The sequence below is a fragment of the Manis pentadactyla genome, chromosome 1, assembly GCF_030020395.1.
Source record: "Manis pentadactyla isolate mManPen7 chromosome 1, mManPen7.hap1, whole genome shotgun sequence".
Classification (NCBI taxonomy): domain Eukaryota; kingdom Metazoa; phylum Chordata; class Mammalia; order Pholidota; family Manidae; genus Manis; species Manis pentadactyla.
This window is the reverse complement of record NC_080019.1, coordinates 27,069,190-27,141,278: the sequence shown is the minus strand read 5'-3', so window position 1 is coordinate 27,141,278 and position 72,089 is coordinate 27,069,190. Positions and strand designations below refer to the sequence as shown.

General features: G+C 36.1%; 2 protein-coding genes and 1 long non-coding RNA gene across 7 annotated transcripts; 1 reads left to right on the top strand and 2 right to left on the bottom strand.

The window, feature by feature from the left end:
- Nucleotides 1-16,558: 16,558 nt before the first annotated feature.
- Nucleotides 16,559-27,409, bottom strand: LOC118913667 (uncharacterized). 3 transcript variants are annotated; one of them, XR_005025284.2, is made up of 4 exons: nucleotides 27,182-27,409; nucleotides 23,990-24,233; nucleotides 22,333-22,389; nucleotides 16,559-18,055 (listed from the first exon to the last, which is right to left on the bottom strand). It is a non-coding gene; the product is annotated as an uncharacterized LOC118913667 (long non-coding RNA). The 3 variants fall into 3 exon arrangements; XR_005025283.2 differs by having other exon boundaries at nucleotides 23,990-24,168; XR_008995749.1 differs by lacking the exon at nucleotides 22,333-22,389.
- Nucleotides 26,274-47,102, top strand: CTSO (cathepsin O). Its single transcript, XM_036887789.2, has 8 exons — nucleotides 26,274-26,989; nucleotides 33,805-33,913; nucleotides 34,498-34,637; nucleotides 36,249-36,416; nucleotides 37,622-37,743; nucleotides 43,137-43,300; nucleotides 43,872-43,964; nucleotides 44,562-47,102. The coding sequence occupies exons 1-8, from the start codon at nucleotides 26,855-26,857 to the stop codon at nucleotides 44,594-44,596; spliced, it is 966 nt and encodes a 321-aa protein (XP_036743684.2). The 5' UTR covers nucleotides 26,274-26,854; the 3' UTR covers nucleotides 44,597-47,102.
- A 1,498-nt stretch (nucleotides 47,103-48,600) lies between these two features.
- On the bottom strand, nucleotides 48,601-67,563 carry TDO2 (tryptophan 2,3-dioxygenase). Of its 3 annotated transcripts, none has more exons than XM_057496979.1 (12): nucleotides 67,354-67,540; nucleotides 67,033-67,138; nucleotides 65,648-65,738; nucleotides 60,384-60,454; nucleotides 59,425-59,552; nucleotides 58,020-58,206; nucleotides 56,687-56,794; nucleotides 54,020-54,129; nucleotides 52,790-52,849; nucleotides 51,597-51,676; nucleotides 50,804-50,894; nucleotides 48,601-49,140 (listed from the first exon to the last, which is right to left on the bottom strand). In XM_057496979.1, exons 1-12 carry the CDS (start codon nucleotides 67,386-67,388, stop codon nucleotides 48,987-48,989), a joined length of 1,221 nt encoding a protein of 406 aa, XP_057352962.1. In that variant the 5' UTR covers nucleotides 67,389-67,540; the 3' UTR covers nucleotides 48,601-48,986. The 3 variants fall into 3 exon arrangements, with proteins under 3 accessions (XP_057352962.1, XP_057352966.1, XP_057352967.1); XM_057496983.1 differs by having other exon boundaries at nucleotides 67,033-67,112; nucleotides 67,354-67,498; XM_057496984.1 differs by lacking the exon at nucleotides 50,804-50,894 and having other exon boundaries at nucleotides 49,115-49,140; nucleotides 67,354-67,563.
- Nucleotides 67,564-72,089: the final 4,526 nt, after the last annotated feature.

Sequence of the window (72,089 nt, the reverse complement as noted above, 5' to 3'; positions counted from 1 at the left end):
TTCTTGAGTCTGCAGATTGTAATCTTGTGTTACCTCTAACATGCCGTCAGGATATCTTCAAATATTTTCTGTCTTTATCATTCTTCTGGAATGTCAATTAGCAGTATGTTAGACTTCCTAAAACCTCTCTGTAATGTAATTGTTTTTCATTTTTATACATGCTTACTTATTGTACTGCATTCCAAAAATATGATTATGTGTATATTCCAGTTCAATCATCTTTCTAGCTGTGTTGAAGATCCTATTTTTTTTATTGATTATCCTTAATTTTCAATGAGCATATTTAACTTAAGGTGCATATTAATCAATATTTCTGCTTTCTTCCTAAATAAAAAGACATTCAGAATGCTTTGATCCATCTTTCATTGTAAATTTTCCTGGATATGTTAGCTCCCTTTTGTATTTAAAATTCTGAATTTGTTTTTATAATCATTAAATTATTATTGTATTTTACATTTATTGTATATACTTACCAACTTCCTTTTTTGTTGTTTTATGTGTTTCTGTGTGTGTGTACTTGTGTTTATGTGTGTGTTTTATGATAGCTCTTTTATGGGTTCCATTTCTTTTTTAATAAATTTCTTCCCTTAATGGTTCTTTTAGCAAAATTCTAGGAATGGTTAAAATTTTACCCTTGTGTTAAAATCTTTATTTTACCCTCACTATTGAAGGATACTCTAGGTTTGAGAGTTGTTTCCTTTCAGTATTTTCAAGGTATATTTTTTCTGCACTCAGTATTTGTTAATGTGATATTTGCTATCAAATTATACTTCCCATGATTAATTGCCTGAATTTGTAATTTATCACTGCTCATTTTAATATTTTTATCTTCACCTTTGTTGTTCTGCAGTTTTTCTATAGTGTATTTCACGGCCTATTTACTGCTCAGGACTTAAATTGCTTCTATAATCTGAGGGATTATTTATTTATCACTGAATAAAATGATCTATTACTCCTTCTAATTCTCCTTCTCTATTTTCATTTGTCTCTTCTTTTGGAACCCCTATTTGACAAATGTTGCTTTTGTCTTAGTCTGCTTTGCTAACTCCACCTCTTTGTATTTTCAATCTCTGTTCTTTTATTTGTATTCAACCAACTGGAAGAGAAGAAAGATTCTTATACAGTACGTGGCACATTTTAAAAGATGTTCTAAATGGGTTCAAGTAAAAATAGCATCAACTGACCACTTAAATATGTAAAGAGTAAGACAAGTTTTCTGTACCATGTAAGTTAGGAAAAATCCTTACAATGGAAAATGACCAAAAAAGAAAAACCCCAAGTGTTTAGGTAAAAGCATAAAAACAAACATTCCTGTACCTTAAATGAAAATCCCTTTGAGAGTGAAGCAGATGAGTATTCTTTTGTTTAAAAATATATATTCCATGTGCTTTTTATTTAGTTTGTTAAGAAAAATTCTAACATTGTAATGGTGAAGCACACCATGGGAGTTTACAAAAAAATAGACATGATCTCAGAATATTCCTAAGCTTTGTGATTTTCTACCTAATTTGTAACTTCTTATTACCTTCTCATCATATACCCTAAACTAAAAAGGAAACAGTATCAAAAACAGTTTTGGAAAATCTATTTCATTCACCCCTGCAATGAGTTCTGCAATAATTGCTCTGATTCCAAATTTAGAGACACCCACAAACCTAACCACCACATGTCCGTCTGATGCTTTTCTTTACAGATATGCCATTGCGTTCCTTCTTCTCTTTGACTAGGACTTCTCGTAAATCAGCCTCAGCTACATTGCAGCAGGACTGCTTTCCTACTAACCAGTAGAAAATATGAACAGGTTTAGGCCTTTGATCTTTAGGCCCTAAAAATAGCAAAAACAAGAAAAAATTTCTCTAAACCAAAAGAACTGAAATCATTAGTGGCTAATGTTATGTGCAAGAGACACGATTGAACAGAGGGAAGTTGCGCTTGGGAAATTCAGTTTCGTTACAAGAAAACAAAAGTCAAGAGATTTTCTGTGAATAAGTAACTCTGACAGCTGTAGAGGATTTTCTACTTTAGGTGGAATAGCCTCCAAACAAAAATGTCCAAATGCCCACGTAATAAATGCATTATCAAGCTTTCTACATATCTACAACTAATTCTTCCCTTTCTCAGTATTACTAAAAACAGCATCAAACATTTGCTGAGAAGCCATGGTGGTCAAGGTCATAAATTGTTCCAATGCTAAACACACCTCAGTGGGCTTAGAACAGAAATATCCTTAAAGAAAAAAGAAGAGGATGTTCCACTTCTAAATAATGGACTATGTAATTAATGTTTATAGCCTCCAGAGAGAAGTAGCCTGAAAGAAATTTCTTCACTTTCTTATAATGTCATACAGACATTTTCAACTAAATGATCATGCTTCTCTCCTTTAGTTTGAGAATGGAAAAGGTGACCTTGAAAGTACATCAGCGATGCATTCGTTCAGAGCTGGGCATCAAGATACCCTACTAACATTTAGATTGTTTTTCTTTCTACAGACTTGGAGAATAGATGTGCCATTACAGCATAGACAGAAAGGATATAAGTAAGCATCATTTAAAGCTATGTTATACAAAAAAGGTTGTCATTTATGACTTGGCCATTTGAAATTCCAGGTCCTTCTTTTCACTAAAATTGCCATAGAAATTAAATCCCTATTTTACTCCTGTACAACTATGAGGGACCTGGCAGGTGGTTTCAATGGAAGATGAGAATAACCCAACTAACATGCCCCTAAGTTTAATCAGAGATGACTCAAAACAAGGCTGGAGCCCTTGACTTCATCCTCCATACTCTCCTGATTCAAAGAGGAACAGGGCTTTCTGCTTCCAGCTCTTTTCTCCCTTTCTCACTCTGAGAGCTTTGGTATTAAAGATGGTGGGTTGACCCTTCCTTCCATGGTTTCCCTAATAAATTGTACTAATTGTTGGAATAGAAGAACCAGTAATCACATTCCATAGTCTTAGCCATCATAAACAGCACGTGTAGGCAGGAGAAAACTGGACTTCAGTAAATTGTCCTTTACTGGGCAAAAACTGTCCTGAGATAACCCCATTCGAAACTGCTCAATTACAATAATACAGGAATTTAAGAGAAACAAAAAAATTAACACTGATTACAGCATCACTAGAATATGTAACAAATTGTATATTGATGGTCCCCAGAAGAATGCCATCTCTCTCACTGATAGAGACAGGCCCGGAAAATAGCTTTGGCATTTTAATTCGATTGCATTCTAAAGTTCCAGATGACAGCTGCAGAGCCAACCTTTTAAAGCGATCAGAAAACTCATGCTACACAATGGTCACAGCTGGACCCATCGATCAAGCTGTTTTTGCTCAAATGAGATTCAGTAGTTGTCAGATAATTAAACAGTGCATATTCTGAACTTTAGAATTTTAGCCATGGGAGCTAGACTTGGAAGAATGCAAAAATGGAAAGCTTTCCCTGTTGTTTTAGCCTAAAATGAAGATTTTTTTAAAGCTCTGCATGATTCTAGGACATTTAACAGTGTCTGCATTTAAAATTGTGCCCTATGGTTATCAGCTATAGTGGTCATTAAAGGGTAGAGCATTTAACTGTTAAGGATTGAATTAAGATACTAATATTCTTTTTGCAAGCAGAGTATTCAGTGTGAGTAAGAGTTTCTCCTTTCTTCCAAGCAGGGTCCAAACCAAAGTAGAGTTGAGAAAGAAGCCCATGGCTTCAGTGATTTCTGCTGTGAGGGACCACTAATCAGTTCCACTAATTTTGTACTTACAAGCAATTTATCAATTAAGATGTTTTCACTGGAAGATATAGAAATCTTTAATTCTAATAGCTCAGATTATGCCATTAGTTTAAAAATATGATCTAAAAGCATTTCGAAACTAAGATAGCTCCAAGTTCAGGACACCCAGGGCTTTAGTTGGGCTGCCGGGAGAGACTGCCTGCCTTGGGAACGCCTTTCTGCCTCTTTTTTTTTGTTTCTAGGTGACATGTATGACCACGGTCTGTGTGCTGCCCTTGATTTGAGTGACTTAGAAATGTTTTAATTCATGTACTCCTCGCAAAAGTCCTATGAGGTAGACTTGCTTATTCTTATTTTTACAAAGAGGGAACTTTAGATACCTAACAACTCATTCTCAAAATATTCTGTGAAATAGGTTCTATCACATCCATTTTACAAAGAAAGGAAATGAGGCCCGTAGAGATTAACCAACTGGCACAAGACTTCACGGCTAACACGTGGCAGAGTTGGGAACTGAAGCCAGACTTCACACTCCCCAGTCCCTATGCTTAATCACGAAGCTGTCTAACCTCACTGTCAAAGATGAATAGCAGCTGCAGGACTCCCCTTCCTAGGTGATCACATTTAAGGCAGGTCTCTTTGGCAGGAAGAGCACACACCCTTGTTTTTATTTTTAGGAGCCCTGCGCTCCCTTTGTCAGAGACCCCCCTGAAGAGGTTCAGCCAGCTCTGTCGCCAGAATTGCCACACTCGCCTGACCCGAGCGATCATTAGCAAGCGGGCCGGGACCGTGGGGCTGGGCTCCGGCTCTCACAATCATCCTTTGGGCGCGTGGTGCAGCCAGACTTCCATGAGGCCTCCTAGAGAAGAAAACCAGGGCCTTGTGAGCGCTCTGCCTCGAGGACCCAGGGGACAGTGCAGACGGGCTCCACAGCCACGGTGTCACTTAAAAATCAATTTTAAGTGATTTCAAAAGTATCCAAAAAAAAAGATGGGAAAATGGGAACCATTATACTTGGGTTCGGGAATGTTGAAATATGGGTTGAATAAATGAAATCCAATAGTCCTTAACCTTAACCCTCCCTTTGGAATTTCAAATCATGAAGTCATTTTGCCAGATATACACAAGAAAAGAAAAATATCTGGAGCAAAGTCATTCCCTCTTGAATTCCTCTTACACCAGAAATTCATTCTTTCCTCTGACAAATGTTTGTTGAAAACCTTCTGTGTGCTATTTTTCTGGTGCTACAGAAACAGTGGTGAACAAACTGATTGAGTCAGCTTTGTGGGCTTTACATCATAGTAGAGGAAAAACTTAACATGTGAGATACAATGAACATTGTAATTGCAAGGTAAGGAATGAAAGAGTAATCAAACTAACTGGGGTGGGAGGTATTTTACACAGTAGGGCCAAGCAAAGCTTTTCAGACAAATTGACATTTGGATAAAGACTTAAATGAAATGAGGGCAAAAAAAGAAGTGGCTTGATGGTGTTCAGCATTAGGGCAGCGAGTTTTGACCGCATGTGCTCAAACCGCAGCGCTGTCACGTACATGCATGTATGTCACAGCTTACAGCCTCATGTTCCTAACTGTAAAATGGGGACACCTCGTGAGTTTGTTGGGAGGATTAAATGAGCTAATACATTCCCCGTGTGTGTGCTGCAGAGTGCTGGGACATTGGAGTGTTCCGTCAGTGTTAGCTGTTGTTTTCCCAGAATAGTAATCAGGTAAGAGCAGGTTGCCCTCAGTGGGAATGACACTATGTGGGGACAGAAGCCAAGGAGCAGGTAGCAGGGAGTGGGAGCTGAGTGAATGTGGGAGAACGCAGAATGCAATGATGTTTGAAAGGGAGGCCAGGGCCCGTCACTCCTCTCAGGAAGTTCCAGCTCTGTGTCTACGTTAGGATTGCTTTCTGATGAATTATATCCAAATCTCAAGGAATGAAGCTCAGGCGTTAGATTCTGAAGTTCAGTCAAAGAGGAAAGTCACTGATCTGTGCTTTATATGCTAAAGAAAAGGCCTTGCATTTTATTTTAAGCGAAAAGCAGTGCTTTTGGAATGTTTGTGGTGTCCCTACCACTTCCTCTCTCAATGTCACTTCTGCATATCAAATTCTTCATCTTTCAAGGATGTCACATTTTCTTAGATAAGAAGACTCCTATGACAACCTCTCCTTTCTCTGGGTTTCCAACACTCTCTTTACATTCTGATAACACAAAGTTTTGTAGATTGTGTTGAGCACATGCCTTTTGTTCCCCACTAGAAAGTAAATCCTTTAGTAGCAGGAACCATACACCTTCAAATAGTGTCTTATATACTAAGATACAGAGGTATTTTTAAATAATTAATTTGAGGGCTTTGCTTAGAAACATTTGCTTAAACTAAAAGCTTATGATATTCTGAAGCCCCATAGCTTAAACAAATCAGCCCATGAAACAAGCATCCAAATATTAGGCACTAAAAAATGAAGAGCCCAAAGATGGTTCCATCAGGTTATAGCTATTGCTGAAATTGGGAACACAGAATTTCATGATGCGATTAGGGGCAGAAAGGCAAAATCGGAAGGTAAACTACATGTTCCATGTGTAATTTCCTCTGGTGGTTAAGTAACATATACATAATCAAAGTGCAAGGTTTCATATCATCATGGCGCCCAAGACTTGATGGATTCAATTTTAAATGATTTCAAAAGTATCCAAAAAAAGATGGAAAAATGGGATCCCTCAATTTAGACTGATTTAAAACAGAACTATTTGCATGCTTAAATATGCATTCTACTTCACTGATAAAACTGCACCTAGTTTAACATATATAATTTATATTTATGTATCAAGTATCATCTGATTTTCATGGCTGTGATGGACCTCTGGATTACCATAAGTTTACAAGTGGAAGGGAAAAGAAGGCAAAATTACTTTCTCAGGCTCTGAAATGTTGTGCAATGTAATAAAGAAGGAAAAATTATGTTGTCTGTCTAACAGATAGAAGTGAACTCCATGTGGAACAAAGGCAGTCGCCTTACATGGGAACTTACCTTGAACAGCGGTCTACAAACAAAATAAAAGTTAAAAATGGCCTTGTCAGTTCAGGGCTGAAAGAGCATTTAAATGTCTGGCTGACTCTAGTTCACATTGTGATATACAGTTCTCTTGGGTACCAACTGTCAAACTGAGTTAGTGTCAATGAAAGAACATGGGAGATGGACGTTCAGATGTTCTCATTCAGCTGAAAAGAAAAATACAGTTCAAAGATATTTTACCCACTGAGCTTTTAAAATAAGCACTCAGTAGGATGGACATAGTGCTTGGAAGAGAGGCTCATAGGAATACGGAGAAAACTTGACATCATTCATCATTTTTTAAAGTTAATCCAAGCAATTGCTTCTGTCCTTTTACCTCAAAAAAGTAAACAGGGGCTAAAGATAATATAATCCCTTGATTCACATGGTTACTTAACTGTTCAGGTGGATTCTGAATAAATGCTCTTAAGCAGCTTTCATCTAACTCTTCATCAACCAACTGACACTTCCCGTTCCCTCTTAACATCTCCCAGCCTATGTTGTCCATGGCCTGTGACCTTCTGAATTTTACCTTCTACAGACACTAGGTCAGGAATAGTGCCACAAGTGGCCTTTAAAGTTGATAGCAGGGTCATACAAGATAATCGAGGTGGGATCTTGGTAACTTTTTCCCCCTCTGGACAGACAGCAAAACCGACCTACTGTAGCGAAATGCAAATGTAAATCTTAGACTGAAATTTTCTTAGTTGAGCATTTATACAAACTTTACTTGTATATATTGTTCATTGGTAATCCTAAATCACCTTCTGTTTGCCAGATTCAGATATTTATACAGTATCTGGCAGTTACGTATTTTGAGCTAATTCAATTTGGATGGCCCTCTGACCAATTTCAGTACATTACCATCTTTGTCACTAAAGCATGGTTTGTGCAATTATTTAAATATTTTTCGTGTTCATTGGTTATAAAAAAAGCATCTACTCTCATGCTTTGTAAAAATACAATGAAAATTAAAAATAACAGTGCTGATGGTTGTTATAAGAAGTAGAGTCTCAAAAGCTTAACAAGGATGGATAAGATTAAGCTGATCATCTGCTTTAATAAGCCCACTCCTCTGGCCTTAAGTTAGCCAACCGTGAGTGCAATTGCAAAAGTAGAGATAAAAATGTAAAACAAATAATGCAATGCTGAAAATAAACTTTCATAGGTTGTATCTTAAAACTTCTAGGTATAATTAGAGATTTTGTTTACTTTTTTCTTTTTATTGTCCCCAGTACAGAGTTAATTTTTAAACTCCTCATTTTATAATATATTATTAATAAAGTATGTTTATATATTTTTTATTAACTTTTTCCTCTTCAACTCAGAGATATATTTCTGTGTGTCAAAGACAGATGGATGCTTTGTTACTGCCATGACACCAACTATTTACTGGTTGGAAGGAATCCCAGGTCATTCAAATTGCTATGGATATGTGACTGGAAAAAATAAGCTCCCAGTGGATACAAATGTTAAGACTTAAAAGCACATGAGGTCTTAAGGTATGAACCTACCGAATAGCTGCAATATAAGAGGAAACTCCCCCAATTGGTTCCAAAGAGGAAGATACTAAAATACAGAAAGAAAACAAGGCATTTGATGTAAGCCAGTCCTAGCTCTAATGTTAAACTAATGACCTTAAGAAGACTTAGGCCAAACGTGAATGTACTGGTAAGATTTAACCAAATACTGAGCACAGAGTCAAATATGAGTTCCTAAAATTGAGAAATTATCTAATTCAGGGAACCTAAGGGAACAGATAAGTATCAGAAAAATTAATGTGATGTTAGCATCTTGAATTTCTTAAGATAGAAAAATCTGAGATAATCACTCAGTCAATGCTTGCCTTCAGAGGTGTTCTACCCCAAATCTCCAGCAGCAAACAGTTCTTAAAGGGCCACCTTCTCCACTGAGCCCTTCACTTTGCCTCTTCCTTCCCCACCATTCATTCTTCAAAATGGAAATTGAAACATGACTCGGAAATCTAAACCAGAAGCGAAGAAAAAACCCCTCATCTTTCAAAGTGAAAATCTGTCAAGAGAAGGTTTGAGTCAAATCCAGATGGCGACATGCCAGGAAATGCTAACAGAACTCTTCATTTTCAGCAGAAAGCAAGAACAGGCAGTGTTTATAATGATGTGTTAACATCTGTCTGTGAATATCATCTCCATGGCACCAAAGGACACCACCCAAACAAAGGAAATTCACAATCATTTGTGAATTTCCCAATCTACACTTTTTTTTAATAGGGAATTATTATTTGTACTGACAGAATCATTACACACATTGGAAAATTATACCATCCCTCAAAGAATGACTCTCATACTAGATTAGACATCAAAAAGAAAGTAGACACCAGGGAAGTTTTAATACAGAATAAGTCTAACAATTTACCTCAGATGGTGAGTGGAAAGCAGCAGAGTAAGTCCAGGTTTTAACATCATGCTCACCTAAATTTAATCACAGGTCCATCATTCATTAGCTGCATGTCCTTGGGTAAGTTACTTAGCTTTTCTCAGCTTTGGTTTCACTGTTTAAATAAAGAGAATTGTATGCAACTCCTTGTAAGAATAAATAAGAGATATGGACCCTTATCAAACTACCTGCTGTTAATGTGTGCTCAATAAATGTTAGTGTTCTTGCTGCTTCCCTTATAAAATAGTCTCTGCTACTTTGATCTATATTCATAATTGCTCTTTCATTGTAAACGCAGTTTATTGGGGCTATAAACATGAAATGCTTAATTTTTTTCTAGTCACTACTTTCAGCCATAGTCACTTGAACCCCCTTCCTTATCCCTGAATGTCATCTCAGGCAGATTTCATAACTTCCTTAATGTTTTTCATTATTAGAATTCAGTCCAGTGTAACTTGAAATTCCAGTCTCATACCTAATTCAATGCTTTCCCTTCTGCCATCTCTGGCTGTATTTATGAAACGGTCTAAGGGAGGAGAAGTGGTTGGCTCTTTCACTGCCTCCCACATGCCCTTGTAAATTTTAAGCCCTGAACGGCCATGACTAGGAAAATGGATTTGGGGTAACAGGGCAGATGTCACTTTGCTGAACAGGCATCAGCTGCAGTTGTCCTGGGGTGGACTGTCACTGCTCCTCTAGGTAATGCTGACTGGCTGTCCAGTGCCTTCTGTGAGGCAGAATCCCAGGACTGGCCCTCTCCTTGAGCACATGTGCGTGGTCCTTGAAAGGCCCTCTAGAGCCTCTAAGTGCACAGTTCCCTGAAGTGAGAAGCTTGAGTCTAGTTGCCTCCAGTCCACAGTACTCTCTAGCTCCAGCCCCTGAGAGTCCCCCCGTTACAAGGCTCCCCTTAGGTAGAGAGTATGCCAGAAAGCCAGTCAGCTCAACTTCCTGTGGAAGCTTCCACTTGGTCCTTGAGAAATGCACAGAGTTGTCATGCTATAATGGCGGGCACAGCCTGCTGCATTTCTCTGTGACCTGCCTTTTCTCTCCCAGATCACCTTTTCCCTGCACATGCGGAAATCAAGCAGAGAAGAAGGAGTGTTGCCTAAGCAGGCAGCCAACTGCAGGTGAGACTGCCAAGCTTCCCTTGCTTTCCATTTGTGTAGGCAAGCCTCCTATCTTTTGTACTACCCCATGCCCCACTTCCAGTAACCACACCGCAGTCAGTCAGTGACATGGCGAGGGGAACTGGTGTGCCTCTTAGCTGGGAATTGAAGGACTCTGTACTCACCACTCACTCTATACTTCCTAGAAGGCTGTTGACTTTTCCTCCCCCTCCTGAGGTGTCACCTCACATAGTCTTGGAGGGGCAGGGGTTCTCATTTTCATGGGGCAGACTATGGATTGTCTGGCTGCAGATGTGGGTAGTTCCCCTTAAAATGTAGGGAATGTGCTGTTATTAGTTTTCAGCTATGGATACAGGCTACCAATTTTTGGGTGAAGGGAAAAGTGTTGATCAATGTTAGATCACGATCCCATTACAAGTATAAAACAATCCCATCACAAGTATAAAGAATGGCAAAGAAACGTCTGAGAAACAATGGAACTGAATGAGTGGCAGTGAAAATACAAGTATTCAGTGTATGCACCGTCTGCCTTTCCCTCTGTAGTGTTATCCCAAACTTACTTACTCCGGCTGCAGCTTTCCAGCTGGCCTAGGCTTCTTCACCAGCTTCTGCACAAGGTAATAGGAAATATTCACCTATTAGTTCTGCTCCCCAGCTCTCCATGTTTCTCACTAAGACACCTTTGATAGGTGAGTGCAAGGACACTCATGGCGTCTTGAGGAAGCACAGGGAGCAGACTGTCGGGTCTGGAGAGTGCCCGAGGTCCACGCCAGTCTTGTCTAGCCAGTGGACAGCCTGATACTTCTCAGGATGCGCACGGTCTGGTCCTATCTCTGAGTGTTCTAATCAGCATCTGTGGCTGAATTAGCAGCTGACCAGCTGGAGGTCGATTAGCTAACAGATCTGAGCTCAGGTGTGGCCAGCTACCTCTCCCTGCAGGCTCAGGCTCTACCTTGCCTGTGCAGAGCGAGACAGCATACATTCTCTGCCAGGTCCCCTGGTCCTCACAGCTTTTGAGGCAAGTTCATCTCACCACTACCACGGTGGGTTCTGGGACAAGCTCACTGCCCCTCTACCCAGCATTTGTCACTTAAAGGAAGCTGGTAGAAAGAAGCGGCAATGGGAACGTTCATACCTGACTGTGCCATTCCACCTTCTTAATGCAGATTCCGGCTCCTTTGTTCTCTGTAGGATGATTTTAAATCTATTGTGTGCTTTTCCTAGTGTTTCTGTGTAACTGTAGGTTTCCCTTGGAAATTTCCAATAACCATTGGACTGAACGATTAAACTACCAAACATTTGGTTCACTGGGCTTGTTCAAAATGATCCTCACCTCCAGTGTAATTTACGGAGGAAAGAAGCCATCATTATTTACTTGGTAATTTCTAATAGGCACTTTGTTACATTTTTTTGTTACTGCCACTTAATATAAACACAAATCTTACTACAATATTATAATATGGTGGTGTTGCCTTCATTAAAGATAGGGAAATAATAATAAAAAAGTTTTCAATAACATTAAAGCTGGCAATTGTGTTGACATTGTCTTGTGAGGGGTCTTTACATAGGTACATATTATAGAAGTCTACAGTATAGGAAATAAAAGAGGCACTTAAATGTAATCCCAATTACTACAGAAAATAAACATTCCTCCATAATTTATAGAAGTTTGCTCTTTTTTGAAAAAGATGTATTAACATCATTTAGATTTTTCAAATACATGGTCTGTAATTTGATAGTTGAGATATATACGTAACGTCAAGGAAGTGACACACTCAAGCTGAAGGTTATTTTTTTCTTCCAAGAAATTCTATTATATACCATAAAAATTATTTTAATAAAATAAATTGATGGCATTATTCTCCCAGCCTTTTCAATTGATATTGGTATGTAAACCCTATAGTTTATAACTTTGAAAAACCTCAGAACCAATATTTATGTTGATTTAAATGGTTTATTTCTAATGTTACTAAAATTTTCAAGATTTGATCAGTTTTGCTACTTTTAAAAAATAAAACCATCAGTTACTGATCTGTGAATAATATATTAAGCCAGTCAAACATCTCAGAAACTCTGGATTTTCTGAAATCTCAAAACAATGAAATAATTTAGACTTTAATTTGGAACACAGTGTTTTATTCATGCACTAACTAGAGCTTTCTTTCAATGTGTGATACATATTTACTACTTGTTTTAGCTAGCAACGTTCACTTCTCCCAAAAGGATGATTCTCTAGATGGGATAAAGGTAGGATTCATTCAGACATGGTCTGCAGTAACAAAGTGAAGTGGAAAAGAGAAGCAATTAGCAATAACTACTGAATACTCACTTTTCACAAACCTTTCTAGTATGCCTGTGGATAACTTTAAAGAAAACACCAGTCTCTACCTTCACAGTATTTAATATTAAATAAGAAAATCTAAACCAAAAAAGGCATCTGTACACATGAATAATATTCAGAACTTAAAAATATAGATACAGCAGACATGGCTTGTGTTTGTAACACACATGGTTTTAGAGCTGAGAATATTGCTTCAATTTTTTACTTGTTTGCAACAGACAGAGTTTAAGAGAGAAAAGTAGGGTACAAAATGATATAGGACCATCCCATTATAATACCAGGAATTAATTACAGGCTTTCCACATTATAGGAATTAGCAGTCCACATATTACTTTGTACAGGGGACACAAGGTTTAATCAAACTGGCAAGACAGTATTCCTCTGAAACTCACTAAGAAAATCCAATTTGGCAAATCACAATGTATAGATGTTGTGGTCCTGGAGCAAGTTTACTGTTTGTCATTCCCTAAAATAGAATCTTGCCTCAGGATTGCTTTCTGGCATGAAGAAAAAGATATAGCAGCTCAAAGGCCAGAATCGCCCTGTCCGAGTAGGTTGTTTTTAGACACTCTTTTAGGTAAATTATTGGAGTTATCCTAATGAGATTTAGCAGACTATTTAAAAGAAACAAATAGTGATGATACTATTTTTTTGTCAATTACATTGGATGTGGTTTTTCAGTTCCTATAATGAGGTGACCAAGAGATAAATACAGGGATGTCTATCATGTAAAATTAACTAAGTCTTAATGACAGAGGCAAGGATAAAAGCCTAAATTTTATCCTAAATAACTTTTCTTTGAGTTTAATCCTGGCATCTGCCTCAGACTTTCACTCTTATCAAATCCTTCATTTTCACTCACTCAACCTGGGTCAGGTATCCCACTGTCCAGCCATAAGCATTTGACACTTAGAGACAGACCACCATGTCTTCTGACTGTACATTCTACCTACAAAGTATCCAACTTCTTGTTGAGAATGTTTATCCTCAAAATATGAAAGTTATAAACCAATAGAAATATATGAATTCAGACTACTTAATCAATAACACAAAAAAAATGTGCTGAGATTTTATATATTTAATTTTCACTTAAACAAAGATCAAATATAAGTTAACGGGCTCCCTAAGTGCCAGAGAAGTCATGAAATATGGTAGAGTAAGATAATTTCGGCTTTTATCCTTGCCTCTGCCATTAAGACTTAGTTACTTTTACATGATAGACGTCCCTGTATTTATCTCTTGGTAGCCTCATTCATATGACAGTGGTAAGAGATTAAAGGGTTTCACATAAGTCTACTCAACTGATACTAAATTTTTAAGACAAAGCATAGCATTATATTTGTTAATTAAAGACAGTCTCTTTGTTAATTAAAAAAAATCATACATTTTATTCAAAACTAACCCCAAAGTCACACACAACAATCCCTCCAATTCAGAAGTTCAGAAATTCCATACAAATGTAACAAATACATTTAAATAATGCAATCTCTAATTTCAATGGCATTTACCATTTGAAGTTTTACTTTATTATTTGGTCTCAAACCGTATTTTCAGATGAGCGCCTGATATGGAAGTCTTGTTCTCATTAACTACCTTTTCATATTAATTTTGTCAGAGTCAGTGATTTCACAATACACTTGGGGATCATCTAGCATGTAGTGGGCATTGGGCCTCTGCAAAATAAAAGTCAACGGTATAGACAAACTCCTGTCACCATGGAGATTATAGTTTACAATATTATCTGCCAGGAATACAGATAAGATAGTGCAAAGCAAATTAAACATAAAATTTATTTTGGATAGTTCAATGTTTTAAGAAGTAAAGATAGAAAATGACTGCCAGTATATGTGCTACTTGAATTATGGAGGTCAGGGAAAACATTGGAGCTGAAACTTCAAGGAAAAAAGAATAACCATTGTGGTTCCCCAGCAATTTGGAGATCTGGAGGAATAGCTGTCGGGACTTAGAGGAAAATACGGGAAAGGTCCTCACATGAGTGAGCCTGTGGTGTCCAAGAGACATGAGAAGGGAACAGCAGGGTGCTGATTCGTAGGGAGCCAGGTGCAGTGTGGCACTGGTAGGCTCAGTGTGGTGGGCAGGGGCCAGGTCACTGAGGGTGTTTTGACACAGATGATGGTGGTTTCCATGGCGTGGCATTTGCAGGCCAAGAAAAAGAAACAGTTTGCCAAGAAGGAAAGGCAAGGACTGGGTATTTGAGGATCTTACTTCCAGTAATCACTTCTTCACTAACTGCACCAACTTGGCCAAATGAACCACTCTTGTAGATCTCATTTTTCTTACCAGGAAAATCTAGGCATCTGTACTGCCAAGGTGCCATTATGCATTAAATTAAACAAAAACTAATAATAATAATATTGACTAAAAATTGAAATTATTATATTAAGCCTCTTCATTTTATGTTAATCATGCTTGAAATCTGTTTTGTCCTTCAGCCTAAAGCTATAATAAGCATAGCTCTGTGGCTGGACAAAGCAGTATCCTAGCAACAAAAAAATTAGAACTTTCTTCACACTAAGTTAATAACCTTAATATGCTTACACATAGATGGAAGGAAAAGTGCTAGAGCTCTGATAGAAACAGAAATCCTTTCACGAGACAACTAATAGAATTTATATATTCATTCATTCAACATGTATTTGTTAAATACCCACTAAGTGCCAAACACCATGATGGTCACTGAAGACTGGAGGTCAGTGCCCAGCATATGGTAGGGATTTCAAATTCAATAGGTTATTTATTAAATTAATGAATAATCCTAATTAGTAAATGATTACACAAATGGTACTCTGGTTTCTACTGAAAATATACAGAAGAGAGCCAAAGGGTCTGCATTAGTCAGGACTCTCCAGAGAAACGGAACCAACAGGATATGTCTCTCTAGATAGATATGTTAGATACATAGATACATATGTTAGATATGTAGATACATAGGTGTGTATAATACATACACACCTATATATCTGTAGACATATATCTATACATGTATATATGTATGTCTGTGCATACATATGGAACTGACTCACATGGTGATGGAGGCTGGAAAGTCTCATGATCTGCAGGGTGAGTCAGAAAGCTGGAGACCAAGAATAGCACACAGGCCAAAGTCTGCAGGTCTGAGAACCAGGAGAGCTGATAGTTAATTTCCAGTCTGAAGGCTGGCAGCTAGGGCTAATGCTGCAGTCTGAATCTAAAGCTTGCAACAAAAACCAATGTCCCCAATTGAAGGCAGCCAGACAGGAAGAATTCTCCCTTACTTGGAAGGATTAGCCATTTTATTCTAGTCTTTTTATTTAGCCTTCAGTTGATTGGATGAGGCCCACCCACATTATGGAGGACAATCTACTGTACTCTGTCTACTAATTTAAATGTTACTGTCATTGCAAAACACCCTCATGGCAACATCCAGAATAATGTTTGACCAAATGTCTGGGACCCCTGTGGCCCAGGCAAGTGGACACATAAAATTAACTACTGCAGTGTCCAATATTGGAGGGTGATGGAGGAATGCAAATGAGCTATAATGATGGCAGGAATGAAGGGAAGGATTTCCAAGACTTAAAACATATTTTAGAGGAAAATAGGGAGAATGGGGTCATACAGCAAGCATATTCTGTTTACCCAGATTATCTGGTGCCTATTTGTGCACCAATAATTTAAGATCACAGACAATAAGCAAACAAGTGTAAGAACTCATGTTTAATCCCAATCCAAGGTTTGGAAAAGGGGTACGTATGATGACCAAGGGTGAAAAGTTAAAGCATCTCTCCCCACCAGGTGCTCCCACCATTCTGCTGCCATCGTGAGTGTGTTGTTTTTTGTTTTGTTTTGTTTTTTCATGTTTCTGGCTGTATGTGTGTGTTTGTGTGACTGGCTGGGAAGTGGACAAAGGTGAAAAAGTAGGTTAAAAAATGGGGAAATTTACTAGGCAAAATTGGTGTGCCCTCTTCCTTTGCTAGCTCCTGCTTTTTGGAGATACTGCTACAGTTTCTATGCAACTCACGAACACATGGTTGTGAGCAAAATATTAATGGCAACCGTGAGAAGCCATACAGTTCAATCGTCTGCCTGCGAGTATACACTTAAGTCATCCAGAAATGAGATTCTCTTTTTATTTTCTATTTCTCCAGAAAGGAACATTCCTGTGGCTACTTCATAATCAGAAATATTCTATTTCCTCTAAAATATTGTCACACAAAACATTAATGCATAATAAAAAGTCTCTCAGAGTATTTAGGTGCTCCAATAATGCAATTATAGTTGCTACCAGAAGTGCTATTTATCTGTTCTCTGCTCTACTGTCAACCCGACATCAATTGTGTGACAGGGGACTTGCTAAATGGCCTCTTTGGACTTTCGTTCCTTCTACTGTAAAGTGAAAATTTGGATTAGAGAATCATTATGGAGTCCTCTAGTTTTAATTTTATATCCATGAACTCCATAGCTTTAATAGTAGATTTTTTTTTCTCCATTCCAGGCTATGTCCCTTTCTTAAAAGGTACCATGCTGCCCTCATGTGGTCAGATTTGAAGTGATACATACTGACTGCAACCAGCAGATAGATTCTTGTTTTGTTTTAATTAATGGTAAGTGGGTAAGTGAAATCCTCCACTTGAAGTTAAAAATTCATAGACGGTCAGTAACAAAATCAATATGAATAACCTATCAACTAAAAGTGTCAAGATTTTACCCATTCACAGTAATGCAAATTTTCATATAGGAATAATAATAATTAATACTAATGAGTCCTAAATGCTAGGCACTATAAATATTTTATATAATCACATCTCATTTGATTCTTTAAAGATAAGTGCTTTATTTTTAATATGTCATTTTTCAGATGCAGAAACTAAAACACATTTGGGAAAAGTGCCAGGATGTCCCAGTACAAAAAATGGGAAAGCGAGTGTGAGTCCACGTTGTTCAGATCCATAGCCTGAACTGTCTCACCCCTATATTCCCACTCAAACATTTTATATTCATAAGAACTCATTTTCCAACATTTTTTTAAGGAGACTTTCATAAGGAAATAGACACATTCTTGAAAATATGAGACAATATGTATGAGAAGTACATGGATGCAATGCTTGGTATGAAAATAGGAGTTCAAAGAATGTTAACATATTCTATTGCCGTAAGTACGATGCTGTTTCATTTAAAAATTAATATTCACCATCAATCAATCGTAATATGAACCAACAATGAGAATAAATATCTTAGGCCAACCAATGATTTCCCATTGTATCAATATTTCAAACTATCATTGATGAGTATGAGAAGTGAAAAACTTTGTAATGAAAGGGGATTTTTTTTTCAGCTTTACTGAGGTATTGGATGACACCATAGAGCAGATGAAGAGTGGCTGTGTTTCAAGCTGCTAAAAAGAAAAAAGAGCCATTTTTAGTTTTAAAAGAAGAAAGGCACAGCCACTCAAAGAGGCAGCGTGAGATATTAGCGTATGATTGTAGGAGTCAAGATACCATGTTATTCTCTGACACTCCAAGGGCTAGATATATGACTTCAGGTGCTATTCATCCCATCAGAAAATGTCTCATTTGCAAATGAAAAAGACTAGACTCTAGGATTTGTACATGCTCTGCTGACTTCTACATTCTATCATCCTAGTGATTCTAAAAAAACGCTCATCTTTGGTCCACTTTGTTTAAGAAATCCTTCACTCTATGGGTTAAGTTTCAGAAAACCCCATGGTAGGAGGATTTGTGTTTGTTAGGCTTTATTTAACTTACTTAGCTATTTCTCAGCCACCTCCCTAAGATGTGAGGTTAATGGTCATCTCTCTCTGTCCATAACAACTTAATGACAAAGCATGTGCCATCAGATCCTTTTAATGATTCAACAGACACAGAGAGCTAGTGATTTCCAAATTCCATACAGAAATAATGCTTCTGGCCCTGCATTCAGGTTACCTCTATATTCTATTACAAATTCTAAGAACCCTGCTTCCTTAAATATCTCTAAATGAAGAAATATTAACTTAAACAAAAGTTCTGCAAGTTTGCTGGGTCAGTGAGAATGTCTAAGAGGAAACTGTGGCTATATTTATAAAACCTAAACAAGTAAGAGTCATTAGGAATTTACCTTATTTCCCTGATAAAATTGATAGCTAGCTCTTATATTCTATGACTTCTAATACAATGTTAACATCAGTAAGAAGATCGAGATGCAGAAAAGACACGGAAGAGCTACAAACTTATTCTTTATCCATCATTGCTAATCCTCATAACATCAGAACTAGAAATTATTTCCAAATTATATATAATTCATATGACCTTAAATTCACACAGACAATAAGCAAACAAGTGTAAGAACTCATGTTTAATCCCAATCCAAGGCTGCTTTATACCCATTATATTGCATTACACCCACTTTGGATTACCAGGGTCTTAGCAATAAAGACTTCTCAATGCATGTATATGCTGTTAAAAATGGTGATTAATAACAAGGCAAAAATGTGTCTTCTCAGCTCTGCTTTTCAACACTGTATTTGAAGTCCTAACTAATGCTTCATATGACATGAAGAGTGGGGGAAAGCTATTCAGATTGGGAGGGAAGAAATAACTGTCTTTTTTTCATAAATGGCAGGTTCATCTATGCAGGAAATCTGAAAGAATCAACCAAGAAACTCCTGGAACTAATAAGCAATCATAGCAAGGTTACAAAATGCAAAGTTAATATACTAGTCATTCTCTTTCCTAAATACCAGCAATGACAAGTGAAATTTGAAATTTAAAACACACTATCATTTATATCAGCACACCCAAAATTCAAAAGATAGAAATAAATCTAACAAAAATCTTTAAAACTCTGATGAGAGCTATATAAATGGGAATATATTCTATGTTCAAGGATCGAAAGACAATATTGCCAAGATGTCAGTTCTTCCCAATTTGATCTGTAAATTCAAAACAATCCCAGTCAAAAATGCCAGCAAATTTTTTGTGGATATCAACAAACTGACTCTAAAGTTTAAAGGAAGACAAAAGACAAGAGCCCTCTGATACTGAAGGAGGACAGGTAGAGGATACACACTACCCGACTTCAAGACTTAATATAAAGCTACAGTAATCAAGAGAGTATCGTAATTGTGAAAGCATAGACAAATAGGTGGATGGAACAGAAGAGAAACCCCAGAAATAGGCCACATAAATATAATCTGCTGATCTTTGACAAAAGAGCAAAGGCTGTGCAATGGAACAAAGGCCATCTCTGCAACCAATGATGCGCAACAACTGGACATCCACATGCAAAAGAATGAATCTAGGTACAGACTTAATACCTCTCACAAAAATTAATTCAAAATAGATCATAGACCTGAATGTTAAAAGCAAAACTATGAACTGCTTTAAGAAAACACAGGAAAAAACCTAGATGACATTGGGTATGGTGATGGCTTTTTAAAATATGAATATAATAAATAAATACAAATATAAAAATACAAGTGGAAGTGCAATCTAGGAAAGCAGTAAATCATAAGAACAACTTCATTAAAATTTATATGTTCTGCACTGTAAAAGACAATGTCAAGGGAATGATATGACAAGATGAAAATGGGAAAAAAAGGATTGCAAAGCACACATCTTATAAAGGAGTGTCACTCAAAATATACAAAGACCTCTTAAAACTCAACGATAGGAAAATAAATAGCCTAGTTAAAACCTGGACTGAAAGACCTTAATAGATACCTCACCAAAGAAAATATACAGATGGCAAGTAAACATATGAAAAAATGTTCAATATCATACATCATTAATGAACTGCAAATTAAAACAACGAGATACTACTACATGCCCATTAGAATGACTGAAATCCAGTTCACTAACCAAATGACATCACCGACATCACCAAATGCTGTCATGGATGTGGAGCTACAGAAACTCTCATTCGTAACTGTAGGAATACAAAATGGTACAGCCACTTTGATAATTTGACAATTTCTCACAAAACCAGATATAATCTTACCATATAATACAGCAGTATATATTCAAATGGAATTCAAAACTTTTGTTCACACAAAACCTGCACATGGATATTTCTAGAAGCATTAACCGTAACTACCAAAACTTGGAAGCAACCAAGACACCCTTTAGGAGGTGAGTGGATAAATAGCTGGTGATACATCCAAACAATGGAATATTAATCAGCACTAAAAAGAAATGAGCTCTCAAACCATGAAAAGATACGGAGGAAACTTAAATTCATATTCCTAAGAGAAATTTAAGCCAATTTGGAAGGGCTTCATAGTGTGATTCCTATATGACATTCTGGAAAAGGCAAAACTACAGAGACAGCAAAAAGATTGGTGGCTTCCAGGGGTGAAGGGGGAAGGAGGGATGAATAGGAGTATTCTATATGATTCCACAATGGTAGATACATGTCATAATATATTTGTCAAAATCCATACAATATTCACCACCAAGAGTGAATCCCAATGGAGAATGGTGACTTCTCAAAGTAGGCCATTTACTGTAACAACTGCACCACTTTGGTGGGGGATACTGATAATGGGTGAGGCTGTATGTGTGTTGGGACAAGAAGTATATGGTAACTCTCTATATTTTTTGTTCAATTTTGTTCCAAACTTACAATGTTCTAAATAATAAAGTTTACTAATTTTATGATCAATTAAAAATTATATAAACCAAGTAATCTTCCGAAGCAGTGAAATGAAAACCACTAGAGCCAACTGCCCTTGTAGTTTAGCTGCAAGAAGATCTCTTTCATATGCTGCCTGAGCAACAGAGTTTTCTATGATTGTGAAGTGTAAGGCTGGATTTACAGTCACGATGAGTCTCCACCATTTATACAAATTCCACCTTCAGACTGTTTATGCTTGTCCCCTCCAGTGAGTCACATTTTGGGGATAATGTGATTTTTGCATAGGCAACAGAAATCAAAAGGTATGTAAGGCTCCATTTAACTTAAGGGAGATGAAAAGCTATCAAAACAGAATGTACATTAGTATTAATGACATACTCAGAATAGAGTTTATCAGAATATTTTCTTAGATCGTGAAAATAACAAATTTCCACCATTTAAAAATATTGCATTAGAGGGAAAGAGTTTTAGGCTCCTGCAGAATATTATTGTCATGTGAAATGCCATGTTTTTACCTACTACCCCCAGGTTTTTCTGAAATATTTAGGACTATGGAATAGTCTAAATCTATAAGGAGAAAACCGACTTGATTTTGCTCTAAGGAGTTAATAATGGTTCTTAGCTAAACCCATTAGCTCTGTCTTCACAGTGTATGTGTTGCAGCAGAGCTAAGCACTCCAGTCCTCACATTTATTCAAATGTCAGCAGAATAGAACTGGATTGAGGTTTCTATAGAAACCACTCGTGGTTTCAGGTGTTGCATTTTGTTCCATTAACTGCTTGGAGAAAGAAGGTACACATTATGGATTTTTATTAATGGTCTTTTTCCCTCCTTGGTAGAAGCTAGTTAGTGGGGTTAGTACCTTAGCCTTTGTTTTACCACATTTTTTGTGTCCCCTGCTGCAGCCTTTCCCCTCTGGCTGAGAAACTAGAATGAGCTACTTCTAAAGCCTGATAAATCCTGCCCATTAGCATTGGCTGTTCAGACAGCATTTCTTTGCTTTTAGCCAGAAAGGAAATTTGAAAGTCTCTTACCTAGAAATTGACGTAACACATTTTCTCATTCAGGATTTATATAGCCCCTGTGAAACGCTGCCAACACAAGAGGGAAAGATGACTGCGGAGAGTATATGAACCCAATCAACGACAACAAAAGGGGTAAAGGAGTCCTGAGAGTTCATGGCACTAGGACAATTTTCACTGTGAAATCCAGCAAAAATAATCAGACCTTTCAGTCCAGACACTAGTTAACTAATTGTCTGGAGGAATAATATCCCTTCCCATAATATTGGGAGAAAAATTTAATAAGGGAAAATCAACCATTCAACTCAGAAGTAACACAATGACTTAATTGCATAACTGGAGGTCATGCTTTCTTGTGATTTATATTACAACACAGAAAGCTCATGGTGGACTAAAAAAGATATGATTAATAAAGAAAAGCCTGCATAAAATAAAAATAATAAGAAATAACCACAAGGTATGCCTTAAAGTAAATAAGGGTAGCCTGGCATTGCAGAAAAAGTATGCACAGGCTCTGATGTCTGATGGCTCTATTTACATCTCACCATGACCACTTACTACTTAGGATCTTGAATAAATTCCTTAGTCACTAAAGTCAGTTTCCTTATTTGTAAAGAGAGGATATTCATTCCTACCTTGCATGGTTGTTGTAAGGACTGCAGGTACTGGATAAGCTTCCTTCTCTTCAGTGTATTTGTTATCTGAAACTGTGCGGTCATGAGGTTGTGCAGTGATGAAAATTCCTCTTATGAAAATGTTCATGACAGAACTAATCTCTTATAAGATTAATATCTATTCAAACATCTTCCCCAGGTTAACACTATCTTTCTCAGTTTATGTTTCAAATTATTTGACAATCTTTAGCTATTTGAATTTACAGTATCTTATGCAATTATAGTGATCATTGATAACAAATTAATAATGCATATCTTTGAGAAGGTGAATGATTTCATTAAGTATATGAAAGTGATGATGAAGAACTAGAGAGGCTGCATGGCATAGACTAGTGCCAGATTGCACAGATTAAAATACAAGAGCCACCAGTTACTAGATGTGTGACCTTGAGCAAACACCTTAATGTTTCTGTGCTTCAATTTCCCCATCTATAATATGGACACGATAATACTAACCTACTGCAGGATTTGTTATGAGGACTCAATATAGGTAATATTTGTTAAATGCTTGGAACAATGCTTGATAAATCATAATAAGCGCATGAGTGTTTATTAAGTAAAAATAGAAACAAACAAAATAATCCCATTGTAAACCCATTCAAATGTGAAGTCAAATGATTAAAAACTGAAGACAACCCAGAAGGTCTTTGACAGGAAAAAAACATAGTAAACAATAATTTAAATGGAATAATATTGAGAAGCATTTGTGAATACGGATGAAGTCTTGGATTGTTTACATACACAAAAGATGTTCACATTTGTTATTGGGCCGTTTAAGTCAAAGATGAAGGGGTAGTGGCTGGCCTTTTAGATGGTACCCAATTCTGGTACTCGCCCTGGTGCAACCTCCACATCTCACACTGCACCAGGCTTCGTCTGTGCTACCAGGAGCAGAAGTGGTGGTACTTCACTTTCAACATTAGGTTCTAGAAGACACTGCTGCTGCAATTTTAGTCCTTCCCGGGCCCATTCTCCCAATCTCTCTAATCACTCACTTTGGAGGAAGACAGCTGTCATGCCACAAGCAGCCCTCTGGAGAACCCAGGTGGTAAGGATCTAAGGGGCCTTAATCCAAAAGTTTGAGAAGCATTAAGGATTTCTGCTAACAGCCATGAGAGTCTGAAATTGAATCCTCCTTGAGATGACTACAGCCATCTTGACTTCTTGTCTGCAACTTCATGAGACAGTCTGAGCCAGAACATCCGGCTAAGCAGTTCCCAGATTCCTGCCCCACAGAAACTGGTGAGATAAAAAATGTTCAGTTTTAAGCTGCCACATTTGGAGGTAACTGTTTTGCAGCAACAGGGTTGAAGAAAGCTCCTTTTCATAGTACTTATTCTAAAAATTAGCAGATACTTGTGACCTTCATTTTTCAAGATAAGAGCTTTTATGCCACCTTTTTTACTGTATAATAGATCATTTTTATTTTCCTTTAATTGACCTTCAAGACCTCTACGATCTATGTGCTTCTTACTTATCTCATCTACTCTTCCCCTTTCTTTCTACTCCATCCATACTGACTTCTTCTTTTTCTAGAATATGCCAGATATACTTCTATCTCAAGGCCTTTGCACTGACTATTCGTTCTATCTTAATTTCTCTTACCCAAATATCTGACTGTCTCACTATCACCTCCTGAAATCTTTGTCTAATGTTTCCTCAAGTGAAATCTATCCCAAACACTTTGATTAAAATTTCAACCTCACACCTCACATTCCTGACTCTTTACCCCATTTTATTGCTCCATTACACTTCTACTGATTTCATTGTTTCTCTCTCCCCACTGGATGCCAGCTTTATAGGGGAGGGGATTTGTGTTGCTTTAGTCCCTTATATACTGATATATCCTCATTATCTAGAAGAATTCCTAGCACTTAGTAAGTACTAAATAAATATTTTTTGATGTGAGCTTAGGAATTATATTTAGTTTCAATGGTTCTTTTATAGTACCAATTATCCTGGGGTAAGGATGACTGCCTATATTTAAATTTTCTGACTCAGTAGGTTGTCAATAAACAGTAGTTATGCTCTAAACGCAAATTTCCATTTAAAAATAAAAAAAAGTATTAGCTTGAGTAATTTATAATAAAGATCTAAGAGCAGAATTATAGAGGTTGAGATGAATATTGATCTGTGAACTTATCTAAATTAAATATTTATGATCACACATTCTAAGAACAATATATCTTGTTATACATGCACATAAAGGCCTCCATGACTTTCCTTTTAATATTCAGAACAAATGTACATTATTTTTATTACCAGTTTTGCATCAGAGAATAAGATTACTCATTGTACCTAGGGAAACGCTAAAGACATTAATCAGCTGGTGGTTCTAAAAAGCCTAAGGTGCTATGACATCAATTTTGAAGACTTCTGAAAGCCATACTTAGAAAAGATTATAATAGAAAGGCTCATCTGCACTGCTTTCATGAATGTGTGGCCTGGGCAGCCACACAGGATCCTGTGCTGAGTTTAATGCTCTGCCGTTGCTGTCTTGGAATTCTTACTGATGGATAAGGGGCCTCCATTTCCATTTTACAGTGGGCACTGCAAATTACATGGCTGGCCCTGAGGCCCAGAAAAGGTAGTATTACTCAGCTACTAGTCACTGTCCAGAAACATAAGCAGAGGTGGAATGACCAGAAGAGCATTCTCTGAGGTAGACACCTCAGCCCCCTTCCTGCCTTCCCCCTGCCTCAGGAGAACTGGATCAAGAGATCCACGGGCCGTGTGCTTGCTACTCGAAGCACGGCAGCAGCAACAACTTGTTAGAAAAGCAGAATCAGGACCCACTCCAGAACTGGGCACCAGAATTTGCATTTCCTATATACTTTAAATTTGAAAAACATCTGGGCTGTTTCAAAGGCATGCAGGACCTCTGTGACAAAGGACATTTGAGGGGGCTTTTCCTTAACAGAGATCCCTAAAGGGTATTCTCTTTTCTTCTTCTAGCAGAGAACAACTAGCCTGAGATGCTGCCAGATTGGAATGCTGACTGATTTGAACATTACATTTTTGTTCCTTCTGCACTTCATTCCCTTGGATTAGGTTTATATGAAGTGGAACGGTTTGGGAAAAATTAAACATGAAGAAAGCCTGAAGAGTGAGCTATTATGAAGCCGAACTGGTGGAAAACAGCAACGGTAATAAAATGAGGGAGAAATAAACTATCTTAAAAATATAATAAGTAGCTAATACTGAGCACCTAAAATGTGCCAGGCATCTTACAGGTTTACGTGGATTACTTTAAATTTCACTACGAAGTTTAGAAGTAGGTGCTGCCCCTATGTTCTTTTGGAGAGAAACAAACTTGAGAGTCTTGAAATGGACATATATCAAGAAATTATGCATTATTATGCAACTATAAATTTTTATATATCTATAAACATGCTGAGTGAATGAATGCCTCTGTGTAAATTCGCGAACATCTTTAGAATTAGGTCCCAAATTTAGGGACCATCACAGAAGGAACAACAGTTAAATTCAAATTGAACGCATGTTAAATTAAAATTCTGTCTGAATTGTTCACTTTGAGACAAAAGGAAGAAAACTAAAGGTAATTCTGCAAGTGCCGATCGCACAAGTTTGCATTTACATGTTACTGTAGATGAGTGTCAGGAGGTTCTCTAACAAGCGGGAGGTGAGCCCAGAAAGCACGTGGTCATGTGCCTGATGCTCCCACAGAAGAATGGTGAAAAAAGGAAATCGCAACAGTTCCCAGCCCACGGATTCCCAGGTTCCGAGGCGGCACGCGGGGCCGCAGCGTGCTACCCGGGGCTCCGCGGCCCGCCCCGCCGGCCCAGCAGGGGGAGGAGCCGCGGGGCTGGCAGGAGAGCTGGCGCGGGCTGGGCGCGGGCATGGAGCGGCGGGCGCTGCGGCGCCTCTGGCTGCTCTGCTGGCTGTGCTGCTGCTGTGGGCGCCGCGCCGATTCCCGCGCCACCTCCGGCCGCACGGAGCCGCGGAGCCAGGAGCGACGGGCCGCCGCCTTCCGGGTACCGAGCGCGCGCCTCCCCCTTGCCTGCCGCCCCTCCGGCCGCGTCGGGGCCCCGCGGAGCCGCCCCGCCCGGGGGCCGCCCGGCGCAGTTGCGGGGGGCGGCAGGGGGTTCTGGGCTGGGTTCCCAGCAGCGAACTGCTCCCTCCGCGCCCCGCGCGCCGCGGGTCGCGTCTCCCATGCCTTTGCTGACCCAAATACTTGATTTTCCAGGGAAGATGTGTTGCTATGGGTTTATGTGACTCTCCCAAGTCATCCATGGATGTCCCCTAAGTATTCGTGGGTGCAGAAAGCACCCGCCTTTAGCAGTCCCCCTGACGGTGTACCTCCGTAGCTGTTCCTTTTCGGTTACCGGAACCCGTTAGAGGCGGAAGGAACCTTCATTTTTGCTCCCCGCGGAGCGCTGCTAACGTCCGGAAATCAGTTTTACAGGCGAGCAGGAGCCCGCTTCTCCAGGCTCGCCCAGTCCCTCCCAGTCCCGCCCATTTGTGATTCTCCTGAACTGGAGCCCCTTGAACGAGGGCAGCGGCTTAAAGGTTCTTTCTGACTTGGAAGAAATGGATTTAGCAAAAGGGAAGCATTTAATTTTCTTTTCAGATTATTCTGAAAAGCTTCATGATGCCTAGATTTTACCCCACCGTTAAAATTCTGGACTGGACCAGTTAGCTGACTATTTATAGACGGGTTTTCCTGAAACCAAAGAAACTGCGGAGAAACCGATTTACAGTTTGCCTCACTGTGTTCTAAGATCTGATATTATTTAACGACTTTTAAAAAATAATAAAAGATGTCATTATCGTGACTTATTATAAAAGGAAATTGATTCTGAATGAAAAATAGGTACGAATTTAGTAATACTGTTTATTGGAATTGTATTTGTTTTATCCTGGTATTTTCTTGATTTCTCATGGGATGCTATAGCTGTACCCTCTCCTACTCTTCTCTCCCCTTGGAAAGCTCCAATGTTTAGGACGTCCCTGCCTTGCCTGATTCTGGCCACACTTATTTTTTTCCCAAACCAAGATGTGTACTTTTATTGTTCGTGAGTTCCATTCTAGCTTTCAAAACCAGAAGCACTAGTACAATCCCTTGAGAACAAACTTTGTGTCCTGTATTCTAGCCCTGTCCTGAGCTTAATTGTGTATGGTAGTGAACCAAACCCCTTAAAGAAACTAGTCCATCTCATCTATACTGATAATGATCATTGGCTAAATAAGTAAACACACTGCCATCCTCCTCACAAAAATCATTTTTGAGGATTTGAGACACAAGGGCCACAGTAACAAATACATTTTTTAAAAATATATAACATAATTTATTATGCTTATCATAAATATAATTATATTTTATATACCATTCTATACATTCAACATATATTTGTACTATATTCATAATATATATGTTAAATATATCATGTTTATATACCTATATATTTAACATTGTATAAAGTCTAATATTTAATATATTTAATATATCATGTACAAATATGCATTTAGATTTTTATATAATTCGTATTTATTATAAATACACTTTTATTTAATAGTAATCAATGAATAAATTATGCAATTTATATTAAAATAAATATAATTATATAATATATGAATTTTATGTGTGTGTGTATATTTATTCATATTATATACTTATATTGGTCCTGTAAAAAGGCCATACCCAGGAGATGAATGTTTAGAACATATAGCTGTTCTCAGGAGGAATACAAGAATCCATGTTGGGAAAAATTGTAAGTGGCAGAGGACAGTTATAAAGATTTTTACTACATTTCAAAACCTTGAGTCAGAGAGCCTGAATAAGTTTTCAGAGCAATTGCTTCCAGTGAGAGTTTACTACTTGAAGTGGTTGCCTGGAAAGGAGAGTGTTTAGGCTTCAAAACACAGTTGCTGGAAACTGGGAGCATCTCTAGGTGTTTGAATGTAGACTGCTGTTTGGATGTGGACTAGAGGGCAGGACACAGGCAAAGACAGAAATGGTCTTGCTTCCTGGGTACCATGAGCATTAGTAAATATTCTTCTGTCCTGACAGGATGGTTTAAAGCAGATGATAACTAAAACTCAGTATAACTCTAGAAAGCTCTATAAAAGTTATATAAAATAATGCCAAATTATGAATTAGTTGAGACTGTCCACCATTGACCTATCAGGTAAATTGTGTATAGAATCTAGAAAATTTCCTGGCTTCGTAATGAAATTAAAGTTAAAAATAATGAAGCTTAAAGATTAAAATAGAATTATAGAGCCCTCTGTGTTGTACTAGAATCTGTAGACTATATCACGAAAAGTACACAAACACTGAGGACCAAGACCGATAGCCTTTGCATCTTGGCATCCTGTTTAGGGACAGTAAGCAAATAGTACTCAGCCGGTTTGCAAACCAACTAATGTGGCTGCCTGGAACATGGTGTTGATGGGTGTTCTGGGGATCGCCGCTGGAGACGCGGTTGGAGGACCTGCCTGCTTGATTAGTAATGTCTTTCAGGGTCAGGGGTTCAGAGAATGTTGAAAGGGTTTTGTCATCCCTGCCTATTCTGTTTTCCTAAGTTCCCCAGGAATATTCCTGAAATGGAAGTTAGGTAGCACAGATGAAACTTGCTTACAAATATCAGTATATTATTGTTGGGTGAAGACCAGACTCCTTTGTTTACTGTGGGATGCCTCTCTGGATAATTTGTGGACAGAGTAAAGAAGGGATTCCTCCCCTATCTCTGTCCTTTCACTCTTTTAGAAACTTTCAGTGCTCAGGAGGCTCCTTGCTGATGGATTTGGCCTACTCTGTGCCAGTGCCCAGGTGTGCATTGGTATTTACAGATGCTCATCATTTTACCACAAAGCAGTTAGTATTCTAATCCCGCTGGGGACCACAGACCCAATAATAGAACTAATAAAAGTTGCATGTACTCACTTCAGAATAATGTTCATATGCTAATACACCTGTGATTTTTGTAGACAATTTCAAAAAATTCACGTTAAAATTTTCACCATAATGATACTTGCTTTATTTTTAAAATAAAATTATGTATACTTTAAGGCATGTATATTGATCTGTAAATATAGAAGAGCATAGCATTTTATAATGAATTATGATAACTAATGAACCACAGATGTTTGCACTAATAAGCCCCCTTGAAATCTGGATTATATCCTCCAAAAAAAACTTCATCTAGGAATGCTTTAAACCACATTTTCCTTCTACTAAAACATTAAGAGGTGAATCTGACGTAAGGCGCTGTTGCTCAGGTGACCATTTCAAAAAGTTCTAGCTTAATGCATATGTTGCCAAAATGGAAATATATCATAAATTTGAAGTCTCGAATGAGAATTTATTCATTCATTTGTCCATCCATTCATCCAATACCTTAACCTTTATTAAGTATAAAGAGCTGATCTAGGTTTCCTGACAGATTCAGTGGAGAATAAGACATGTGCTGACCCCTATGAAATTATAGCCTAATAAGTTACTACTGTTATGTTTAAATATTATACTATAGTGCATTTTTCAATGAATAAATGGAAGAAAAATAGATTTCTTCAACCAATTCTCAGAAAAGTATCTTTTAAATTCAATCTTTATGTGCATGTTCACACACACAAATACTAAAATGACTAACATTCCTGGCTGAATAGACAGCCATACCCCTTCAAGTATTAGCTGTGTGATCTTTAGCAAATTACCTGCACCTCAGTTTACTCATCATGAAGTGGAATAATACAGCAGTTACCTAATACAGGATTAACTTAATTCATATAAAGTATCTAAAAAAATATGTACATTCAATTTAATAATTCCTTCAACCCTGCATATTTAGGGTACCCAAAAGCTGAGAAATTTATAAATTTTCTCAATTTTAAGACCGATTTTCAATAATTTGGCCTCAAAGGAATTGCTTCCTCCTTTAGAAACAATTGAGTACATGCAAGAAGAAACTCCATTATATAATTTATTCTTACTGGGAAAATATAAGAAAGATTTTACTGGTTTTTCTCCTCCAAGGGGTAGAGTTAAGAACTAACAAATAGCTGAGACACCCCCCCACCCCAAATCCCCCTACTTCTAAGGGTTTCAACTCTTAGATTTTTTTGAAGTAACCATTTACTTCTCAACTTAGCCTAAACAGACCAACATCAGGGACTGTGGTTACCCATAATTAGAAAGTTAGGACAGTGAAGATGCCCAGGATGGAAGCAGACACTTCTGACCTTATAAGAAAAATGTTGGTTTCTGAAGAATTTTACAACTGCAGTCTGTCTTCTATGAGACTGGCTCAGTCTCTTATCAATAGCGTTATCTCTTATTGTGATCACACTGAAACAATCCTCTCTGTTTGCTGTTGTGAGCAAACATTGTCCTTCCTTTCCTTTCCAGTAATGAGTTTGTAAGAACTGCAGAGAATTAATGAAATATCCTAGCTAGGTCAGCAAAAGAGCAAATTAGAATGCAGAAAAGACTGCTTAGGAACGTAATACATTTTAATCATCAGATGGAATATGGCATCACCTAAGTGCATGTACACATGTGCACACACACACTGATTACAAGAGAGTCCAGCATTTCAAAGGAAGACTGGCTGTTAGAAGTCATAATAAAGGTGCCATAATAAAGGGACAGAACCCTAAGATACGATTTTGACTAGAGAGAGACTAAGGATGCATATTATCTATTGTCAAAAGGGCATGTTTTCTCTAATTTTATAATATGGGGTAATTTCTTCAAGTTCTCTGGTCATGGATCCCCTTCCATGGAAGATTCTGGAATGTCTTATTATAACTTATTCAATTAAAATAAAACAAAGCAAAAATATATAAAAATAATTATTTTTCACCTGATCTGTTGAAAGGCTGTTCTGATTCATCCACTCTAATTTTTCTTGTATATGATCCGTCTGGTTTTCAAACTTCTGCACATTTCAAAATTACTAATGATATTTTCTGTATATCCCTCAAAATGTTACATATTTTTGTTTATAAATTAAGGCTCAAGTCTTTCATTTAGGGACATTTACTATACAGTTGACCACTATTTTATTCTCTGTTTCCTTATGTTAAGGACATATGATATAGTTGATCGTTTACTTACGGTTGATTCTGTAAAGAGGTTGTTGATATGATGAGGAGCAACAGCTCAATAGAGACTCATCGTTTGTGATCCTTCTAGGAAATCTGCTCTAATAGCAAGGATTGAAGTAGACCCACCAAGTCACTTAGTATATTAGTTAATTCCAGAAACAAAATAGAGGGCTTTTTAAAATTTAAATGATTTGAAACCACTTTTAGGTGGATATGTGTCCTAGTGTTGTAGCAACTAGAAGAAAAAATATTCTTGGATGTACTAGTAATGTTATTTTATTATGAAAGCAATCTGTTGACCTTGAGTGAAGAAGAGAAGAAAGATTGAGGTAAGTGTTGTGCAGTCCAAGGAAGCATCAGAGAAACCAGCAGGGACTTACTTATCCTAAACCAGTTTTCACGGAAGTCCCAGGTTTCCCCAAAATAGCAGCTTTAGTGCTCAGTCATTAGCTAGGGGCAGCCTGTGGGAACTGTGGCCTCTCTTGGTATAAGAGTGGCAGTTTAGCACGCAGCAGCTAAGTTCCCTATAAATGGAAGACCTTGAGACATTCTCATGACCACCTCATGCTTTCCTATGCATTCTTTATGTCCTTTATGTCAGTGTCTTCTCCAATTATTCCAGCTCACAAAGATGCTCAGTCAATACAGAATGAGTGAATCCTGAATTCCTTAGCAGTTGACAGTCTCTGGATTATATTAGTCATATACATACTTCCTTTGTTATTTCAGTTATATTTTTGTATTTATACATCTCCTCTCCAAATTATATTCAAAGCTTTGCTTCATCAAGATTATTTTTAAATGCCTAAAACTCACAGCTGTTTATTATTTCATTGATTAACAATCTTTATAGGCAATGCTCAATAAGGAAAAAATAAGAGTATGATAAGTCCAGTGATAATGTGCTTAAAAAGAAACCAGCTTAAAGCTATTAAGGATATGGCATATATAAAATGTCATTTATTTATTTATTCAACAACTATTAATTAAGCATCTATTGTGTGCCAGGCATGTGCTCAGTCTGGGGAATGCAGTGATGAATAAGAAAGACAGGTCTTGTTCTCATTTGGCTTATAGGTTTATTATTAGACAGACACACAATAAACACGAGAATGCATAAACATATATACAAGAGCAAGAGATGGAAATTTAACAAGCGGCAGTACTCTGAAGTTTTATTTATCCTACATAATTGGTTAGTATTAGGAAACTGAGACATGTTCACATAAAAGACAAGCCTAAGATAAATTACCACAAAATTCAGAGCTGAAGAATCTGTAAATAATGGTCATATTTTCCCTCCAGAGAGATAAGTCAATCTATCTTTCTGGAACATTTTCAGGATTGCATCTCTTTTACAAAGCCTTTTACTCTAAATGAGATAGAGACATCTTTTACAAAGCCTTTTACTCTAAATGAGATAGAGACATCTGTAAAGCTCAAAGAGAATTATATTTATCTACTCTTTATTTACTCATTTCTCATGCTTTGTTGCTTAGTGCTGGGAAATACAAAGAAAAAGACACTTCCAAATTCATAATTATTTAATCTAATGAGTGTATTGGTGACAATTTCCACTAGCATCTAGTATTTATTTGAAATTTATTTCATCTCTCCACTATAATAAATAGACATTTAGTGCCCTCAACATACTTAGTGAAGGGGAATTATAAATACATAAGATGTATGTTTCTAGATTCAAATATATACCTGAAATCATCTCTCTCTTTTTTTCTTCTAGGAAAGTCTTAATAGACATCAACACTTGAATTCTTTATTTCCTCATGAAAACTATGGTGCTGTGTATGGAATAAATCAATTTTCTTATTTGTTTCCTGAAGAGTTTAAAGGTATGGTGTGGTGGTACTATGAGTTGATTAATTTTCTGATTTTAATTTGTTTCCTTAATTTTTGAGGACTTGTTTAATTATAAATCTAGTAAATTGGCTAGCTATCATTTATTAAATAGTAAATGTCAAGCATGTACCAGGTGCTTACAGAAATATAAACTCATGGTTACTCTTTTCTAATTATTGCATAAGAACTAAATATGATAATAATAGACATTTCCATGTGGTTCTACAATGCCTCATCCCTTCTGCCATTTTTTACTGCTATTTCTATTCAAGACACCTGTGTTTCCATGGGTTATGCTAAAACAAATGATGTCAGTTATATTCATTTTTATTATTGACCTCATTCTGTCAAACAATTCATTTTATGTGGCAGCTTCAGTCCTATTGTAGGAATTCTTATCTTTATAGTTTTCAGCTGAGTGCATTTCATGGCATGGAAAAGCATAAAGGTAAATCACAAACAGAAAGCACTACTAGAAAGCCACTGTTGTATTTGAGAAGCTCCTCCAAAAAGAATCCCAAGAGGCCCTCCCTATAATATATTATAGGTTGTCTTTTCATTTCATATTTCTATTTAGCTATTTATTTAAGAAGCAAACCTTCCAGATTTCCCAGATACCCAGCAAAAGTACAAACGTCCACACTCAATGTGTCTTTGCCATTAAGATTTGACTGGAGGGACAAGCATGTTGTAACGCAAGTGAGAAACCAGCAGACGGTAAGTTTATCGTCTTAGCATGGGAAGTCACCTTTGAGGTCAGGTTCAGTCAAACTTGTAATGGAACTCATCATGTTTCTGGGTAAAAACACAACCCAGTCATCCAAAAATTTCCATGAAGGGAGAATCTCTGGTAGAATGAGAGGCAGAAGTCAAAGCCCATCTTTGATTTTGAAGATAAGCCTACCCCTCTGAAGATACCCCTACTATTGGTACAAGGAATGCCAGCTCACCAGGAAGAGTTGATCCCTTACCTGCAGGGATAGAGTCTCAATTTGTCAGCACTGGAAACCTCAACAGGTCCTTCAGTTCCCCTTTTTAAGGCAGGGTGATCCTTCTTTACTTCTCAGATTCCATATCTATTATGAATTTAATTTTAATTTTACCACCAAATCATTTGCCTTATTATTGAATTCAAAATGAAGTGTGAATTAGTGAGAAACCCAATTCTACCAGGAAATGTCTACATTGTATTTAAAAAGGCACTTGTAATTGAGAATTTTTAATTAAAAGAATCTGCTAAAGAGAGGTTTTTGAGCAGGAAGAGCCCTCCTGGGGCAGGTGTAGGAAGGTAAACTGAGACTAGCCTTGGGCATGGTGCCAGCAACCTGTATTCACATTTCTCAAGGGGTAGAGACCCTGCAGTAAGTCCCCCAGTGAGTATTTTACTATACTATCGGCACTGGAGATACAGACGTAAATAAAACCACTTAATGCCATAAAGATGCTCAAAACCTTACTCCACAAAAACAGCCAATTGCTCTTCTTCCTATCTTTGTGTAACTATGCAGCCCATATCCTGTGATTAAGTTAATTCTGCCCAATTTCAAATCTTACTCCCACTCTGCCCTTCACATGCATCCTTCCTCCTTGGGTGCAATCCTTGATTTCATTCCCTCCGGGCCCTCCCTTGTTTTCAGGACCAACCACTTTAATCTTTGTTTCCAGTTCGTTCAATAAAAGCACGTTAGTAGATCCAGAACAGGAAGATGGTCAGCCAGGATGTGAATAAGGAATGACTAATACGGGTTTCTATCATTAGGACATTTCATGTGCATCCATGATGTGCCATGTTGGCATCTTGATAGCCTAAAAAATAGTTCACTCAGCTCTCACGTCCATCAAGTGAGCACGACGTACACGACATACATCCTCCCCTCATTTCACCACTGCCTCCAGCCCTGAGGGTGGAGGGTAGATGACATAGAAGCCGAGTATCGGGGGAGGAACAAGGATTGAAGAACGGAATGGGAGTTGGTACATTTCACAGAAATAGGTCAATGTTCAAAGAACTGACTAGTCTTTTAAAAAATCATCAGTCCAAATATTTCCTCAATTTCTAAAATTCACTTTTATCTTGCATTGTCTTAATTCACAATAGTGATACTACCAATTTACTTCTGAGTAATAATTATATTTTTATGCTTAAAAGAGCATTTTGGTTTTCCTTTTTCCATCTGAAAATCTACAGGATGGGCATTTATATTTCGTAGGCCCCTGGGTTCAGCTCAGTTTACTTGATTTGATAGCTTGTGATGTTTAGAGATGTGGGTAAACTTGATTTAAAAGTTATTTTATGGTAAATACTATTCTATCTCTATTTTCAAACAGTGTGGAGGATGCTGGGCCTTCAGCGTGGTGGGCGCAGTAGAATCTGCATATGCAATAAAAGGGCAGCCCTTGGAAGACCTAAGTGTCCAGCAGGTCATTGATTGTTCATATAATAATTACGGCTGCAATGGAGGGTCTACTCTCAATGCTTTGAACTGGTTAGATAAGGTGACTAGTTTCTTAGCCCTTCAAAGTCTTTGCTTCTCTTGTTTAACATGTGTTCAGAATTGAAATCATTTACTCCTACAGTAAATGAGGTTTTTAAGTTCAGAAATTTAGATGAACAAAGCTTGAATTATTCAGATTTAAAAATGAATTGCTTCCAGGCAAGTCAGCCATTGAGAAATTAAAGTGAAAAATCTTGCCTGAGATTTGTTTTCAGATAGGTACTTAAGTTTATTTCTTAACATTTCTTAATAGCTAAGTGATTTTTTTTCTTTTGCAGTTTGTGTCACATACTGACCTAGAAAGATGAGATCATATGATTATTTATTTCCATAGAATTTCTGAATATTTTTAAGGTAAAAGGGACATTAGGGGCCAGCTAGTTTAGCAACTCTTTAAGTAAAGAAATGAGACCTTAGAGGTGGGATCAAATCAGTGGCTGAGCCAGGACTGCACCTTAAGTTCTCTGCCTCCTACTGAAGGACTTAATCTAATTAATATACCATAGTGTCCCTCCGTGTTCTTAGGACACTCTCTGGCATTGTCCTATATCCAGCATCAGTTGCAGATAGGCAGCCAATGAGGGTGCTACTATGTTTTGTAAACCAGCCAATGAGGATGCTACTATGTTTTGTAAAAGAATTTTAAGCTAGAGTGTTCCAAACTCGAGTATCAGGCTGCTCTTGTTCATTTGCTGTATTTTGGGTCACTGCATGCAAGAAGCTGCTCTATACACATCATGGCCAACAATGAATTGGCTTCCATAATCCCAGAAAGGAAGCATTCTGTATAGACAACTATATGTGACACATACCAGATGCATGGCACAGAAAGAAGGGGCTAGAAAGAATGTTGGATTTGACCATTGCCTGGGGTGAGTCTCAGAGACTTGCTAACATAGAATGTCCAGAAGGAAAGTGTGTTGCCCTACTGTACCTTCAGGAGAAAGATGACATGACTGTATTAACAAATCGAGGGAAATTCTGGAGAAGGAAGAAATAGAAAAATAGGACTAAAACAGAAAGAAAGATGTTGTGTTTAATTACCTAAGCTGTCCATAACAGACACCTGAAGATTTAAGATCTTAATATCCCAAAGAATATTTACATGTAGTCAAAGGAATCTAGACACATTGAAATAGATTTGATTTGATTTTTCAAACAACTGCATTTTCAATAGAGAACCTTCATGTGATTATTTTCTTTTAGATGCAAGTGAAACTGGTGAGAGATTCAGAATATCCATTTAAAGCACAAAACGGCCTGTGCCATTACTTTTCTGTTTCACATTCTGGATTTTCAATCAAAGGGTATTATTCATATGACTTCAGGTAATTGTCTTATTTTAGTGTGTTTTCCCCTATATTTCTTAATTTATGATCTAGTGACTATTCTGAATTAATAATTTGATTGAAAGCATCACTTCATACTTGTAATTATTTTAAAATATAATTTTTACCAAAAAGTGTAATTGGAAATTACAATGGAGTGCTATGGATGTTGTTACTTAAATATGATCTACTTAATTCTCCATGTCTCATTACAATAGAAATAACAAACTTAACACATTTAAATCCAGGTTAAGTATAGTTTACACTTACCATCTTCCTCTTGCCAAATTTAGGGGTCATAATTACCAGTAGCATATTTCAGTCTAACTGTTGAATCAGTCCAAAATTGACTTGTCTAAGCTCTCCAGCTAATTTCAAGTAGTTTACTTACCAAGAAGCCTTTTTAAACATGCTCATTGTTCCTTGCATTTTTCAAGATATCAACTATAAGAAAAGCATAAACTGAAACTTTCACATTAAAAGCAAGTGGGACTGTGCCCCTGGATGTAGATGCACTAGCACACGTGCAAGCACAGGGGGAGTGCAGGGTTAGGTCAGGATTGGCTGAGGAGCACCTGGGCTGGGACTCGAGGGGCAAGATGACTTTGGACAGTTCAGAGGAAAACAATCATTAAAAAAAAATGCTTTACAAACACATGTAAAACTCAAATCCAGCTAGGAAATCATTTCAAATAGTGCAAAATAGGTGTTCAGGGACAATAAGGATAAACGAAGACTCATCCAACAACGTTTTTCAGTTAAATTTTAAAAAAGGAAAGTTTACAAATCTTTTTTTAATGTATTCTTTATTGAAGTATAAATGATATGCAGTATTATATTGATTTCAGGTATACAACACAGTTATTCAACAGTTACATTATTAAATCCTCACCCCAACTAGCAGTTACGATCTGTTAACATAGGAAGATGTTATAAAATCATTGGCTGTATTTGCCGTGCTGTGCTGCCTCCCCTGTGGCCAACTTTTATTTTAATTGAGATTTTGTGCCTCCTTATCCTCCTCCCCATTCCACTCACCAACCCCAACCCCTCCAACCCCTCCCTGATGGTAAGTAGCAGTCACTTTGCACAGTCTTTTGAAACAGAGAAAACAGAAATTAAATTTGCCTAAAGGTGACAGAGTGCCCTCTAACATACTGATAGTGCGTATCAAAGAATCTCTTGATCCAGATGGAGGCTACCTATGGGATCTGAAGGAAATCAAGGGTGAAATTGGATCCTTGAACAAAATGGAACCCTTTCAAATAAGTTCTAAGAGTACCAGAGGCCTGGTAGGTTGTCAGCACAGCTCCTGTCCCCCACAAGGGCTCTCTGGGTGAAGCTACATCGGACCCATACACCAGAGAGCCTCAGCTCTGCAGACGGCAGGCTACATAGAATCTATACTAAGATATGCAGGGTCACTGAGCACATTGATCAGCATCTCTGAGGGCAAAGGTAACATGCTTTCTAAAATGGGAATGTGTATCTATAAGTTATCAGTTCCTTGAGAGCACAAGTGAAGCATGTGCACAATGAGGAACTACATTTTCAAAATCTCAGTTAAAAGGATTGAGGGAATTCTTGGTCATGAGTAACAAATTGGAAAATTTAGGAAGCAGTTAAAAAATAATTGGTGTTAGTCGGAATTAGAGGAGAGAATGCAAAAACATCAGTAGGCCTAAAGTAGAAGTTATCCAATCCTTTGATGAAGAAGAAAAAGATCCCTATAAAAATCCCTACATTTACACTAAACAGTAAACATTGTCATAATACATGCTAAGTAAGCTACTTGTGTTAGACTCAAGAAGATATTTCTTTGATTTATTCACTCATTCAAATATTTGTTGAACTTTGTTTTAGACTCTGAGGATTCAGCACAGAACAAAATAGACAAAAACTGCCCTCAGGATTATATTTTAGTGATAGAGACAGGTAATAAAATGAAAATATGAATGGTATGTCAGGTATAATCATTTCTAAAGAGAAGAAAATAAAACAGTGGAAGGAAGAAGCAACAGAGTGATGGAAAGGGTGTATACAATCCTAGGATGGCCAGGGAGGGGCTTCCTGAGAAGACAACATTTGAGTGAAGACCTGGAGAAGTGTGGGCACTTAACCATGTGGGTATCTGGGGAAGTACTGTTCCAAGCAGAAGGAACTGTATATGCAAAGGTCCTGAGGCAGAATCATTTCTGGCATATTTAAAGAATGAGGAAGCCAATATGAATACAGTGAAGAGAAGATGGGTAGGATTAGTAGAAAATGGGATAATAAAGATTATCAGTTAATAATCTTAGAGCAGAGTATTGAAAGAATGGTCTTGATATGAGAGGTAATAGGGTATACCCCTCACAGAGAATAAGCCCCCAAGGGGTATATTGAGGGATTTTATATAGGGGAGAAGAGAAAAGAATCAAAAATGTCTCTGGGCCTTTTGGCCTGAGCAACTTGAAAGAACAGAATAACAATTAATTGAGACATAAATGTTTAACTAGCAACAGATTTGGAAGGGGACATCACTGGGACATGTTGGAAGTGACCCTGGGAAACACTGGTAGGGAAACAGACAAATAAGACAGAACAAGGAAGGCAGGGTCTTCTTATTAAGCAAATTAGTACTGAGGATAACCTGGAATTTAACTGTGCTGGGGACCGCTCAGAGCCAAGGTAACATACGCACTTTCCACCTGATTTGATGTTCCTCACTGTGCATGATCCATTAGTTGAGGTGCAGCCAGGGTAGAGGTGGGGAGTGAGCTTGATTTCCTGGCTCTTCAGGAGAGGAGGGCCTCAGGCAAAGGGCCTTCGGGCTCCTTGTTGGAAGCCTGGCTGCAGGGCAGTGGTACCTGGAGGCTGTGGGAAGGCCTCCCACAGCATCTGCTGTGACAGACCCTGGGCCAGGCCCCGGCGCTCAGCTCTCACAGCTCCCATCCAAAGTCCCTGGGGAGAGTCACACAGCTGGTAAACTGTAGGGGCCAGATTATTACAGTAGAGCCCAGGGCACAGCCATCAACCAAAAACTCCCTGAAATCTTGTGTAGACCTGAAAGAAACTCGAGAAAACCACTGCATCATACAGATAGTCTAGTTTTAAAGCGACATGACCTTTCATACCTGGGTTTCTTCATGCTGCTTTGCACATCAGATTCCAGGAAAGACATTTCAGAGCTCAAACTATAACATGACAATGACTATTTAAATAAACAAAAAGGGAAAGAACCTACTACCTATAACAATGGACTGAAACACTAAGACACAATATAGCACATGGAATTCTAGGAATGGTGAGATGGAAATCTACACACTCATCAAAGGTCTGTAACAGATAAGACTTCCCTTAATCGCCAAACCTTGAAGACGATGATGTTTAGGAGAATTCTTTAAAGGCTGTTGGATTTGTAGCTTTCAGATCTGTGAATAGTAAGCTCATAGAACAAGGTTTGATAATACATCCATTATCAAAAGTGTACATTTTGCTAGTAGTTCCATTTTGGACTAAAAATGGAAATAAAATGCTGTTTGGAGCATATTTTAACTCTCTGAAAGCCAACATCTTTTCGAAGACAAGTGATAGCAATGCTAGTCAGTTCGGGGGCTAAATGGAACATATGCCTGCTTCCTGACTGTGGCTTGCCCTCCTGTTTCTTATTTCCCAATAGCTTGGGTATCTTCTCTTTAGCCCTGCCTCAAAGCAAGGATTACTACTAAATTGTTTATTTGATCTTACAGTGTTAATTACCCTTTGCACTCTAAAAAATATTTTTCCTTGATAATTCTCTTTCCGTCATGCTGTGCCTGTAACTAGAAATTTGATGTCATATATTTACAGTATACCTTTTGTTATCTTAAAAAGGTGGACACAACTTTGTTCTGTTTAATACAGAGATTATGATATTTATCATATTTAGATTATACAATATTTTTAAAAATGTAACAGTAAAATGTTATACACTACAACCTATGCTGAGCAAGCTTAATTTATTAGGTAATTTAGAAATAAGGGGAATAAAAAACATTTATTGCAAACCTGGAGTATAATTAATGTAAAGCATGCTACAAAACTTAATACCTTTAATTTTGTCCTTATACCGATTCTGAAAGATAGGGGAATGACTCCAGTGTACATGTGAAATTTGAATCCAGGTATGTGGAACTTCAAAGCCTATACCCTACCACATGATGCCTTTTGAAAATATTATAATTTTGTCTGTCTCAGGGTAATCTTGATGAATACAAATTATTACTACAATAGCAAAAATTAGAAATGACTGCTTATAGATCTCCAAAAAACAGATATTCACATTAGCAGGTAACATGAATAAATGTTTAGAATGAGTGCATGGTTTCTATTTCAATAAATTCCACCGTTAAGCACTCACTTTTTCCCTTATCTGTGGACAATATATCCCCTTGATAGAAACTGATCACCACCTGGGTTTGATGAGGGATTATTTACTTTCAAGCCACTGTCCACCACGGGTTCCTGCAGCAATAAACTACCCAGTGCTGTCTTAATGAGCTGAAATACCAGTGACTTGGTTTCAGTGTCCTTCACCCGCAGCACTAACCTTTAAAAATGTAAATAATGGCTCAATCACATACATCTGAGATCGATGAAGGCTGAATGTTGTGTAACACTGGACTTTATCAACAGACGTCCATGTATGAAAGCAATAATTGTGTCTTTTGCCCTCTTCACCTCTAGTACTAGTTCTCCTGGTATCTTAACATTTCTTCTGTCATATAATTATATTTGCAACTTCTGGGTAATCATTCCCTATGATTTCTATATTTGACATTCATTAACATAAATTGGTTAGTCTCTTGATTCTCATATGATGTGACAGAGATATCTCCATGCATCCAGTCTTCCCACTTTCCATATTACAAGAGTCCTTGTGTGATAGCTGAGTACTTTGCCAGCCAGCTACAAAACTCCATTTCCCATTGTCCTTGAAGCTAGACTTAACCTTGTGATGACTGAGTTCTAGCTAATGAGATCTGTGCAGATGTATGCTGAATGTGTATTAACTTTTGGAATCTTCTCTCACCTGGAATATAGCACTTCTCCTTTCTACTTCTTGCAGTCTGAAATATGTGTTAAATGGTTGGAGCTTCAGCAGCCTCCTTGGACCAGTAATTCACCATCCCAATAGAAACCTTACATAGCAGAAACATTATATAGAAAGATCCCGAGTTCCTGATATCCTGGATCCCATTGCAATCCAGGACTGCCAATCTTCCAGAATTCTTTCAGCCTCCATTATTTTGGTCTTCTGTAATTGCAACCAAATCTACTCCTAACCATACACAGATTAAATACATCATTTTTATAAAATAATTTTAACTTAAAAACTAAACACCTTACCCAAATATTTCCTCTTTTGATAGTGACCAAGAAGATGAAATGGCAAATGCACTTCTTACCTTTGGCCCTTTGGTAGTGATAGTAGATGCAGTGAGCTGGCAAGATTACCTGGGAGGCATAATACAGCATCACTGCTCTAGTGGAGAAGCAAATCACGCAGTTCTCATAACTGGGTTTGATAAAACAGGTAAATGCTGATAAGACTTGATCAATTGATTACAGCTTGAGCTCTGATTAACAAATGATCACCATCCTTTAAAATGTTGATATTTGGTCCTGCGATGTCTAAGTCATCCCAAGACCTTTACAGCTTTTCCGTAGACTTGCAAGTATAAGTCCCCCATCAATTTGGGTGGATACCTTGTTAAAATTAGGATAATTATTGATTAAAATAATGTGTATCCTCCATCTGGAATGTTTAAAATAATCGTTGGGAAGGCAGAAGTACTTACTATTTTATCATACACACCTAACAATTTTTTTTTTTGCCTTTTCCTAATTCCTTGGATTAGGAAATGAGTGTTTCATTTTATGCAGTCCATATATTAAGTGAATTCAAACATATATTTTTTTCATTAACTGAATTGTTACATCACATACTGTTCAAGTTTACTTAGCTAGTATAAGTTAGCATCACATTACATTTTTAATCTTTTACTCAGAGCTACTATACTTGTCAAGAACTAAACCTTAAATGAACATGCATTCACAACAAAATGTGAGTTTTTCAGGGTTTGATACCATTTTATGTTTTGTAGGAAGTATACCATACTGGATTGTGCGGAACTCATGGGGAAGTTCATGGGGAGTAGATGGCTATGCCCATGTTAAAATGGGAGGTAATATTTGTGGTGAGTCCTGAATTTATGTTTAAAGCTGTATGTTAAATGTCAAGGAAGATACTTTGAATATATTAAAAATTATAAACCTGTCCAGTCCATAATATGCTTCCAATGATTTAAATCACTTTTATAGTAATAATTTTTATCTTTTAACTAATGGATAAAAATAAAATAGTGTTTTAAAAGAGACCTTATTGGACATACTAACATTTTCAAAAGGAAGAGTACAAAACAAAAGTTTTATACTATAAGTACAAAACTTTGAATTTTCAAATTGCATTTAAAATAATCCTATAAATTATTTTACTGCTTCTAAGTGATATATATGAGCAAAATAAAGATTTCAGATATATTCACCTATTCAGTTAATAAGTCATTTTGGTATTTTTTTTTTATTTTGTAGTTTCTTGAAACAAAAATATTAGTTCACGTCTTCTAATATCTTTGAGATTGCCGTGTTTATACTGACAGATAGCTACAACCATTAATTATTCCCTTAGTAGATACTAGCTCTTTCTGAAACCAAATGAAAATTCTTCTGATTTGGCATGTAAAAGGCACATAACAAAGGACTAGGCTAATGCCAATCATTTCTTTTTTTCTTAGGTATTGCAGATGCTGTTTCTGCTGTACTTGTGTGATATTTGGGGCAGATCAAGAGCCAACTACAGAAATGAAGGATTCTAATGACATGTAGCCCAGTACTTCATTCTTGGCATTATTCAAATCCCCTCCAAAGGTCCCAGGGCCTAGTAATATCTAAATTAAGTTGCAGAATGTTCAGATGGACAACCAAAGTAAATAGGAGCAGAACCAGTACCACTTAGGAGGAAATCTGTGGAACAGTTTCCTGCTCTGAGATGAAGGTCAGATTAGGAGATATTTACACCTCTTCAATTTGAAAAGGCTATTTTTAAAAATTATTACTGTTGTTTGTTTATTTTTAATAACATAACTCCCCTATGATTAAAGAGGTGATAAGAATTTCTTTACAGGATATAATCCTCAGCCTTAGCTTACCCCTCCCTATGCACACAAATAGCCAACCTAATTTATGTGTGCCCCTCACAATTATATTCTCAGCCTTCAGAGGTGGAATTTCATAAGAATTTTGAAATACCAATTGCTTTATCTCAACCAATGGTGTTTACTTCAAGAACTAGAGGAAGATCGTGTGGAAAACACAAGGACAGAGTCACTCCTTAAAAGAAATAGATTGAAATTAAATGACCAATATGACAATTATATGATAAGAAAAATTCAAGTTGCATTGTCTGAGAAACAAGTTACAGTTCAGAAATTTTCACTGTCAATAGGCTCTCACTAGGTTTTCTTTCTTACCGTGTCCTACCGCTACTGAAGAGCAATGTGTTTTCCCGCACTCTCGCATTCTGCGGTGACACTCTTGAGCTTTCCTTGTGGTTTGGCTTCCGTGACAGAAGAACTCTGCTTGTTTACTTACCATTTCTATATTACGACCATTTGTTTGGCTGCATTTGTCCCTGAGCCTTTGTCAACATCAGGATCTCACCCTTCCCTTCCTCTCCTGCCATTCGCAAGCACCACGCCTTTCAAAGTCCTGTCTCGTTCATCTCGGGTTTCATCCAAAATGTGAGTTTCCCAGGCTCTCTGATCCCCCAGGTCCCTGTTTGTATTTCCTGGACTCCCATGCTAACTGTGCTTTTGTGCAGCCCATTGACTTTCACTGGGGTCCCGGTTCTTGACGCCCACCTTCTTTCTCGCCTAAGTTGTCATGTATGAGAACCATCTTCTGATTGAACCGAAGTACAGCCATATTCAAGGGGTTCATATAAGAGAATCCTGCCCAATACTATGTATGTAAATATTTCTCTAAATTTAGAGTTGCTTTCTAATGTAGAATATCTTAACAAAACAAACTTAGTTGTAGCAGCAACCACTAAACAAAATAGAGGATGTCCCATTTTTCCACTCACTTTTGGCCCTCATTTATCCTTTCTTGTTACTAGAAAATAAATAAATAAATAACAAAACACTGTATTTCCTTTTCTTACACCAATCAGAAGCAACCTTAAGAGAATATGATTTAGCTTTAGAAATGGAGGAAGAAAAATTTTGACATTTTACTTGATTGATATTCAAATTATCCAAGTTTGCCAAAAAGGAACTATGACCCGATTGTTCAAGTTTATATTCATTTACTGATTTCTGTATAATATAAACACTTTTATGATATGCTTTTTCAAATGCTAAGGCATTTTTTAAATTATGAAATGATTAACCTCAGCTGTTCCAGATTTTGATGACATAATAAAACAATATTTTATTTTGGTCAAATAAGTGTGCAGCTTACATTTTGTCAACACAGTGTTCATGTGCTTTAAAGTCACATAGGAGTTTTCTCAGCTCAAAGTCCATATATTTGTGTTTTTATTTTCTCCATAAACACCTTCACCTCAATGTCTCCAGAGCTCCATTTATCCTCCTCCTTCCCCCTCCTCCTCCTAGAGTCTCTATTTTGGTTAACATCATATAAACACCCAATCAATGAAAGTGAGGGAAATCTTAGATATTTGATCAGTTCAACTATACCGTAGTAACCCATCACTTGATCCCCTACCTCCTCTCTGTTTCTACCCTCCCTTTCTAGATGCATGTTCTTCAGTATCTCTTATCTTCTCTCTCCAGTAGTCTACTCACTAGACCCCATGTCCCTTAATCCAGAGGTTCTCAAAGTATAGTCCCCAGACCAGAAGCCACCTGAAGACTTGTGAAACACTGTTTTAGTAAATCCTCTAGATGATTCTGATGAATAGTCATTATAATCCATGTAATAGGTGTCCCCTGGATTTACATTTTTAAGACAGCATTTTCATGTAATTCCCTTGGAAACCATTCAGGGACTCCCTAATGGCTAAAGATAACATGCAAACTCTTAAAAGAGCTCTCACAAAGATGCCCCACTCTACCTTCTCAGCCTCCATGCTGCTGTGCTGCATAGGCAAATGCTGTGTGCCAGTCATAAATCACTTGAAGTTCTCCCTCAGGCTATGAGGAAAGAAATGAAATCTTCACATAATAATTAGGAGTCATAATTGAAATCATTAAGATGTCCCTGGGTGTGATTTCACAAGGATCTCAAAGTGAATACTACATTAGATAACCTTAGAGTGACCCTGTGACCCACTTAAGAGTATAAATTGGATTGTTAGCACCAGAAGCAAATTTGAATGGGGACAAGAGTAAAAATTGGAATTATAAATTGTTTTGACATTTATATTAAGAATTAATGAAATGTTTGAAAAAACTTATGACGATATAGCTTAGTCATACCAAGAAATAAAAATTAAAAAATCAAATTACTTAGTCCATTAAAAGAACAAAATTAACAAATAATATTTATTCCAAGGTTCTAAGGCATTTTGGTGATGGAGCATATATTAAAATTTTTTTCTTCATGAAAGAAAATATGAGATAAATATTTTTATCCCCATTATATAGATGGGAAACTGGGTCTTAATCCGGTGTTTGTGCCAGAGAAGATAATAAATGGCAGAGCCAGAATTTGCTCCCAAGCTTGCTGATTTCCAAGCATGAGCTTTTCACCACCATGCTACTTGTCTCTTTTTTAGCTTAACCATTAGTAAGTAGTATATACATGCTCATGTGCATACACACATACACACACGCACACACACACAAACTACACAAAACTTATGTGGGCAAAAGCAATTATATCTGATTTAGAGGCAAACTAGACAATATAATCCTAAGAAAAGACTTGTAGTTGACTAACAAATAGTTCAGTTCCATCAAGAACTTGTTGCTTGCTATAATTAATCATATGGTGTACAGTTTAGATTCCTTTGATGATGTTTTGTACTCCAGTTGTAACAGAAATTTAAATAAGCACCGGAAGGGCTGTGCAACACAGAGCAGACAAGTAGTGATTTTACAGCATCTTACTATGCTGATGGACAGTAACTGTGAAGGGGTATGTGGGGGAGACTTGGTGAAGAGGGGAGCCTAGTAAACATAATGTTCTTCATGTAATTGTAGATTAATGACACCAAAATAAAAAAATTAATTAAAAAAAAATATGTACTGCCAACATCCCAGGCAGAATCAGAAGACAAAGAGCAGAACTCATGTCTGATCTAAACTCTTGGTCTTATACTCTATTAGAAATGAGCGGGGTCATTTTCTAGTTTGCTTACCTCTCCTTTCTTCTGGAAAGAACATCTTCACTTGAGGAAACTACCTCAATCCTGTGGTGCATTAGCATTGACTCTACCTCCCAGACCACAAGTATTAGCGCTGGAAAAGTACCTTTGCCCTTCTGAGAGTCCAAAGGTGCTGGAAGCTGAGACCCAGCCTGAGAAGTAGCCGGTCTACAACAGGGAAGAATAAAGCCAACGCCCACAAAAAAGAGACGAGACCCACAGGGTCCTCCAAGTGCAGGAGTGTCGTCCCCGAGGACCTGGGTCCTTCTCTGTGGCCTCAGAGCAAACCAGGACTCTCTCAGCCCTTTGAGCTGGTGGATGATTGTCCCAACTGCCCAAAACCCTTTTAGGAAAGCTTCAGATAGATTTCTATAATTGACCAAAGAGTCCTAACAAATACAAGCTAATTCTTATTATTTTTTAAAATTTTGATTAAGTAAGTCTTTATAGAGAGTGACACATTTTATTGCATAAAATATTTGAAATAACTGAAGTTTACAAGCTTATAAGGTGTGAAACCATTAGGTAGTGATTGCATTAAAGGTTACATTAAGGTAAATATCAGAGAGCATTGAGATTTTAATAGGAAAACTATGTACAATGTTACAGTTTAATTGAAGTAATTTCTTTTTAGTCTTACATCATCACAGAAAATGAGATAATAAAGTTATTTCCAGGATTGAGTCAGAGCACCACAGTGTTTAACTATATATACATACATATACACATATACTACATTAGGACTCTGTGTATTCATGAAAATTCATAGAAAATTCTTAAAAATACAGACTAAGAAATGGATTTTCTTCATAGATTTTTGCAGATGATTTTAATCTGATTCATCACTGCTGAAGTAAGAACTGTCACAATATTCAGCCATGTAAAGGAATTTATGAATAATTGGGTTCATCTTCGGTATCCAGTGTCGGGGAACCAAATATGTTGAAAGATTAAATAAATCTACAAATACCTTGTACCTGTCACTGGAAAAATACATATAAACAGATGTTATAGATTTATTGACATGAATTACTTAAAAATTTGCATTGAAAATTTTCATTTTCCAAATGATATTTTGCCAGCAAAAATTGGTATTCAATATTTCCATATTGCATGTTACATATATCATTTATATTATATTAAATAGTATTAGTATTAAGATTGCCTCATTTTCATTTCTATATCCAAAGTTTATGCCCATAAAACCGTTCTCTTTTACATTGTTCCTGACCAGGCTAGTCCAGATTAAAAATCTTAGAGTCTTACTATTGTCATTCTACCATCAAAAAGATAAAGCTATGTTCTTATTTCTAACTTTTAAAGGATAATATGCAAAATAAAAAATGTACAGCATACAGAGTTCCTAGTTGTTCATTGGAAAATATTTCCCACCAGCAAATTAGCTACCATGGGACTGATATGAATGAATTAATAAATTGAAAAGCCATCTTGGATTCAAAGTTTTCACATTTAAAATTATTTTTGTGTGAGTCAACTCATTTTAACTGTTGCAGTTTTATAGAAGAAGGGTATTTGCCTTTGAAGTCAAATTTGGGTTCAAATCCTGTTCTGTGACTTTGTAAGTCATGTGATTTTTTATCAGTTTTCTAAGCCTCAGTGTCTTGATTTCTAACTCTAAAATAAAAAATACAATCCCTTCCTCTAGCCCTGCCTTTGTGAAAATTGAATGAGATAATGACATATTAAAAAATACTGTTTGTGTTCATTGTTCCCACCACCTACTGTGTGTACAGTCATTTACTGTTCCATGCTTGCAGAATTTGTTCCCAGGCAAAGAGAAAATATGTAATGATTGTGAAATTCAAACCAATGCTTTTTAAAAAGTCATTTGATCTAGAGTTTATTCCCATAGAAAATGAATAAATAAATAATAATGATGAAAAATTGAATCTGTGCATTTTATAACAGTCTGATAGTAAAGAATAGAGATGAAAAAAATGTGCTATAAAGAATTTGGAGACTAAATGCAAACATCTAATTTCTGCTTGAGCTGCTTCTCCTTTCCCAAGGGGTCTTAGAAGTTTCCTAGTTTTCAGATATATTGATCCATGTATCTATATTGTTGTGAATGAATATTAAATAAGATCACAATGTCTTAGAAATCTCTCTAGTATATTTAAAGTATTCAATAAATGTTTACCCTCTTTCCTTGTAAACAGTAGGAAAAGGGTACTCTCTGGAGTAGATGGTTGTAGTTTTTTTATAGTACAAAAAATAGAGCCATATCTGGAAACAAGGAACTATTTTTTAATTGTGTCACTCATCTGGCCAAGAGAATATAAGTGAACTTAATAATAACTGTTTTAGGTTTGTCCAAACTTAGGCCAGAATGAGTTGAAAATATTTCTACCTGGATTAACTTCTTCATGTCTCCACAAGTCATATGCAGCCATTGGTACCGCACCCTTTCTCAACACAGAATCAAAATGATGAACTTCCAGATCCAAGGATTTTTAGAATGACCTCCAAAGTTTGTAATAGGAATACCTTACTCTAACTACAAATGTGCTGTTAGCAGTTTAGACAGGAGCAAGCACAAATGACTTTTCCCAGATAACATATATATGGAAAGACAAGGAGTTGGTGACTTTCACCAAAATAAAACAGAGCAGTTCCCTCTATTACCTCACTGTTGAGCGCAGGTACTGATAGCCCGAGGACCCCCCAGTGCCAGCTTTGCTGCCCAGCATTCGGTGCACCATGCACACATGGTTATCTAGGCAAACACACAGATTAACTGAGTATTTTTATGCCACTAGTACCACAATGTTCTAAAAACAAGGAATTGGTAATGATTATTGCTTCTGAGAAAAGGCTCACACCTTATCACTTAGCCATATGGAAGGTTCATGTTTGAGTGTCAGATGAGAAGAGTAGGTTGCCTGGCACCCCAGTGGTTTCAGGCTACATGCATTTGACTCCATCTATCATTACATTTAGCCTGCGCACACAGTAGGGGAGAGCAGGGCCACAGTATGACTTTCATGAGCCCTGACCACTTTTGCATTTATGGGACCCTTCCTCCATTAAAAAAAAAACTATTAAGTCATGTTTTAAAATTGCATTGGCATAAAGATGAATAAATCACTGTATATAAATGATGAATAAATTACAGTTATATATTAAAACATTTTCTTTGACCTACAGTTCATTTTTTCCTTCTAATTATCAAATAAAACATTTTTCATTTTCATTTTCATTTTCATTCTGTGGGCTCTGGGCACTGTATCTGCTCTGTATACTGGATTAAGTGCCCTGGGAGAGAGTAATTATCCATCTGATTTAAATAAAAACAACTCACAAAGAAAGAAAGAAAGAAAAGAGAGAGTGAGAACGAGGCCAGACAGAAGGAGAAAATGGGTAAAGGGGCAGTTGGCAGGGAAGGTTTATGGGGTCAGAGATGGCAGGAAGGACTTACATCTCCATTTGGTCATGAGAGTGTCTATGTCCATAAGAGAAGTTAGCAGCTGAAAAGGGATCTGGAATCTAGGCTCTTCCCTAAAGGAGAAATAATAACAAATTTCTTCAGCAAATCCAGTGTATTAGAAAAAATATAAGTTCTATAATCTGTAAACCCTGGAAACAAATGTCGATTTTGCTTCTTAGGAGCTGTGGCAGCTCTAGATTGCACTCAGTTTCTTCAGTTCAAAAATCGGGATACTACCACTCAATTTACAGCATTTGCTTGAAGAGTCTAGAATATTCCATGTAATGCACTAACCAGCCAGTCACACCTAATATCAATTCTTATTAAAAGGCAGATATACACACTATCTCAAATTTTCCAGCTAGTAATAGCCAAAACATTTTTTTACGGAAAGACACTAAACCATAAAAGCAAAGGCTTTTTATTTCCTCTGATATATTTCTCCATCTAATCTTTTGGCTTTCTTGGTGCTTTTCTGTTTAGGATGCATAAGCTTGACTGGCATATATTCAGTAAGAGTTAATGAAGTGAGTTAAAAGATTTTGTTTATACTGCCATTCTGAAGAAACAGATTTGAGAGGATTAAAAAATTAAATATGTAAGTAGGACATCCAGTTAACATAGATTTTTGTTTTTGTTTTTGCTAAATTGCTACCCATTGTCTGACACATTTAAATCATGGAGCATAACATGGACCCTTCATACACGTGGCATAGGTGTAAATGGACATTTCATACTTTAGAGAGTGAAAACTATTTTACTTGAAATTGCTAATTAAGGAGAACAATTTATAAAGCATTTTTACTTTATCAAATATTTTTTTCATTTTAAAAGCAAAATAATACAATTGTTTAATGATAGAACACATTTCATGACTGAGGTAGATTCAACTTCGGCCCTTTAGGACCTTTAAAGTAACAATATTTTGTGGAATTTAATAAAAGGATATTTGATTAATGTGTATGTATGTGGGTATATTTTCTTAATTTTTGTATTCACTATACAGATAAAGTTTTACTATTAAAAAAACTCATGAAACATCACAATTATCTTCTAAGCTTTCCTCTAAAACTTAATGACTTTTTAAAACTGTAATTGCAATTTATAATCTTTGAACTTGATATAGTAGCTGTATCCACTCCTCAATTTTAACTTCTGCTTCTCTTCTCTGGATTTACTTTTACCTGTAAAAATATATCATCAAGGCCCCCTGAAGTGCTCTGTAGGACAGTCGTCTCTCACCTGCAAGATACATAGGAAGTTTTAATTTAATAGGTAATCTGAAAAGTCTTATATTAACTTGTCATCATCACCTTAAGTCATTGAGTGTTACATGTTTTCAGAAAACAATGTAAGTTTTAGTTTAAAATTGTTGTCCCTTAGCTTGAATTTGGAAAACTATCATACAAAACATTACTTTAACACTGGATTTTAAAAGACAAACTAAAATATATACACACTTTAAAGATCATGTTAGTAAAACCTGATATAGAAAATACTTAACTCACATGATAATGTTCTATCGTACACTATTTTTCAAGTAAATAGTATACGACTTACTTTTTAAAAAGTTCATTCCCAATTTCATTTGAAAGTAATGTTCTCTAATTCACTTAAAATTACTGAAATTACTTAAAATCACTTGGCTTCAAGGGATACAACCATTATTTAAAATCTCATACGTGTGCTCATATGAAATAGTTTATCTGCAGGAAAACAAGATTTTGTTATTCTTTATGAAGGTTTTATAGAAAACAGGTAACAGCCTTTAAGCTTATAGATTTCATTCTACATATATTGGTATGCCTTGTATTTGTGTTACAAAACTCAATTTTTACTTCTGCCTAGTTTCAAAAAATGTATAGGTATTTTATAGCAGAAGTTTTAACAAAAGTGAACACAAACATTTCAAAAAGAAAAGAGATAAGAAAACCAAGGTATTGATAATATGGGTCAATTAGTTTCAGATAATAAATAGATCAATAGTAATTATGACAGGAGTCTAAATGTGTGCTCTTCCTGGTGTGCTTGGGAAACTGATTTCCTCTGCCAAGCCACCCTAGCCTCCACAGTAGTTATACTTTCCCTCTCCTACCATTACTGTAAGATTTACAGCTACACTGAGTGTCTTCATTTCTGCCCCTATTAGGCTGTGAACTACTTGAAAAACCATATTCAATTTATCTTGGGAATCCTCAGGTCTAATACATACTATGAAAGTTTCTACTTACGTCTTTGAGATAAACTTGGTTAAGCCTATTAATATAGGGTTACCACAGATAACATTAACTGAGCCCTTGTTTCTGTGAGTGGAATAACAGTTTTCATTTTATGTCCCCCAAATATGGTTTGAAAATTTGATCTTGCAAAAATACATTCCAGGGGAAGGAACCTTAGAATTAAAATACCTCCCTTTACTAAGGAGATGTTCATGACGTTTCTCATCAAACAAGGAGAGTAACACCTCTTTTTGTTTCTGAAATTCAGCCATTTGTTCCTCTTTTTCCTCTGACTCTTCTTTAGCCTTTGGGAAAAATACTGCATTAATATTAATAGGAGAATAGATTCTTATTTTAGAAAAACATTGCTTGTGAGAAAAAGACTTGCAAGATTCAGAAAGGGTGTACTTGGAATATTAACCATATCATCTAATATTAAAATTTGGAAATTATACCTTCTGAGAAGGGATCTTTCTAAAACTCACTGGTTCTATCCTTTCACTTAATTTTAATGATTTGTTGATCTCAGATATTCTCTTCATAAACATTGTGAGAAGTGGGCTCAGATGGGCAAAACTGGAGGTAAATACAAGTGGTCAATAATGATCTAATTTTAGACAACAATTATTTAATGCAGGAAGTAAAGTAATTTTACTTAGGAAAAGTTAAGAACTCCCAGTCAGAAAAATTATGAGCTCTACTGAAATTCAGTATTCAGTATTGCATTCTATAAATATAATTTCCTATATGTTTTTATTCATTTGATATCTATTGATTCATTTAAGGAAATTTGTACTTTATGCCAACAACACATGCTTGATTTACAATGTGCTGGAGTAAAAATTAGCAATCCCAATTATCTTCAATTCCTCAGAGCATCCATACTGTATGGTAAGAACTTATATGCACATTATTGCCAATTAATTACTCACTTATTCAGTAAATATCATGCTAAGGTCATAGAGATACAATTGTGAACAAAAATTGAGTCCCCTGATCTCATGTAGTATATTATCTGGTGGAAATAAGACATTGAACAAATAATCACCTGAGCATTAAATTGCAACCATGGACAGTGGTATACAGGAGCAGTACAGTGCCATGATAATTTATAGTAGTAAAGAGGTCAGGGAAGACCTTCCTGAAGTTTTCCTTCAGTCAGGACCTAAAGAATGGGAAGGAGTTACCTGGGGAAGAACATTCTGAGCCCATAGATAACACATGAGAAGACTCTGTGGTGGTAAGTTCTAAGAACTAAATTCAGCTTCAAGGAAATTCAGTATGGTTGGATCACATGTGATCCTGCAACACCTGAAGACTAATGTTAAGGATTTTTATCTTTTTCTTGAAAACAATGGGAGACATCAAAGAGTTTTATGCAAAAGGAAAATGTGATCAGATATGCTTTTTGAAAAGATTATTCAAACTGCAGTGTGGAGAATAAATTGGAACAGAGCCATATGGAAGAGGTATATAAAATAGTTGAGAGACTATTAATCTAGTCTGTGTGGCAAATAATGGCAGTTTGCACTTGATAGGAATTGGTAGATTAAAGGGAGATATTTGAGAGCTATTTAAAGGTAAAATTGGCATTATTTGGTAATAGCCTTAAGTGTTTGAGACAGAGGGAGATGCCAAGGATCAACTTTTGTGTATTACCTGATAAATTAGATGGTTTATAGGAGAAAATTTCTTCAACTTGGAGAAGACCAAAATTATACAAGACTGGAAGGAAGTGAAATCTTTTTCAATTTGGTCTTATCATGTGTCCTCTCAATATAAAATATAAAGGAGGATGTTAAGTTTATGATCTGAAATTTAAGGACATATCTAAGCTAGGGATAAAAGTTTGAGAATTGTTGGCATATAAAGGGATATTGAAGCATTGGGTATAACTGAGTTCATCTATTGAAAGGCTACAGAGAAATAATAAAAAGGATCTACACTAATGGATCATGAAACTGCTACTTATTGGTCTGAGAGAGAAAAATAAGCCTGTTAAGGAGATAGAGAAATAAAGGCCAGAGAGTTAGATGAAGACAGAATGCTGTGTACCAAATACAAAGGAAAAATTCTTAAGAAAGAGTAGGTAGTAATTAGTATTGAATTAGGTTAAGGATTAGATGGGAGATAAATAATTATGCTAATTACTGGTATAAACACTTTTAAAATTTTTATCTAATTTAAGTTCATAATAATCCTATATGATATTTACTTTTATTTTCTATTTTAGTAATGATCAAAATGAAGCAATGAGAGGTTAAAAAAAAGGAGTTCAATGTCACATGGTTATTAAGAAGTGAAGGCAGGATTTGAACTCATGCAGTGTGACTTCAAAGTCCCTGCCATAAGCACTACCTGATAAGCCCCCCAAGATAAAGAATTGAAATAACTCTTTCAGGAAATTTAGTCATGAAGAGAAGATGAGAGGACTGTTATTTGAGGGAAGTGAGAATCAACAGTATTTTTTTAAAAGAAAGGAATGACATTATCTGAGAGCCAATAGGAAGGACCCAGCAAATATGTAAGAGCCAAGGGAAACTTATTTGGCTAAATACATTAACTTGATTGGTCTTTTGTGAGCTTATTTTTGTCTAGAATCGGTGATAATATGAAATTTTCAATATAAATTAAAAAGATTAATCTAATTTGCTCATTAAAGGCAAAACTTTGCCTACAATGAAACTTTAATTTTTATTGTGCATTAATAAAATTAAATCAACCATATAATATATTCCAAGCAGATTCATTGGTGAGAGAAAAAGAATATAATGAAAGTTAAAGAGAAAAGTAGAGAACAGTTAACTGTAATCACCAATACTTCTGTAGGAAACATATAGTGACTTATGGTGTCATAAATACCTGAATCCTTCTGAATTCTTCTTCTAGGCCTTCGACAATGTTTTTTTCAAACTTTCCCCAGAAGTTAAATCCATGTGGCTCTAAGCCTGGTGTTCTTTCCAGCCATGCCTTAAGTAAATATTATTCCTTAAGTGAATGTGTTGTATAATTTAAAATATGTAAAAAATTCTAACTAACATTTATGAACTTGAAACAGGAAGATTCAATGATTTTCAAAACATATGTCATGAGTCCTTTTGTGTGTAAATATTTTCTCCTCCCCATAATTTTCTTCATTTAAAAAATGGTCTATTTCATTTCTTAATCTTTAAGGTAATCATATTAATAATCCTTATTTTTTATTTTTTAAGAAATATATTATAGAAACCCAAATTTTTCCTTATAAATCTATGAAAATATCTAAGTATTTTGTTGAAGCTTCCAGTTTACTCTCAAAATACTTCATCTTAGGAGCTGAAGGAATTTAATGTAGAAATAAAACCAAATTCATGCATTTCTGTGTATCTCATTTAACCTATTTTTGAATAGATTAAAATAGCTTTGAATAGGTTTGAATTTGAAAAAATTTTTGAAATTAGCTGTGTGCTTTTTTCTCTCCCTATCTTTAAGCTGTTGTATAGCATAGGTACAATATATTAACCTAAGTCCACATTTATAATACCAAGGAGATTAGTGCACAGAGTATAATTCACTAAAAGAAAGGTTTAATTTGCAAAGGAAAAGCCTTTGTGAAGAAAATAAAGACCATATAATCCTCATTTGTGAATCGAATTCACTTATGAAGTGTAGTTTATGATTATAATCAATATAAATTTAAATACATATAATTATCATAACCAATTCTAAATCAATGATTCCTCAGTTATTTATAGGTCTATGTGGAATTAAAATATGAAGGGAAGAAATTCTGAAGGGTATACTATAAGTAATTTAGTTTTAAAAAATATATACAACTGTTGAAACTTTTCAATAACAGAATATTTTAAAGAAATAAACCTTATTGAATAATTAACCACATTTAGTTTAAAAATCAACTAATTAAATGTTGCTTAATAGGGATGTTTAAAAGAATTGTTTCTATAAGGTACGATTTTCAAATACTAACATAATTGATTATATAAACATTTCTGAAATTCTCAAGAGAGTTCTTAATATTTTAAATAATTCAATTAGTTGAATTTACAAGTTTAAGTTTATTGTTATAATATTTTTCTTTTTTTAGTTACAATGAATGTGACCAAACTTTAATATGAGTTTTAAATGCTGATCTAGTAGAAGCTAAATTAGTAAAATATATTGAGTTAGACTTTAGAAATAGTAGTTGAGCATGTACCTCTACTAGTTGCAGAAGTGTTTTTTCCTGCTCGGACTTAAGTAGCAGTTCATTCTCTTCTCCTCTGAAGTTATCACGATAATGTCTTCTGTTGTAAGGGACTCTCAGACTCTGAAGGACACCTATCTTGTTTTCTAACAGTCGGAATTGCAAACTCTGGAAGCCTGATGCTGGAGATAAGTACTCTCTTTGAGAATAAATGGGGGAAGGGAGAAGAAGAGACAGGGGGATGGATTGACATTATAAGTCACTGTAATGATTCCTTCTAGTGTGAGAGGTTGTCAGTTTTACTCTTCTAGATATTGCCAAGAATACAGATACACAACTGCCTAGAGAAGGACCTACAGTTTTGGCCTTTCTGAAATAAGGAAAATGAGATACTGAGCATCATTATTACTGTTGGTCAGTGAATTTCGTTGGAATGTTTATATAGTTTGTGAGATGCCGTGTGTGTGTGTGCGTGCGTGTGTGTGTGTGTGTGTGTATAAATATATATCATATATATGTGTATTAAATTTTTCCAAAGATAAAGACAGGGGGGACATTGAGCAATATTTTTCATTCAATAGTGCTAAAAGATTTTTTATAAATATTATTTGATCCCTTCTAAAACTTACATTTTATGATTTATCATTGATCTCATTACCTAGTATTTTGCCTACTACAAAATAGATGATCAAAAATCTAATTACTCTCACCCCACACAATAACCCAAATGTTTACATTTTTATAAATGTCTTCATCTAATTGATACTAAGAGTTCAATTTTTTAAATCCTTCACACAGAGGAATTTTACTGCATTTCTTTGATTGTCAAACATGTTGGAGACCCTGCCTATCACACCATTAAATGCACCAGGTGTTCTTAAGAAAATTTCCTTTCAAATATTGATATGAAAAAACTTTTTTCTTTACATATGCATGGCTTTGGCTGCCTAAAAAGGTAGAACTAAAATTTATAGTTCAATCCAAAACTCATATTGACATTTTTGCTGACGTGATTCTTTTATATATATATATATATATATATATATATATATCACTCCTGTTTCTCTTTTATTTTTAGTTTTTAACTTAAAAATTTTTTAATTTTAAATATTTAGCTACATGTATTATATCAGTAATTTTAGTCATTTGAGTAAGTTGTCTAAATACTTTTTGGATAAAAGCAGGGCACACAATGCTTAATTGAAATTTATATGTTATGTTTGTATGTAAAAGCGAGTGATAAGATATTTTTAATAATATCTCAAATGTTTTGTTAAGACTCCCAAGTGCTTATAGTGACAAAGTATCAGTAGGACAGACTCCTTAGGTCTGTCATTTTACCCACCATGTTCTTCTTTTACCCACCAAAATGAGGGGGTAAATGCCACTGCAATGTTAAAAAGCCACAGTCGCACACCTGAAGTCATTGAAGTCCAAGGCTGTCATCGTTTCCAGAACAGAAAACTGCTGTACAAGTAGTTTAAGGATCACTGTCACACGGTGCATGCGAGTAACAACTTTAAGCATGTTCCTTTCATCCCTGACCTGATGGTTAAGAAATGAGACTTTGGTTTGCTTTAAGGAGTAAAGGTCAAGGTAACATGGAAACTTTCAGGTGAGGATTAAGCAACACCTGTATAATTCTCCCCTTTACTGAAGGTCAAAGTTGCCATTGACATAAATGGAAATTGTATTCATATATCTAAGAAGAGTGCTGCCTGTGTAGGATGTTTTATGTTTCCCACCCGTTCTTGGAGCAGGGGCTCAGTGACAGAGAACCAAAGGCTGTATCTCGTGTCTGGAAGGTGTGTAGAAGCAGGAGGAAAGTGGAAGGGGGAAAAAGCGCAGTACGGACTTCTTCAATCACCTGGCACTTTGCTTCCCCACTCTTGATCCCCTTTATCCTTTCCTCCCTTATTCCCACCTCTGTGTCTCTTTCCTCTTTTTCTTCCTCCTGCTACTCTTTCCCAACCTCCTTCTTTTCCTGTTTCATTTTCTTCATTATTCTTCCTATGTTCCCACAGTGAGTACTCATTAAAAATATAATCCTGGTGTCTGTTAATTATAAAATCTATATTAGCTATCCTGGCAATCTAACATCATTTACAATAACATTTTTAAGAGCAAAAGTCTTCTTTTTAGTTCTAAACAAGGCTTATGAAACTGAAAATTGAAAGGATCCTTAAAGCAATGTGTAGCTCCAGGATAGTAATGCCACCAGGAAAATAGGACTAAACTCTTGGACACTCAGAAAGGCTGTTTTTTTCTCTGTTAAGTAGTAATTCCACTATTATTTGGTGTTATATTTTTCTCATTAACAATATTTCCAACATTGTCCAAAAAAGTATAAAACAATATTGTAACATGGTAACTCACATGGCCATTCTGAAAGATCTCTCGAACAGAATCTAATTCCCAGAGGATTTGCTTAAACCAGAGTTCATAAGCTGCAATGAGAAAAATAGTGTCAGTTGGAAAGTTATGGGAGCCTCTTTGGCCATAAGTACATGAAAGATACAATAAACACACTAAAGAGATTAAATTATCATTTAATCAATAAATGCCAACAATCATAAATAAACAGTCTAAATATACAACTAAAGAAACTAGAAAAAGACAAATGAAACCCCAAGTTAGTAGAAGGAGGGACATAATAAAGATCAGAACAAAAATAAACAAAATAGGGGAGAATAAAACAGTGGAAAAATTCAATGAAACCAAGAGCAGGTTCTTTGGGAAGATAAATAAAATAGGCAAACCTCTAGCCAGACTTAACAAAAAAAAAAAGAGAGAGAGAAAGGGCACAAACAAAATCAGAAATGAAAAAGGAATAATCACAATGGACACAACAGAAATACAAAGAATTATTAGAATTCTATGAAAAAATATATGCCAATAAATTGGACAACCTAGAGGACAAATTTCTGGAGATGTACTATCTTCAAGACTGACCCAGGAAGAAGCAGAAAATCTGAACAGACCAATTACTAGCTATGAAATTGAACTGGTAATCAAAATACTCCTAACAAGAAAAATGCCAGGACCCGATGTCTTCACAGCTAGCTTCTACCTAACATTTAAAGGAGAGCTAATACCTATCCTTCCTAAGGTATTACAGAAAGCAGAAGAGGAGGGAATACTTCCAAACTCATTCCATGAGGCCAACACCAAAACCAGACACTATAAAAAATGAAAATTATACACCAGTATCTCTAATGAACGTAGATGTGAAGATTAACAAAATATTAGCAAACTGAATTAAAAAATATATAAAAAAGTATCATACATCATGACAAAATGGGATTAATTCCAGGGATGCAAGAACGATACAATATTCATAAATAAATCAATATCATATACCACATTAATGAAAAGGATAAAAACCACATGATCATCTCAATAGATGCTGAAATAGCATTTAACAAAACTCAACATCTGTTCATGATAAAAACTCTCAACAAAATGGGCATAGACAGAATGTCTCAACATATACCTCAACAGAATAAAAGCCATATAGATCAAACCCATAGCTAACATCCTACTCAATGGTGAAAAGCTGAAATCATTTTCTCTAAGATCAGGAACAAGACAAGGATGTCCACTCTCACCACTTTTATTCAACATAGTACTGGAAGTCCTAGCCATGGCAATCAAACAAGATAAAGAAATAAAAGACATCCAAATTGGTAAAGAAGAAGTTAAACTGTCACTATTTGCAAATGACATGATATTATACATAGAAAACCCAAAAGACTCCATGAAAAACTATTAAAACCAATAAATGGATTCAGCAAAGTTGCAGGGTACAAAATTAATGCACAGAAATCCAATGGATTCCTATATACTAACAACAAACTAGCAGAAAGAGAAATCAGGAAAATAATTCCATTTACAATTGCATCCAAAAGAATAAAATACCTAAGAATAAACAGAAGGAAGGAGGTGAAAGACCTGTACTCTGAAAAACTATAAGGCACTGATGAAAGGAATTAAGGAAGACACAAATGAATGGAAATCTATCCCATGTTCATGGATAAAAAGAAGTAATACTGTCAAAATGTCCATCATGCCCAAAACAATTTACAGATTCAATACAAACCCTGTCAAAATACCAATGGAATTTTTCAATGAACTAGAGCAAACAATTCTAAAAATTCATATGGAACTACAAAAGAATCTTAAGGTAGCCAAACAATCTTGAGAAATAAGAAATAAGAACAAAGCTGGGGTATTACACTACCTGACTTCAAGCTATACTACAAAGCTATAGTGATCAAAACAGTATGCTACTGGCAGAAGAACAGACCCATAGATCAATGGAACAGAATAAAGAACCCTGATATGAACCAATGCATATATAGTCAATCAATACATAATAAGCCACACTTATACAATGGGGAAAAGATAGTGTCTTCAAAAAATGGTGTTCAGAAAACTGGCAGCTATGTGCAAGAGAATGAAACTGGATTAACATTTAACTCCATACATAAAAGTAAACTTGAATTGAATTAAAGACCTGAATATAATACATGAAACTATAAAACTCTTAGAAGAAAAATATTGACAAAAATCTCTTGAACATAAGCATGAGCAATTTTTTTTCTGGATGTATCTCCTTAGACAAGGGAAACGAAAGCAAAAATGAACAAGTGGAATTACATCAAACTAAGAAGCTCTGTACAGCAAAGGACACTATTAACAGAACAAAAAGGCAGCCTATAGTATGGGAGGATATATTGGTAAACAACTTATCTGATAAGAGGTTAACATCCAAAATATATAAAAGACTCATATGACTCAACACCAAAAACACAAATAATCTGATCAGAAAATGAGCATAGTGCCTGAACAGACATTTTTCCAAAGAATAAATTCAGATGGCCAACAGGCACATGAAAGGATGTTCCACATCACTAATCATCAGGGAAATGCAAATCAAAACCACAGTGAGATATCACCTCACACAAGCTAAAATGGCCACTATCCAAAAGACAAGAAATAATAAATGTGGTGAGAATGTAGAGAAAAGGGAACCTTTTTGCACTGTTGGTGGGAATGTAAATTGGTGCAGCCACTGTAGAAAGCAGTATGGAGTTTCCCCCCAAAAATAAAAATAGAAATACCATATGACCAAGTAATTCCACTTCTAGGAATTTATCCAAAGAAAACAAAATATCTGATTTGAAAAGATATATTCACTCCTTTGTTTATTGCCACATTATTTACAATAACCAAGATAAGAAAGCAATCAAAATGTCCATCAGTAGATGAGTGGATATAGAAGAAGTGGTATATATACACAATGGAGTATTATTCAGCCATAAAGAAGAAATTCTGTCTTTTGTGACAACATGGATGGACCTAGATGGTATTATGCTAAACTAAATAAGCTAGGTGAAGAAAGACAAATACCATATGATTTCACTTATTGTGGAATGTGAAAACAAAACAAAACAAATGAATAAAATAGCTGTAGACACATAGACACTGAGAAGTAACTGGTGTTACCATAGGGGAGGGATTAGAGTAGGTCAGTAGGGAGGAGCAGGGATATAAAGGGGCACAAAAATCTCAATCATAATATAAGTTGGCCAAAGGGATGGGATGGTAGTACAGCATGGGGAATACAACCAGTGATTCTGTTACATCTTCTTGTATTGACAGATAGTAACAAGTGGGGGTGAGGATTCAATGATGTGGGTAACTGGTGAACCACTGTGTTGTATACTTGAAACTAATATAATAGTGTATATCAACTATACTTCAATAAAAAAGTCAATAAAAGCCAATATAGCCATATTATTATACCATAAACAAATATTAGTGATACAGTTTTCATAGCTTCTTGTATTGTCATTCTATGGCAGGCATGTTAATGAAATGCTTTATATTCATTATTATTACACTGATTTCTCTCAGCAAGTGTATTGATTAGGTCTTTTAGGTACATAATCTAATTCTAACTTCCCATATGGAAGCTGGAAGTATGTGGAGAAACAGAAGTGATATTCAATCTAATGAATACGACAAATTTGTGGTTTCTAGTGGCCTAGAGTATCATGGAAAGGACAAGCTTATGACTAGTCTAACACTGTTACATTCATGTGTTTCCCTCAATACCTAGCACAGTGCTTAGCAAAGATAAACACTCTATGAATAAATGAATTAAATTGCTAATAATCATTAAATGAGCACAGAAAACCAGTGTTAGAGATCTCTGGTACATTCTTCTTGGTGCTATCAGATAGGTAAAGGCTATGTTTCTGTACTAAAGTAATCAAATTATAATTTTAAATTACTTTTAAGGAGACTTTTAGGTTCTAACTTTCATAAATGGACAAAAAGCAAATCAAATATTCCTTGATCCATTTACATTTCTGCTTTTCAGGCTACTACTTTGGGTGGCTAGTCCCATGACCCACTGACTACGTGCTGTAACCAAAGATTTGATTGGAAGGAAAGTCTTCCTATCAAATCATGATAGCTACTGCTTGCTGTTGTTTATTATGTGCTGTACCCCGTCTGAGTGCTTAATGCACGTTACCTAATCTCACCTTCACAAAACCTCTGTGAATGAGAAGATACAATAATTCCATTTTGCAGATGGGGAAATGGAAAGAATTCCTGGTTAAGATACCTGACCAAGATCACACAATTTATAATGGTAGAGGTGGGTTTCTCAACAATTTTCTGATTCCTGATTGGTGCTGTTCTGCCATGGTTCCTTGTCTGTTAATGTGTCTTGGTATAATCCCCCAATAAAAATGTAAACATAAAAACAGGAGAAATAACACATCAAGCCAATTATTTCCCATATATTTTTTTTTTAACTCCAAGGAGTTGATCATTTTAGCTAGTCAGTGAAGCAAACAACCACTTCAGGAAAAGACTCTAAGAATTGGCAGGGAAAGAAATATGTCTACAAATGGGGCACTGGATAGCATGAGTCACTGGGCCCTGGTCAGCAAGGGTACAGTGTTATAAAAACAACTGTCTTAGAAAAAATCTTAATATTTTGGGGTCACAGACTTTTTAAGGTCCATATTCATGAAAATTTGCAATTTCAAAGATATTTTGCAATTTCAAGCAATTTCAAAGAGTTCAGGGTTTCCTAAACTCCCAGACATGGACTCTCCTGTTAAAAACTCCCCTCCAGAGATTAGAAGCCTGGAAAGGATAAGCACATTTTAGGCAAAATTTATATTTCTGTTTAGTACCAACCAGATTTATGAGGATTACTTCACAAAGTCATAATAAATTTGAGTGGTCTCTTTCTTGAAAATACTTTTTTTTTTAAGTTGCAAGTTAAAAAAATAGTAACATCTTCCTTGCAAAGATGTTATCAAATATTAGTTTGCAAATTTTTCATAAATTCTGAAAGATAAAAAGTCCCCTTAGATTTAGAATAAAGCTAAAGTCCTACTTGATTCAATTAGCAGTGAGGTAACAAAGAAGGCTGTTATAAAGCCGGGCAAGAGGCCTATGAGAATTTATATGGCTGCAAAATATTCTTAGGCATTTTAAACAAAAGTGATTCCTTGATCTTTCACCATCTTCAAGTTAAAAGAATTATAGATTTCTTCATTGTTAATGCAAAATTCCTGTGGAATAGTTACTGTTCAACATTTTGTGCAACTTACCTTGATGAGTTATGATAAAAAGATGTTCATCATGGATTTTATTTCCTTTTATTTCACTTTGAAGCTCCTGTGCATTCAAAACTTTTTCTAGCTGTAAACAAAAAGTAGGAGGACAGATTTTGTATAAGCTTCCAGTTACAAGATTTAAGAATTAAGTTATAAGGACTTATTGTATAGCATACTGATCTAAGTTAATAATACAGTATTATATGCATGAAAGTTGCTAAGAGAGTAGATTTTAAATGTTCTCACTACAAAAAGAGATGGTAATTATGTGATGTGATACAGGTGTTAGATAATGCTATGGGGGTAATCATTTTGCAGTATATAAGTGTATATTCACTTACTGTGCACCTCCATATTGTGAAAATCACCATGTTGTGCACCTTAAATTTACACAATGATATTCATCAAGGTTGTATGTTATATGTCAATTATATCTCAATAAAGCTAGAAAGAAGATTAAAAAGAAAGATTTTGAAATTGCAAACCTTGGTTTTTGTCCACTTTAATAAGAAGTAAAATACAATACTGAAAAAGTCCCCAAATTCCCAAATTCTCAGGAACTGACTTATTTTCTTTTAAACACTTAATGAATCTCATAAAGCTTGAGCTGAACTTATAATTTTTATTCTTTTCAGAAGAAATAATATTTGGTAGGATTTTATCATAACAAGTGCTGTTATACTCCCTGAGAAGTCATATCGCTTCTATTTCTTGAAATGAGTATGATAAAGGCTCAATAACTTGCTTAGTAGAACATGTATCTTCCATTCTTTTCAATCCTAAAGAACTTAATTCTAAGATCTTAACATTCTTTATCATCTCATCCTTAGAAAACCATTGATGAAGGATCAAGGGCTCTACTCACTTCACTTAAAAAACATAGAAGACAAGCAGGCTAAAACTTATCCCAGAATAATCTCCAAATACCTCATTTGTAACATCCCTTTTTTATTTACTAATGATTTCAAGAAAACATGTGCCTTCAATGTTTCTACTTTATGATAAGGGATTTAAAAGATAAAATTTTTTTCTAGATACATTTGTAATTGTCTGGGTTGGAACTTAGTGACTATGTCTTATTTATACAAGTTGTGCAATGCCTGCCAGTTATCTACCCTTTATCTTATCATTTATATTCTTCTGCCCAGATTCTGCAACAATCCCGGCTTTTGCTGTACGTTTGTGGGAGAGGTGAATTTTCACAGAGGAGTCTCTAGAATTGTTCTAACAAAAGTTGGAAAAGCATGAAGTTATATGAAAAGAGATATCGTTAGGTCCAGAATACTATTTGGTGACTGAGGGGGAAAAAAAAGAAAAGAAAACAGCGAATTTAGCACCTAACAGTGGAAGCTAAACACTGTAAGGACTCTGTCACTTACATGCAGATAGTTCCCATAGATAAGACCTCCTTTGCTGGCTCTGTTCATGCCGGTCTGTGATTTGTCTTCTTCACTGCCTTCTACAGATAATTTTTTAAAAGCATATCTGCAGATTAATTAAATAAGAAAAAAAATAGACCTTGAGAAAATCCACTAATACTTTGAGTCATTAAAATTCACTCACTACCAAATTTGTTAAAAGGAGATTATTAAACAAAGGAATAAGGGTGACAGCTTTCAATACTCTTGAAATTCATAAATTAAAGTGTTCATATTTGGCAATTCTAAGAGCCCAGCCATAGTACAGAAGTAAATACTCACCCAAAGTTGTTTCCTAAAAATGGGCACCCACTCATGGTGAAAAGCACTGTCTGAGAAGCACCGAGGTTTGCCTCTAGACAGATGATACCACGGCCCTCCCCAGATGTTCTACAGCTGTCTTTTATATGCCCTGCTCACCCTGCACCAGCCAATCAGCCCGCTCTGTGTGCTCTTAGCTAGGATCTCATTTCAATTAGTAGGGAGGCCGAACCTCTGTAAACTTTAGAGTGATTTATGTTGGGGACAGTTTGTTTGCTAGACAAGTGAGCATTCAGCCAAATTAAATCATTTGGCTTGCCAAACTCTGCTTTTATATCCAGAATAACAAACATCAAGTAAACCAATAGAGGCAAAGTTTTTCAAAGATGACATTTAATTATCTAGTCCAAGAACACATTTAGCATAGTATTAGGATATATAAGATAACAAGCTTGTTAAAAATAAGAATTTTTCTCTCAGTCTCAGATTTGGATATTCTTATGACTCTTAAATCAAAAACTGAATTTGAATGTCTGTGGGGAAAGAAATGTGCTATATAAGAGAAGCAAGGTTCATGCTCAAACCCTATCCCAACCCATCCTCCCAGTTCTGGCCTACTGTCATACAGTTAGCTGTTGTACTGTACCGGAACTTAAATGAACATTTTTCATTTATAGTTCCCCTATGGCACACTAAGGTTTACAGGGCAATATGAGTCATCTGTATTAGGCTAAGTATGTCTATAGATAACTTTAAAACATTAATAATGTGCCCACAATTTCAAACAATGTCAGTGATATAATATTCTTCCTGGAAAACATTACATATTGGTGTAAGGAATGCTTACAGATAAACTCATATTTTATTTCCTTATTTTCCTTATTTATTAAAGACCATGAACACTACAAAAATAATTCCATTGATATTTAAATATAAGTTGTAACAGTTTCAGACACAAAATCGTAAAAGCTGCTTTTGTTCAGTATTAATGGTGTAATAGGTCATTAAACTCCAATCAGTGTTTAACATTCATCCTTTCCCATGTCAAGCATAAGGTACTGTCACTTAAAACTTGTCAAACACAGCATGCTTTTCATTATATTCTTTAATAGAATTCTTTTAGGTTAGTGCGCTATTTGTAAGTGAGAAATGGTTAAAATTGTCTATATAGTATGACTTGTATAAAAAACTATGATAAATCTTCATGTATTACATAATTTTAATAAGTACTAAGAACATATTTTATAATCAACCAAATAAAATCAGTAAAATGATGAAAAATTTAGATAGTGTAGCCATAATATACAGTTTGAAGCCTGTGAAATTATTGTTTGTAAATCAGAATGGTTGAATATCAACAATTTCATATGGTTCATTTTGTTATAATTAAAGTCATGCTTAATACTAAACATAAAAATATTATTAATGGAAGTTTCAAGTCAAATGCTCAAAAAGTTGTCTGTTTTTTAAAAAGGAAGAGGGAAACAAATTCTGATAACACCAGGATAAACTTACGTCTTTAAACATTCAACAAAACCTTCAGGATGCCTGCATTTACTAGCAGAAAACCCAACCCTTCACACCCTTGCAACAGATTGCGTAACTTTCAGATTTCATTTCCCATCACTTTCCACCCAAACATTTCATAATAAATCCAGAACAAGGAGACTAACTGTTGGAATCTCCTAAGTTCTTAGAATGACCTCCCTGTCCCTCTTCTACTGAACTTCTCACTCATTCCTTAAAACACATTTCAAAGAGCACTTCCTCTGGCATGCTTTCTCTGGTACCACTGGGCCAAGTAATTTCTTCCTCCTCAGTGGTTCAATAAGACTTTGTGTTTAAATTCTTAGCACTTACCATGCTTCATTGTTATCATTGCGTTTTCTGCCCAACTTGTTCACTAGGCTCATTGCTTCTGGGCAGTGGTACCGAGCGTTCTTGCCCTTGACTCTTCTGTACCTAGCACAGAGCAGGTGAATACGGACATGACAAACGTTTGTCAACAAAAGTGAATCTTATCTTTCTATCACTCCTTGTTCAGCACAGTCAAAGCTGAATTTAAAAGCTTAGATATCTAGCAGAGAAATGTTACTGACATATTCATAAACATGAGAAGGAATACACATGGACAAGCTAGGTCAATAAACATAATCTATGTCAGTGAGCTTTGTTTTAGAATTATGAAGCTTAGGTACTGTGGATGGTATATTTACACTTAATCTTTGGACACAGGCAGGTCAGTGAGTCAAAAACTTACTGTAACCTTCTCAGTAAAAGTTGTTCAGGTGAAGTTAACTGTCTTCTGGGTATTTTGAATTCTCATGAGTTCAGAATTAAATAGATCACTCCCAAATAATTGGTCAATGTTTATGAAATGATTTGCAAAAATGGAGAAAATTCAGTAACAAGGATGGGGAAATAACTACGTTTTTATAATGTCTACGCTATGCCAGACACTGTCCTAAGGCTATTCTATAGGTTCATGCGTTTAGTCCTCTGAAAACTGGGGCCTTATATACTGGTAACTGACAGAGCCAAAATATAAACTGTGGACTCCCTCACTCATGAGTTACCGTTCTTTCTCCCACATAGTCTGTCTTGTAATTCCCAACTGTCAGTCTTCAATGACATACTGTGAGATGATAGAAAATATATGTATTGGTTTCTGCCCCTGGTTCCTAACACAAAGTTCCAGAAACCCTTGTAATTTCCTAAGTGATAAGAGTACTGGGAGCATCTTTTGTTCTAGTATTTGATCTTTGACCCCAGTTTCTGACACCCTGTAATTTCCCAGGGGATAGGCATGTCTTTTGTTCTAATCTAATGAGGCAACTTTAGGCAGGTTCCTGGGTGGCTCCTGACTGAGAGACGGTCACCAGAAAGAGCAAGTCCTGATTAGAAGCTTGGAATTTTCAGCCCCCACCCCCCATTCTCTTGAGAAGAGAGAACGGCTGAAAATGGAGTTAATGATCAGTCATGCCTACATGATGAAACCTCCATAAAACCCCAGTGGTTTGGGGTTTGGAGAGAAGCCGAGAGTGGTGCCCTCAGAGGGCATGTGGGAGCCCTACGCCACTGCCCTCATACCTTGCCTGATGCACCTCTTCGTCTGGCTGTTCATCTAGGTTCTTTATCATATCTTTAACAAACCAATAAGTATAAATAAGTGCTTTCCTGAGTTCTGGGAGCCATTCTAGCAAACCAATGGAACTTCAGGAGGCAGTCATGGAAACCTCTGATTGGTGGTCAAATAAGAGAGAACTTGTGGATGATCTGGAGCATCTGAAGTCACTGGCATCTCAAGTTTGATGGGAGCAGTCTTAATGGGACTGAGCCTTTTGTCTGTGAGATATGACACTATCTCCAGATAGATAACACTAGAATTGAATTAAACTGTAGGACACCCAGCTGGTGTCCAGCTTTCTTTTTGCTTCCTTTTCGGATGCCTTCTGTTCTTGACTCTTACCTTGTTTATGATTGGGAACTTTGGTGGCCACTGTACCATTACTTTGAGAGTGGACGCTTCTTCGCCAGCAGACCCTGCTTGTGAGGGCCACTTCTTCCCTTCCAGGAGCCAAATCGGGCAGCGATGGGCCTGCGCCCTGACCTGTCTGCTTGATCTGCAGATTAATTTGCTGCCCATACTTTTTCCTGTCCTCACCTAATGTCCTGGTAGAATTTTAAAGACAGCACTGCTTATAATAAATTTTCAATAATTCATGAAAGAAAAAAGAGAATTGCTTAGTGTGAGGAAAATCCTTCACCTATATGGTGACCCAAAGTGAAGTGTCTTGTGACAAAGCATAGGTGGAAAACACAACACAACTGGTGGGAAACTAGGTTTTCCTTTTTACAAACCTTTACTGGTTCTCCTCTTTATCAAGGATTAAGTCCCATGCTTTGCACTGCTGTAAATCTAGGCATACCTCTATATCTTACTCAATAAAGAAACCAATTCTTATGATAATGATTTGTTAATATGATTTTGATTCTTTTATTTTATTCTGTGTGAAAATTGTAATATGCAGAAGCTGATCTATATAGAAAGTTTACCCATTTCCCAGGAAGTGGGGTATTTATAAAAATATAAGTCTCACCAGTTTCAAATTTGCTTCTAGTCTGGAGTCTGTTAAAACAGCCAGATTGGAAGAAATGTGTCCAAAGTTAATAGGATAAAGTATCAATAATACACCCAAGGACACATATCTCTCATGTAAAAACAAGTACTTAGTATTTTCTACATAGTATGTTTTATTTCATAACATGCTAAGTATTTTAAATACAGTCTAGGCTTTAGGAGTTAAATGTCACTTAGTTCCATCATCTATCCAATAACAGAGAACCCTTTAAAATAGTGTGCATAAATATTAACAATCTTAGAGGTTGATTTAAACTAAATTTATCATAAGATTATTTAAATTTGTACAAAAAATATTCCTTCACTTAGAATACTGAGCTTAATCACTGTGTTACAAGCAGTGTTTTAAACCCTAAGGTTAAAATGATGAGCAGGATGGACAATATCCATTCTTTTATGACATTAATATCCATAATGAGAGGGAAATGAGAATAAAAATTAAGACAAATTAAGAAATAAGATGATCTTAGATCACAGTAATGGTTATGAATAAAATAAAATAGGCTAATGAGACAGAAAATAATACAAAGTGGGGAGGCTTGACCAATAAGAAAAGTCCCCGCTGACAGGATAACTTTAACTGAGGCCAAATCAGAAGAAGTCAGCCCAGGCCTAC

Coding starts and splice junctions, on each gene's coding strand:
- CTSO (XM_036887789.2), top strand. CDS start 26,855: ATGGAGCGGCGGGCGCTGCGGCGCCTCTGGCTGCTCTGCTGGCTGTGC. Junction 33,914..34,497: donor GTTTCCTGAAGAGTTTAAAG/GTATGGTGTGGT, acceptor ATTTCTATTTAG/CTATTTATTTAAGAAGCAAA. Junction 34,638..36,248: donor AAGTGAGAAACCAGCAGACG/GTAAGTTTATCG, acceptor ATTTTCAAACAG/TGTGGAGGATGCTGGGCCTT.
- TDO2 (XM_057496979.1), bottom strand. CDS start 67,388: ATGAGTGGGTGCCCATTTTTAGGAAACAACTTTGG. Junction 51,677..52,789: donor TTGATGATATATTTTTACAG/GTAAAAGTAAAT, acceptor TTTCTCCTTTAG/GGAAGAGCCTAGATTCCAGA. Junction 49,141..50,803: donor TACCTGCGCTCAACAGTGAG/GTAATAGAGGGA, acceptor GTATTTTTCCAG/TGACAGGTACAAGGTATTTG.